This window comes from Mustela nigripes, chromosome 2 (assembly GCF_022355385.1).
Source record: "Mustela nigripes isolate SB6536 chromosome 2, MUSNIG.SB6536, whole genome shotgun sequence".
Lineage (NCBI taxonomy): Eukaryota > Metazoa > Chordata > Mammalia > Carnivora > Mustelidae > Mustela > Mustela nigripes.
Window position 1 is genome coordinate 205,309,659 of NC_081558.1, and position 72,089 is coordinate 205,381,747.

Here is a 72,089-nt window from a genome sequence, read left to right on the forward strand (position 1 = left end):
AAATTCCAAGTATATTTAGTGAGCTGAATTCAGAGCAAGGAGCTGATGTCATCTAATGTAGTAAGGGCATTAGAAGTGGGGTACTTACGAATGAGCAGACTTAGCTTGAGAGGTAAGTGTCCCTCTTCTCTCTTAGCTTCTTCCTAGTCAACGACAGAGCCTTGCCTACCATTATACCTTGTCTCCATTCATCCAGAAAACCAATGTTACCTGGTGCCCAAACTCAACAGGGCACCAGAAGGTGGATGTGGAAAAAAGCAGGGTGCCCATAAGAGGTAAAAAATCATAGAGAGAGGCAGGTCAGGAGGGAAGGAAAGAGAAAGAGATGGAAATAATGGAAATATGAGAGAGAAAGATGGAGATATGAGGGGAAGAGAGAGAGAGAGAAAGATGGAGCAGTGGAGAGAGAGATATGGAGATATGAGCGTTAGAGAGATGGAGATATGGGGAGCAGACCGAGAAGAAAAGCAGAGAGCTGAGAGAAGAGAAGGGGAAACTAGCAGTGATGAGATACTGAGAAAATCACAAGGCAAAGAATGAAGGGTGCAAAGGGTATTCATCATGCCTGCTCCCTGAAATCTGAATGTTCCTGCTCTATTGGGAAGAGCTTGCATATTAAAAGTATACTGATGTATCTATTTCCTCTCCCCTCCTTTGCCTTTCTGTTTCAATTTGTGGCCGTTCACCTCAAAGATTCCATTATAGTGGGGGGAAAATCTCCAAGTCATTCCAGAACTAGATCCTCTATGTCACTGGATCCTTCCATCGTGGGGTTGTTCTCAGTTTTAAACATTATCTGTACTCATCACTTTTGTGGGGCCTCATGCCTTCCTTGATTGAAAGTAGAATCACGTTTGCTGACTCTGTCCCCAGGACTTGCTCACTGGCCATACTACTGTGACCCTCTTAGTTTGCTTTCCCAAATGTTTTCTTTAATCTACATTTTATTCATTCTACATTACTTTAGGAAGGAAATAGTAGTTTGCTCTCACTGCTAATGGTCATAGAGTCATAGAATCTTTTTATCTTACTAATAAAATTTTTAAGTGTTTCTTCACACCATAGTCTGTACTATGAGTAAGTCTGCACCTAGCTGGCACATTTTTATTAATTATAACTCTTTGAATGTGAGTGACAGAAATCTTACTTTAATTATTTTAATTAGTTTAAACCAAAAGAAGACCTTATTGGCCCATATAATCAAAGTACATGAAGGGCTAGTAAAGCTGGCTTAAGGGACGATGGAAACCAGAGACTCCTGTGTCACCAGCAACTTCTATGTCTCTATTCCTCTATTTTCTGTCTCTTGGGCACCTTTCTGTGCACAGAAAACTGGGTTCCCATGCAACCACGCTTAGTCCATGATTGTCTTGGATATAAGAGAAAAGGAACAGGGCACCTGGGTGGCTTAGTCAGTTAAGTGGCTGCCTTCAGCTCAGGTCATGATCCCAGAGTCCTGGGATCGAGCCCCACGTTGGGCTCTCTGCTCAGTGGAGAGCCTGCTTCTCCCTCTTGCGCTGCCTACTTGTACTCTCTATCTCTGTGTCAAATAAATAAATAAACCTTTAAAAAAAGAGAGAGAAAATGAGCCCTCTTCTCTCAGCTTCAATTAGAAAAAGCTTGAGGAAAATGTGTTAGGGAAGACAAATCAATAAACACTCATGACGCATAATTAGAGTACGTGGTAAATATCTGTTGGTGATTTCTCCCACTCATGATCAGTTGTCACTAAATATGTTATGAAAAAGTTTTAACTGAATTGTAATGATACATTTAGCCTCTGAAACAAAAACTTAATCATATTAAAAATAAACACAGAGGGTATTCTGCCTCAGATCTGTGTAGTATCCTACAAGGATATGTCTGCTTTTCACTACCACTACTGAGTAGTGGGTCCCAAGGATACCTGCATGGGTTATAAGATTCAGAACATGGAAAGTTATCTAATCTTACCTCCAATTGAAAGGCAGAAGTCACTAAGACAAACAAACATGGGATTTATTCATCTTCTACTTGTTGAGAAACTGAATAGCTTCAAAGTACCTGTGTCATAATAATTATGTAAATTTACAATTCACAAATTTATATTTCTTTATAATAAGCCAAAATATTTCTCCCTATAACTCTTTCTATTCCTCACAGTTTTAAACTTTTAAGACTCTGTTTATCTGTCTCTCTCTTCCACACACACACAAACACACACACTGAATAATCCATATTTCTATATATTTAAAGGCAATCATCATGTCCTATAACCCCTAACACTTCATATTTTCACTTTTTCATGTCAGCATATCAGATTTATTCAATAATTTGTATATTTTTAAAATGCTTTTTCACCCGGTTAACATCACAAGATAAATTCTAATTCAATACTGTTTTAAAAATGTAAACTGAAAACCAAATAAACATAAGATGTTCAAAACTAGATAAGCATACTGGAAACATGATAAGAATGTTGACTTTATATGGGCCTACTCTCAATAATAAAAACCCTAACAGCTTCGGAAAACATGCACACTTAATAGCTCTCAGTCAGTAAACTGCCTGGAGAATTTCACCATACACTGGGCCTGACACCATTTCCCAAGAAAATCCAAACCTATTTCCTAAGGAAAGTATTCTGAGGGTCTGGAGCCCCAAAGATAGATCGCAAATCAGACTTTGAAAATCAATAAGAACAATGAGAACATTCCAGATGCAAGAGTAAATGTGTTTATTAGGTCAAGCAAAACTGAACTTCCATACATTTTATAAGAAGAATTTATGTAATTCTTAGTCAATTGTTCAAAATTACAGGCACACACTTAATATTTTCATCATTTGTTAAGTTCACTGAAGGAACTAGTCTATGAGCTGATACCTAATGCCAGACAGAGGGTGAAGAGCTGGCGATAAGAGGCATTAGCTGACATTACTGAGAACACTACAGTAGCAGCTCTATGTAGAGACTGTAACATTTTACTCTAAGTGTCTGGAAACTCAACAAGTTGGTCTACAGAAGGCTGATCTATAGGTTGGCCTGTAACAAGAAGACTGGCAGCTCCTAGAAGCCAAGTTGGTTGGATCCCAGAATCTGGATCCATAGCCCAGTGAAGGGAAGCCACAGACTCCATAACTCATGGATCTGGAGCCCTGGGATCCACAAGCCAGTGAGTAGCAGCTTCTAGATCCATAGCTCAGGGAATGGCAGCTGCTGGACCCAATGCCCACAGACCCAGAGCAAGTCGTCTGGCAGGGATTGCAGAGTGTGGAGGTCCTCGGACTGTTGCAGGATGTCTGGCAAGGAATGGACACCATGCAGGATGTCTGGCAGCTGGTGGGCTCACAGCAGTTCTCCTGACAGCCCCTAGCAGGGGAGGAACTCAGCTGACAGGTGCTGGGAGAGCAGGAGTCAGTGCGGTAGACCAGGTTGCTGGGGCAGGAAGAGCCACAGGAGGAGTTTACATAGCGCATGTACCCCCCAAAGGAGCTGGAGGAGACATTTCCAGAGCAGCAGCTGTAGGACATGTTGGCAGGAGATGTAAGTCCAGCTGAGTGACCGTGAGGAGATGCTCTGAGTTTCAATGCCATAGTCTGGACTCCAGGTTATATATACTCTTAGAAATGGGTGTGTCATCGTCCAGATGCTCCCTCCTCCTCGCTCGTCACTTTATGCAAGAATGCCTCACTAGGTTATTGCCTAACTCTAATTTATCACATCTTCACATAGTTAATTGTGCTTCAATCATTCTGATACATCTTGGAAGAAGCTTCTCAGTTTCTTTCCCAAGGAATTCTCTATGAATTGACCTTTGAAGTTATACATCATCACATTTCCAATACCCTTCCTCTTTTTATCTATGTGGGCCTTGAGTCCTTATCACACCAAATGGACTTGCATAAACTTTTCCTTCACTTCTGCAAGGCTATCAGGAGCATCAGTGGTTACTATTCAAAATACTTTTTCCTTTTCTTCATAAGCATATAACAATGGATTTCTCCAAATGCTAACTATACTCAGGAGACTCAACAATCTATCAATCAAACCTTTTACTCTTTTTCTATTTGAATTAATCCATGTAATTACTGATATGTATTATTGACTTTCTTCTATCTTGAGCTCACCACTGGGATTAAGGGATATGGATATCACCCTTGCTGACCATGCCAGTGGACTTCTTTAAAGGGAATGGAAGCCTAAATCTCTTCCTTAAAGGATGCTCTTCTAGAGACAAATCGTAAGAGACTCTTAATCTCAGGAAACAAACTGAGGGTTGCTGGGGAGGGGAGGGGAGTGGGAGGGATCGGGTGGCTGGGTGATGGGCATTGGGGAGGGTATGTGCTATGGTGAGAAAAAAAATTAAAATTAAAAAATAAAAAATAAATTAAAAAGAAGAAAATTACTCAAATAACTTCACAAATCTCCCAACTTGGATTCTGTTTAAAGTAATAGCTTTATACAACATAAATACATTTTAACTATCAAAAGAGCAATAAATAAATAAATAAATAAATAATAAAAACAATAAACACAACCCTTTGGGTGAGACTTTAAGCAGAAGTGTTTGCTGGAACTGAGTTTCTGCGTGTATTTTCTGAGAAGCCTATGTTGCTGTAGGCATCTTCTCTGCTTTATCCTAACCCAACTCACAGTTTTGTTTTGCTTTTTGTTTTGTTCTGTTTTGCCTTATTTCTTGGTGAAGGGACATATTCCTAGTTCTGCTTACTAATTTATATCGGGAATTAACACCAAACATTTTCTGAAGCAGCTAACTTGAAGTATTAGAGCTACATGGGTCTTTAATATCTGTGGCGAACCCACACATGGAAAAATTATGCCTTGGAGAGGTTCAGTGAATGCCTCCTAACTGCTAGGAAAGATAGAAGCGGAAACCACAGTCTCCTTATGCAGAGTCAAGACCCAAATAGTCTGCAAATATAAAAAGCAAATTTAACTTTAACTTGTCTCCGAAAAGAATCTATTAAGCTTATTTACACTAAGATATAAAAGGCTAATAAAGCTTTATTTACCTCTCCTAAGAATATTTGCATTGAATAGTATTCAACAGTAGAATTCCATGCATCACTGATCTTCATGCATTTAAAGTATATTTTACCTTCTAGCCCAAGAAAGAGAAAAGAATCTGAATAACCCCTATTTAGATTAATGAAAAACAACAACAAAAAAGGGAGAAGAAAAAGGGTTTCTTCTTATCCAGTTTGTGCCCATTCATCCTCCTTCAAATCTGACATTTTATTTGGTTTAACTAAGGGGAATGGCATTTACAATTGTCATTGAAAAGAAAGCCCCTTAACGACCTGAAAATTAACTTGCCAAATTCCAAAACATGCAGCTTCGGAACACTTAGTTACTTTGTTTTATGATTATCTCTCCCATGCAGAATCCAAAGTGTGGCATGCATCACATGAAGTGCCCTTGTGCAATACTTAAACCATCACTCTGATTCACTGAAGTAAAGTAAGTTATGCTTTATGAATGGACACCTATTAAATTTACTAAAGAAGTATGCGCCATCCCTAACATATGGGATTCCTTAAAATGTCAGCCTTTAACTCCTTTAGAATGCACAATGTTTCTCTCTTCCTCCTCATAGTTGATTCTGCTAAATATAATTAGGTAAATAAAAAGACTTTCTAATACCCGGAAGTTCTTGCTTCTCCAGGCAGGATCCCCATACCTGGGAATTAACATGAAAATAAGTCGGGAATAAGTCAATTCCAATTAACATCGCCCCACACCCATTCCTAATTAGGTGAACACTTTTCATTACTCATTCTTGCACTTTGTACAGATACTAGTGAATACCTCATAAATGCTAATAAATGTGTCCCACTGAAAGGAAGAAAAAGCAAAACAAAACTACAGTGGTTTTAATAGTCCCTAAGTGGATCCTGGAACTAATAAAACACTGTGTACTCTACAAACATAGGCAAAGTTTTTAAGAAAAAAAAAATCCCTATCTGGATATGTCTGTAGAAAAATGCTATACTGCAATACTTTTTTTGGAAATGGAGATATACCAATACTACATAGAATAAACCAGCATTAGAGAGCTCAGTAGCCACAAGTAACATCATGATTTGAATTACTTAAGTATTCATTATTTTTCCAGTTCATCCCATTAATGTAGTTCAGTCTTCAAGTTGACAATCCCCTTTTGCAATGTTTTCAGAAAATTTTGAATACCTTTTAAATCAAGTGAATATGTCCAGAAACAGTAAAAATCCATATATGCTGGCCGATACCTTTATCCTACCTCTTCACTTTTATAGTCTCAAAACTGCCTTCTTTAGACCTATTGAGCTATCTGCAAAGGTTCTGTCTGCTTCCTAGCAGTTTTTCCTCAGAAGGATTTTACTTTCCAAATTCTCTCACCTAGGGAGTGATTTATCTGTTAAAGATTATTACTAAGTACAGGCTGAAAGACCATTTCTGGGGAACGGATGAGGAAAAACAGTCCACCTCTCTGCTCTGGCTTCTGACCCAGGAACCAGGCAAGTTGGCTGTGAGCTGCTACTTTCCCAGAGGTCACCCTGCTGCCTTGTTTGACTCTCTGGGCACTGGAGCTCCGCTAATATAACCACAGCCTCTTCCTGATGCAAACCGACCATTTTAAGTCTGCAGAACCACATCATCCATAACTTTGATTTTAAATGAAAAAGCCACTGTAGCTGATTTCTAGACTCTGCTTCCAGACCTTCCTGATCTTCTGACATTTGCCTTTACCTAATTTATTTGGAAAATGGGGGAGGGGAGGAGAAGAATATGCAGAGTGATATGGCAAACTCTAGGGCAGTTTTCTGAAATGACTACACTCCTAACCGTTACCATTTTTTCATGTTTGTTTCATCTCTCTCACACAGTTAAAGAGATAAAACGTTAGAGATAGGCTCCCTCGTGGGCCAACCTCAGTCTGCTGCTCTTTCCTATCTTTCTACTAACACATTCAGTTTGAAGGAGTCTGCTAGGAAGTTTTCTGCACACATATTTATAAGTCTATGCACTTTGTTGTTTTGTTATTATTATTTTAAGATTTTATGCATTTATTTGAGAGAGAGTGTGTGGTGGAGAGAGGGACAGAAGGAGAGAGAGAGAATCCTCAAGCAGACTCCCTGATGAGTGCAGAGCCCTTCGCAGGGCTCCATCCCAGGACCCCGAGATCATGACCTAAAATCAAGAGTCTGATGTTTACCTGACTCAGCCATCCAGGCACCCCTGTTTCACTATTATGGTTTGAAGGGTAAGAATGTAGTCTTTTTTTTTTTTTTTAAGATTTTATTATGTATTTATTTGACAGACAGAGATCACAAGTAGGCAGAGAGGCAGGCAGAGAGAGAGGGGGAAGCAGGCTCCCCACTGAGCAGAGAGCCTGATGCGGGGCTCAATCCCAGGACCCAGGGATCATGACCCGAGCCAAAGGCAGAGACTCTAACACACTGAGCCATCCAGGTGCCCCAAGAATGCAGTCTTATTGCACATATATTTATAAATGTGTTTTTATGAAAAGTTACTTATTTTTAAATTTTTAAAAAATCACTTTAAAAATAAATCCATGTTGATATTTGTATATTTGGGTACTGTTCTATTTTCACTTTAGGGGCACTTTTAAGTAAGGGACTGTTCTAAGTACTTTATTACAAATAAAAGCTCATTTGTAATATTAGCTCAATCTTCATAATAATCCCATTCAGTACATATTGCTATTGTTTTTATTATAGAGATGATGAAGCTTAGACAAACAGGTTGAGTTTCTTGCTCATGGCCACTCAGGTAATAAGTAGCAAAAATAGGATTTGAACCCAGATAGTGGACCCATTGTCAGAGTTTGTACAACAAGTACTTTATTATAATATAAAGATATAGTTTCTTTCTTGTTACTAGTGTATAGAATTCTTCTATAACAATATCACATTTTATTGACTTACTTCTTTATTATTTTTGACTTCTTACTATCACAAACCGTGGGACAAGGAACATACTTGAACTTACACACACATCTAGGGTTCCTGTCAGGTATACACATAGAGGTAGACTTGCTAGATATTTTCAATTTCATTTTCAATTTTGGTGTAGTAATTGGGAAGCACGGCCTTTGGACTCCGAATGGCTGGGTCTGAATCCTGACTCCCTCATTTGGTAGTTATACAACTCACACTCTTACAAGGTTATTCTGTTATTATTACCTTTTATCAACTATTCTATAGAATTATTTCTTCTTTCAGGTTGATTTTTCAGGAATTCTTTGTGTGTTCTTTATTTTATGCCTTCGTCTTTTTTAAAAAAAAAAACAACTTATTTGTCTATTTTGGAGAAAGAGAGCAGTGGGGAGAGGGGCATATGGAGGGGGGAAAGAATACTTAAGCAGAGTTCATGCTGAGCATGAAGCCTGACTCAGGACTTGAACCCACAGCCCTGAGATCATGGCCTGAGCCAAAATCAAGAGTCAGGTGCTTAATTGACTGAGCCACCCAGGCCCTGCCTTCATCTTTCATATGTCACAAAAAACACTTCTCCACTGGGTTGTTTGACTGCCTTTTTTAAGGTCAGCTCTGCTGAGGTAGAATTTACACATAATGAAATTCACCTCTTTCAGGCATACAGTTCAATGGGTTTTGACAAATATATACAGTCATGTAACCACCAACGCAATGGAAATACAGTACTTTTCCATTATCACCCAAAGTTTCCTTGTGCCCATTTGTGTCAACTCCGGCCACCATATATCTGAATTTCTGTCCTCACAGCTTCAGAAATGCACTGTAAATGGAATTGTCTGTTACACAGCTTTGGGGTCTAGTTTCCCTCACAGAGTACAATGCTTTTGAGATTCATCCATATTCTTATACAGATCAATAGCCCCTTTCTTTTTATTGCTAAGTGGTATTTCTCTGTATCTATGTTATCCACTCACAGCATCCATGGACATTTCAATGACTTCCAATTTGGGGCTGTTAGGGACCAAACTGCCCTGAGCATTTACATGCAAGTTTCTTCATAGGCATGTGTTTCGTTTTTTTCTAGATAAACGCTTGGCAGTGGGGATTGTTAGTTAATATGGTAACTGCATGTTTAGCATTGCAAAAATACTGCATGGCCATTTTCCATTTTGCATTCCCAACAGCAAGGTATGAAAGTTCCAGTTGTTCCAAATCCTCAATAGCACCATGCATATTATTATTATTATCATTACCATTATCCATTATCATTTTGCCTACTCTAAGAGGCATGTAGTGATGTCACATGTGATTTTAGCTTTCATATCCCTCATGATAAGAGTGTACAGCTTTTGATGTGCTATTTGCCTTCCATAGCTCTCCTTAAATGGTGCATATTTAAAAATGTTTTTATCATTTTGGGATTGTTTCCCTACATACTTGAGTTGTAAGAGTCCTTTATATATCCTAGATCCAAGGTTTCTATCACATATGTGTTTTTCAAATATATTCTCCAAGGTTGTGACTTGTGGCTTATCATTTCATTTTATCAGACTGTTTTGAAGAGCAGATGTTTTTAGGCTTAAGTTCACTTTATCAAAAAAAAAAAAATTCTGGTATATGGTACAAAGTTTGAGTCAAAGATTTTTTTTTTCCTTTTGTGTCATATAGATATCCAATTATCCTAGACCATTTGTTGAAAAGACTGCCCTTTTCCTACTGAATCACCATGACATCTTTGTCTAAGTCATATATGCACAGACCTATTTCTGGAATCAGTCTTCTATTCCATTAAGGTACACATCTACCCAATACCACCACGCCTTAATTACTATAGCTTTACAGTAAGCCTTGACATCAGACTGTAAATCCCCAAACTTTGTTCTCTATTTTCAAAATTATTTGCCTATATGTGTTCCTTTTCATTTCCATATAAATTTTAGAATGAGTTTGCCAGCCTCTACAAACAATGTGGTATGCTTTTTTCATCAGGGTTATGTTAAATCTACATCCAGTTGGGGGAGAATTGAAGTCTTAATAGTCTCTGTTTCAGGAACATGACCTATCTCTTCATTTATTTACACATTCTTTGATATCTCTCATTAATGTGTTGTGGTTTTCATTATACAAATCCTGCATATGTGTTATTAGGTTTACAGCTAAGTACTTTGTGAAGTTTGGTGCTATTTTAAATGGTATTTTAAAATTTCAATTCCTATTTGTTCATCACTTTTACATAGAATTGCTTTTTTTTTTTTAAATACAACTTTGTATCTTGCAAGTGTCCAAAGTTCATTTATTAGTTCTAGCAGATTTTTGGAAGAAAAGGTAAAAATTCCCTCTCTAACAAAGTATAAGCAAGATTCACAAAGTCCATGATCTGGACTTTTGTATTGGCTATAATGTCATCTGCAAATGAAGACTATTCTTTCTTCCTTTAGATATATATGACTCCTTTCTTTTGGTCTCATTCTACTGGGTAGAATTTCCAATGCAATGAGGAATGGGATGGTCAAAGCAGACATCCTTGCTTTGTTCCTGAGCATTCCATCTTTCTTTATTCACTATGATGCTACTAGTATGGTTTTGTAAATGTCACTTTTTAGGCCAAGTAAGTTCTCTTCTAAATCTTGTTTGCTGAGAGCTCTTACCATTAGTGCATTTTCTAAATGCTTTTTCATGCATTTGTTGAAATTATTGTATAGTTGAGTTTTTAATCCTTCAATGTGACAAATTGCACTAGGTGATTTTGAATATTAAATCAACTTCGTATTCCTGGGGAAAACATCCTTGATCATGATGTATTATACTTTTAATATATTACTAGATTAGATTTAGTGACATATTTTCCAAGGTTTGTTTTTTTTTAAAGCCTATTTTGTGAGAGGTATTGGTTTGTGATTTTCTTTTAACAGTGTCCATGCCTAGTTTTCTACGAAGGTAATGTTGATCTTATAAAATTAGTTGAGAAGTGTTTATGCTTCTCTTTTCCAAAATATTTTATATAGAATTTTTTTCAAAAAAAATTTTTTTTTAAAGATTTTGCTTATTTGACAGAGACACAGCGAGAGAGGAAACACAAGCAGGGGTGTGGGAGAGGGAGGAGCAGGCTTCCTGAGGAGTAGGGAACCGGATGCGGGGCTTGCTCCCAGGACTCCATCCCAGGAGGCTGGGATCATGACCTGAGACGAAGGCAGCCACTTAAGGACTGAGCCACCCAGGTGCCCCTTTTCAAATATTTTGAATAATTTTCCAATGAAGCTGCCTCAGGTTGGAATTTGCTTTTTGGGGAAATTTTAAACTGTCATTTTAGTTTCTTTTATACATACAGGGCAATCCAGGATGTCTCATTATTTCTGATAGAGCTGTTAGTATATATTTGCCAAGGAATTTTCCCATTTCACCTATGGGATCCCAGCAAGTGACCTCAGAATCCAGCAACAGCGATCATATAAATCTGCTTGGGCTATAAAAAAGGCAGATAGCGGTGACCTATCTCACGACTACATGGACAGTATGAGCCATTGCTAGGGCCACTGAGGCCAGAACACAAGGCGAGTTCAATGATACCAGTTGGAGCAAAAACTGAATCCAGAAAGCATAAAACCAACACTCACATGTACTATCCATTTTTGTTTGTTTGTTTTCATGCTAATCATTTCTGCCATGATATATACTGTCCTCCCTCAGATGTTCATTCAAATGAAATTTTATTGCTTCTTTTTATTAAAAGTATTTTAAGGAAACCAAACATCTTTTGAATCTTATTAAGCTTGACTGCCTCAAAACAGAATGCTCATTCAAAACAGAAAGAAAAAAATGCCTTCCTTCTCTCCTTTCCATAATTTTGTGTGGACATGTATGGCCACTTTTCTACCCTACTTTGCTCTCAGGGCCTCCATTAGCTGTGTGTTACTAAGGCGACAGAATGTGGTGATAGCTTTTACCCTGCATTTGAAGTAAAGCTCGTTCCCTGGATGCTGACTGTATCCTTTACCTGGGGGAGGTTCCATCTTCAGTCTGTTTGTCAGTTGATAAGCCCAATTTTTCTAAAAGAATAGAAAATACTCAATTCATCTGTTTCCAAGCCCTAGTTCTCAAATCTGCATCTTGAAAGTTTTCAAAGATATGCGTAATCTAGGGGGTAAAAATTAAGGGACTGAAAAAGGAGTCCAGTACTACATTCAACTTCTATGTTCCTTATCATTTTATTTGTTTATATCACTAAACTTACCAAGGAAATGCTAGTGTGTGAAACTACAGATTACAATGTCTTTACACTGATAAAGGTATAAGTTTTAGTGTATGATGGTGGAAAGAACACTGAATGAGAGCAGTTTATGTTGTGACGTAGATCAGAGGCAGGACCAGATGGTTGTTAAAGGTCCTGACCATCGCAAAATTCAATGAATTTAAGGTAAAATTCACTTTCTGATAATTCAATCTGCATAATGAGTTTCCACATGACTCCATTTTGTTACTTAACTTTTGTTCTTTGGCTGGTTTTGAAGGAAAAGGTAAATCCTCTCTCTAGCAAAGTATAAGCAAGATTCACGAAGTCCATGGTCAATTTGGTTAGAAAGGATACTGAGAGCAAATGTGAAGAAAGTCATCTATTTCTCAGTGTGTGTTAGAGTTCTCCAGAGAAACAGAACTGTTCATATGTGCGCGTGTGTGTGTATGAATAGTATATGAATATGAAGTCTGTATATATACATGCATATATATGTGAGTGTGTGTGTGCAGAAGCAGAGAGATTTATTTATTTTTTTTAATTGTCTTGTGTAGTTGTGGGGCTGGCAAGTTTGAGATCTATAAGACAAGAGAGCAGGCTGGAAATTCATCCTCTTGTGGCAATCCTATGTCTGAATTCCATAACTTGGCAGGATGAAAACTCGGGCAAGGTTTCTATGCTGCAGCCTTGAAAATTCCTTCTTCGGGAAACTTTATCTTTGCTCTGAAGGTCTTCAACTGATTGAATGATGCTTACCCAAACTATGGAGATAATCTGATTTACTCAAAATCTACTGATTTGTATGATAATTGGACCAACATTTTAACTGGTGGTTTGACAAATAACTAGATACCACAAGCTGAGTGGAAACATTATAGTTACAACCATAACATAGAGTTATTAAGGCATTAAACAGTATCAGCAAATAAGGCATTATCAGACATTACAGTATTAGGCAAACAATTCTTTCATCAGAAAAATATAACTGTCATTCTGCTATTTACTTCTGTTGATTTATTGCTTCTTCATTTATTCAATAATATTAATAATATGGAACTTGTGAATATCTCAATATCTTTGAGTCATTCTGGATTAAATTATATTTAAAATCACAAGCTTTAAAATCTCAACAGCACTTAAAGGAAATCAAAATTGCTCTTAACACAAGTGTTTTAAAAGGTAAAGCACCCTCTGGGAAAGACATTCATCTTGTCTTTTAGAAAAGAAAGAATGAAAACAATCTGAGGGTTTTGAAGGGGTGGGGGGTGGAAGGTCGGGGTACCAGGTGGTGGGTATTATAGAGGGCACGGATTGCATGGAGCACTGCGTGTGGTGCAAAAATAATGAATACTGTTATGCTGAAAATAAATAAAAAATAAATTAAAAAAAAAAAGGTAAATCACCCTCTGGGAAAGACATTCGTCTTGTCTATTCAGAAAAGAAAGAATGCTTAAAAATATTCATATGCCAGTACTATTCAATGCAAATTAAATCTCTATATATTCTATATCTTATCATGATGACATATGTTTTCTACATATTTATTTACCAAAAGTACAAATTGATTTCCTGTAATATTGAAATGTTCATTATAATAGTTGTAAGAATTCTTGACTTGAAACATGAGACTATGAATCTGTTACAGGAAACCACATTTGTTAGGATGTATTCATTCACTTAAATTTATATACTGTGTTTGCCATTTGCTGTAAGATATGAGTTTTTACATACTACACTTGTAATTATTTGTATTTCAATTATGGCATCACTGAGTTAGCTATCCTTAACTCACTTTAGCCATGTGAAAACCCTGAAGAGTTCCCTGGAACTAGAAACATACCTAAAGCATTTCCAGATTTTTTAAAAAATATGCTGGTAAAATAAAGTAGAGGGCTTAATGATTAATTTTGAAATACAATGCCGAATATCAATTTTCTCTCTTAATAAAATAATAGTGGGTAATATTTAATAAACATTTTATATGGACGAGGCATTGTATTAAACATTATACATGGTACATAAGTTCTCCTATTTAACTCACAGCAGTTTTCCAAAAATTTCTGTCCTCTTATAGATGAGTTACAATGTAGCAGAGACCATGAATCATCATAGTTTTATCTGAGCCTACACTTAGTTCTTAACTGTACTGCCTCAGTAATAAGGAAGGTAGGTAAGATGGTTGGGAAAGGTAGAGAGTGAAAGATTACAAACAGGGTAAGGAATGAAGAAATATTAAGAGAACAAAGTGAGATATATTGGAATGATTAGGATTCAGGCTTTCTTGGGACCCATTTTTGGTTTCAGCTATTCAGTTCTGTTGAAAATAAGTTTTAATTACCCTGTTGTCTATGCTTTATTAATCCACAAAAGGAAAATCAATGCCTAAGATCTACTATAACTTCATGCCATCTCCCTAGACTTCAATGATACTCCAATCTTCTATCTCCCCTAAAATAAAAAAAATGAAATTTTCACCTTGGTTATATAATCTTATACAAATCCTTGTATCTTTTCTAAAACATGTCCTTCTTCTTTTAATTTAACTGTAACTCCCAAGGGTTGGACTTTAAGTGTCTTTCAAATAATGATTTCCATGAAGCCTTTCCTAGCTTTTCTGTGACAAGATCCCCGTGGTTCAAAAATGTCCATCATTTTTCTATGAGTCAACCGTGAAAATTCTTTTATTTTAATTTCTACTTAAATGCCATAGATTATAAGCATACAAATCCACACAAAGACAAGCTGAAGATTGTTAATAATCATAAACAAGCTTATGTGGGTGTAGGCACAGGTGCAAATACAAAGAAGTTGAGAAAGTTTGGTACAAAACGTCACCATGGTTTAAAAAAAAAAAATAGATTTCCTGGAAGGGAGATCAAAATGAACAGCTTAGAAAAGAAAGCACATATGATCAGCATCTATGAAAAAAATCCTATACCAGGAATTTTATATATACAAATTTAATTCACCTAAGTAAGATGTGCCATTATCATGTACATTCTCCAAATGCAGAAGAAGAGGCAAACAAAACTTTTATAAGTTCCCTTCACCTAAGTAATGGAATTAAGATTCAAGTTCATGTTTGTCTCACTCTAAATTCCATTCTTTTCATTCATTCATTCACTATTCACTTACTCCGTCTGTTCATTGTATTTGCTCTGATAAGCATGAGTTTCTTGAACAGAATAGATATTTACTAATTTTGATTATAATGTACAGATACATAAATAAGTGAAGAAATGAATAAAATCTATGAGGTCATTACAGTCTGATTATTAGTACCAAATCCACTCCCAAATTTTCCAAAACTGACTTTGTTAAGAACCTGAAATATATTTTTGGATGAAAAGAACTATATTCCGATCTTAGTTTGAATTTGGATTCTATTTCTTTGAGACAATACTTAGGTCTCAAATAGAACATGTTGCACAAAAAAAGAGAACTTTTCTCAGGATATATCTTAGACTGGACTCTTTGTTTTATCTCACCAGGAACAGGGAGAAGTTAGTCATTATTGGGCTTTTAAAAAATATATATATATCTTGCTTGGGGCTTCAAATTTGGCTAGAGTCCAAGAAAAGTAAAAAGAGAAAAAGGAGACATAATTAAGAATCTAACTATAGCAATGATTTCACTATCTAGGGCACCTGGCTTGCATATTCTCCAGAAACTCTATGCCTTGCATTAAAATGGTTGGTGTACCTTAGGGAAGCAGAACCAATACATTTTCATGCCAAAGAAAACTGAATAATGACACATAAAACACACTGAAATAAATAGAAACATGAGCCAGATTTCTGTTAAGGAAATTATTGTTAAATAAGTTAACATCTTTCTATTCCTTTGTGTCATCCTAGAAAGAGATGATCCAGAAAGTAGATAAAATAATATGGCTTTTAATCATAGGAAACAAACCTAAGGTTGCTGGAGGGTAGGACGGAAGTGGGGGATGTCGTAACAGGATGATGGACATTAGGAGAGCATGTGATGTAATGTGCACTGGGTATTACATAGGACTGATAAATCATGTCCTCTTCCTCTGAAACTAGTTATCCTAGTTAATCCTAATTTATCTTAATTGCATTTAAATAATTTTTTTTTTTAAATAAAATGTGTTCTAGAAAGGGAGAGGACAGGGGTAGGGGTGAGGTAGTGGAAAAAGAATTTCAGAACAAACAACTTATAGAGTTCTAGTTGTAACATAGATTATTGGTGAATTAAAATGCTTCAGTTAATGACAAGATGGCTTTTGAAGGTCTCATTTGATAGTGGTTCCTGAGTTAGAAGATCTAGTATGTCCTTGGGAATAAAGTTTTTTAAAAATTCATTGTTTGAGATCTTAGAAAAGCAACATGCTGATTTACAGACCTCTGAACACATATTGTTTAGGAAGAAGGTGACTGACCTCTAGAAAAACAACAAGAATGTCAAAGAAGCCCAATTCATCATGAAAGGTGGGAAAGTCCCAGATGCCCAGCTTTCAAGCCCACAGTCCATCCTCTGGAAAGACTGGTGAGGAGGAGCACTCATAAGTGGGCACAGGATGGCTAGAAGGTCCTCTGGTGGCCAGCAGAAACTTGGTAAACATGGACAAAAAGGTCTGGTAATTCAATTCCTGGGGAGACAGGACTCCACTTTGACCAATGAAGGATGTATTAGACAAAGTGCCACAGACTCGGTGCTCAAATAACAGAAATGAATTGCCTTACAGTTCTGGAAGCTGGAGGTCCTAGACTAAGATATTGGAGGGGTTGATTACTCTAAGGGCAATGAGGGAAGAATCTGTTCCAGGCTGTTCCCTTCACTTGTAGATGCCCATCTTCTCCTTGGGTCTGTCAACATCTCCTTCCTTCTGTGTATAAATGTCTCAGTGCCCAAAGTTCCCCTTTTTATGACGATAATCATACTGGATTATAGTTCACCATAATGACCTCATTATATAACTTGATTGCTTCTCTAAAGACCCTGTCTTATTATAAAGTCACATTCTGAAATACTGGAGTTTAGGACTTCAACATATGAACTTTGAGGGACACAATTTAACTCATAACAAGTGACACACAGTCATTAAAGTGGAAAAAAAAAGAATTTAGAGTTTGATTAGATATTGTCTCCTAACTTCAGTTTTCTCTGGGTTTAATGAGGAATTGCAGTGAATTTTCTTCTCAGGAACTTTATAAACCTTTTCCATTGGGTGTGATGTGTGAGGAAAACAATGTGGTAGAATCCTCTGGAGTTTCACTAATCAGTTATCTAATTAAAATGAAATTGATTTTCCTCTGCACAGACATGGTTGAATATATTTTATTCATTTACTTAAGAGACAAATATCATTCCTTTCTCATATATAGGGTGGAGGTGACTGCTTCCACAGCCAGGAAGCCAGTAATCACCATGCAACGCTTCAGGGCTCTGGCCACGTACCACTCCCCAGAGTCTCATACTGACAAGATACCATGCTTTTCTTTTTCCTGTTCTAAGGAGCCAGGCAGCAGAATCTCAGTTCTTAAAGCAACGATCTTGTATGTTCAATTGCTAACAAGTAAAAATAATAAAGTCGATGCTAAGAATGCCTGTATTCACCTTTTTAATAAATATTACAAGTCCTCTGTGAGCCAGTAAACGAGGGAAGGATGTCATCCCTTCTTCGGGGTCTTCTCTGGGAGATTGGGACAGGATGCACAAAACTCAGGATTCCTAAAGTACTCCATAAGAGGATCAGACTAACAGCTACATAGGCCAGATATGTAGAATTGCGGCAAAGTTTCATCAAGGCCATATTTGCAAATCATCTTGAAATTGTCTTTGGTAATAGTTGATTGAAAAGACACTATAACATGGAGATTCCAAAGTTTTATTTTATTTTTTTTAAGATTTAATTTATTTATTTTTATTTTATAAAGGTAGAGCACACAGACATGTGTGAGTGCAGACGGAGGTGCAGAGGGGGAGGGAGCAGGAGAGAATCTCAAGCAGAGTCTGTGCTGAGTGCAGATCCCATGCAGGGCTCAATCTCACAACCCTGAAATCACAACCTGAGCAGAAACCAAGAATCCAGGACTTAACTGACTGAGCCACCTACATGCCCCTTGAGATTCCAAAATTTTTTTTAAAAGATTTTATTTATTTATTTGACAGACAGAGATCACAAGTAGGCAGAGAGAGGCAGAGAGAGAGGAAGGGAAGCAGGCTCCCTGCCTAGCAGAGAGCCCAATGTGGGGCTCGATCGCAGGACCCTGAAATCATGACCTGAGCCGAAGGCAGAGGCTTTAACCCACTGAGCCACCCAGGTGCCCTGAGATTTCAAAAATTTTAATGGTAGTCAGAAACCTTTCATTCAAAGACATCTGATCTAAAATTAAATAAGATGACAACAAAACTAATGAAACTGCAAGCATTTTAAGAGAAATGAATAGAAATGCTTAGCTACTCTTGAAAATAAGCACCAAGTTTAATGAATGAGACAAATGGAAGCACTTCTTTGGTTTGACAGTATTGCCAGTTTAGAAGGCTAAATCACAATTGGTGTGTGAAATACAAAGATCCGGGAAAAGAGAGAAGGAAAGGGAAGAAAGAAAAGGACAGATGGAGATGAGAAAGAAAGGGACATTCCAGAAGGATAAGAAGCACAGCATTTGAGTACAACATTAAGCCATTAAGTTAGGAGGCCATCTATCACAGGCCTTGCGGTGCAGATTAGTCTTGTGAAGGCTTAAAACTCTGCTTTCTGTGGAGGGCGGCAGTCACTATGCTCTTATTTTTAAACAAGTGTAATTTTTGAAATCCCAAGTTTTTCCCAGTTATAAACATTTTTCTTTTTTGTTAAAGAATGACTCAGGCAATAAAAAAGCATTCAAGATATTTGCAGCACTGACTCTCAAATTTGATACCTCAGAAGCACTTAAGAAGCATTTTCTTTGATCATTTAAGCAAAGATTCACATATACTCTTTACTAATTTCTAGGCAAGACTGTGGGCATTTTACTTATATTTTTATCCCAGACAATTCTCATAATAGCCAATGCAAAAGGAACTATTATTATACCCATGTCACAAACAAGAACAGTGGAACATGAAGAACTCAAGTCAATGGCAGGAGATCACAGTACTGGGAAAGGCAGTGCCAGGAATCACCTCCCAAGCATTCTGACAGCAGAACAGAGGCTACGAGTTTCCACGTTACCTTCTACCTAGATTGCGAAGCCCCCTCACCACAGCCGCGCACTGTGCTGGTGGCATTCTGACGTGTATGTTTTAATACACATTACTTAAATTTACCAGAGTTTAAGATCCTGAGTGATCACACACGGTCCATCCCATAATGTCCTAAAATTACATTGTTTTAAATTCCAAATCTCTAACAATAAATCAAATCCGTGGGGTGCCTGGGTGCCTCAGTGGGTTGAAGCCTCTGCCTTCTGCTCTGGTCATGGTCCCAGGGTCCCACATCGGGCTCTCTGCTCAGCAGGGAGTGAGCCTGCTTCCTCCTCTCCCTCTGCCTGCCTCTCTGCCTACTTGTGATCTTTGTCTATCAAGTGAATAAATAAAATCTTTAAAATAAAAATAAAAATAAATCAAATCCTAGTATAGGATAAGTTAAAAAGCCATTGTCAAGAAAAGTAACAAGCAAGCAAGAAGGAACCCTGTGTATAGGGAAGCCACAGGCTAGACTATATTTTACAGTGTTTAATCCCTCCCATCAGACTTTAAGTCTATTCTGAATGGGCCAGAACATGCAGGGGAAATTTGCCCATTAGTCTCTGAGCACTAGAACCAGATTTTAATATCATAAAATCTATGAAATGCTAAATCATAAAATGCTATGATTTGAGCATAGAAATGGGACAAGGAATAAATGGAGTTAAAGAGTTTACTCTGCCACAAAGTGAGAATACCACAACAAAGCCCTGGATAGAGGTATCCTAGATGTTGGCACTCTAGGTTTTTTTGCCTCCAGCAGACATTGGGAAACCACGACCTCTGCTATGTTTGTGCCTCCAGCCACCCACCAAGACAGAGCCCAACCAACAGAGCAGTACTAAATAAGGTCTCCTCCAGAGAAAATCAGGCTGTCTTCCTGTAAAGGGCTCCTGCCTAATTATCAGTTTGAACAAACTCAGGAGACAAAGAAAACTCAAGTATCCTCTACTTTGAAGCCTCTAAAAATCCGGAAGTACCCTGAAATAACTTCCTCCTCTTTCCCTTTCCCTTTCCTGTTCTCTTTTCCATGCTATGCCCCATGCCCACTCAAGTACCTCACCTCTTATCCCTGCACTGGAGATGAAGAAAGTGCAGAGTAAATGTGGAGTTGCCTTCTGTATTCCACTCCTTGTGCCTTTAGTCAGCAAAGGGCTGGGAAGAGAAAAAAATGAGGCAGGAGAAGCTGACACCCCAGAATCAGGAATAGGCCAGACCTCAAAGTAGCAGGAGAGAAAGGTGAGTGTACGCACACACACACACACACACAAACACACACATCTATTAGCCTGTGCTCTTTCTCCTCATCTCACTACTTTCCAGTAGGTCAAGACTTTGTGTCACCCGGGAACATTAAAGCCCATGAGTCTTAGCTGACCTGTGACATCTGAGTGGAAAAGCTTCCGTGTCTATTAGATACACATAGTTAACCTTCACTCAGCTGTCAAACAAAGAGAGAACACACACAAAAAAATGGTTAATATTTATGTAATATTCCTAGGTGACTTACTTCAAATAAGACATTGAAAACATGAAGACAATGTCCTTTTTCATTCAATCGACATATGTCTATAGAATGTCGTCTATGTACCACAGACCATTTTAGTTCCGATCACAGATTTAACATCTGATTTCTAACTCAAAGCCTGTTTTCATTTTGCCTTCCAATTTTAACTATTACAGTCTGTCACAAATGCTATTCTTCTTTCCTGTATTTATAGGGAGTCCTTACCACTCATCATGAGGCCATCAGCACAATGTCACTGGGTAGTGACACGCAGCCTTTGTTCAAGCCCTTAGGATGCTGCATCTTGCCGGATGGATATTAATGCTACTAAATCCATCTTCAACATTTCCAAACAACAGCATTTGTAACAGCTATTATATCTGCACAGTAGCAAGGAGAGAGGGCAAAGCATATTATTTGCAGGAACTGCCCATTACAATAGAATTATGACGTTATAAACAGAAAATGGATTTCCTATTCTCTCTTTATAATGCTGTACTTCATATTCTTGGCAAGACAATCCCTGTACAAAGGTGGTTACAGGTGTCAGGCATGTAGTAGTGTGATGTCACATGGCTATGACCTCTCCTGAGGATTCCTAGCTAGATGTTAATCCTTTAGTTTAGTTTAATTTAATTTTGTTAATCCTTTGTTCTAACCATAGTGAGTAGTATATCAGAATCACATGTGGAGCAACCTGAGGAGAAATTCAATCATTTGTTTTTTTTTAAATTGTTAATTTATTTTCTGGTTGGTTTGTATGTTCTAAAATGACCCATTTGTTACTTCTGCTGCATATTCAGAAGCGAGACACCACTGATTTAAGTCATTGCCCGGTATATAAAAACCATGTCAAATTCTGCTGTCATGTAAAATATTTTTGGTCAGAGGATCATAAACATAAGTGAGGTGGTCCAGTTAACCTGTGATTTGTCTCATGATTAGTGTTTTTATAATCCAATTCCACCAACATAGACGCATTATATTTTCCTATTAAACAAGGAAGAATATCCTTCAAGTGCACAGGAAGTTTGTTTTCACAAAATGTCTTCAAACGCAAAGCCTTTTAATTTATGACAGTGACCTTAACTAACACAACAAAATAATAGCACAGGCTTGATGACTGATGACAACTAAAATTGGGCCCCACAACTACAAAATAAAGGGGATTAGTTGAACCTGGGAATTTCAGGGAGTACATCCTCCATGAATGGAGTTCCAGGCAGCTGCAAGCAAGGGAGCCCAGCAGAACCAGATTTTCAAAATTTTATAAGATGTCAGAAACCCACATTTTGTATGAATTCTTTTGATTTTTAAATATTGGGGACTAATTTAGAGTTTAATATAAAAAAAAAAGAAAAATCTATGGGGGTGGTTCATGCTTGTGGGATGACCATACATCTGTGGGCTGGATTCAGTGAGAGGACCTGAGAGTTTGTGATATGTTATTTCAGCTACATAAACACTACCACATTGATGTGAGGAGGGTCAGATGGACAGGGAAGAGAAGGTCATCACTGTGTGCCTGGGAGGGCAACCAAAATGTTGTGTCACTATAGACAAATTTTGCTGACCTTATTATTTTGATTAACAGTAATCCTATCTCCAGTGAACAAAAAGTCACTCTCACTTGTGATAAGATAGCTATTTCCAATAATTTCTTGGAAACACTCTAATTTGAGAAAGGCATGGTGTTCCCAGCATTGAGTGGGCTATGACTTTTCTTATGGTCTAGAAACCCATAAGAAAAAAAAAATCTAGAAATTTAGAAGATCATAAGATAAACTTTTTAAAAGCAGCTGTTTGATGAGAATGAACTACTTCATTATTCCTTGGACTTACTGAGGTCTTATATAGTGCTTCCTTTTGTAAAACTGCAATTAAACTTACTCTTACATTGAGGAAAAGTTGTTAATTTAAGCATATACAGTAAAATTGTATTGTCGTTTCATCAAATAGAGTTGCAACTCCATGCCTTATGCCACAGCACTATACTTTCTGAGTGTCTGATACCACATAGTTGAAATTTGGTTTATATTATACCAAATTGACAAGAAACAACCATATGCTCAAAGAATGTGATGAATCTATCAGACATTTTCATTAAAAAAAAAAAAAAACTTGGAGTTAAAGAGGACCAGGGGCAAATAATAAAAGCAATAATACACCACAATAATCCAATTATTGAAAATTAGGTTAGAACTCTGGACAGAGACATTTCCATGGAAAGCATACTGAAGAGAGCCCTGGGCACTCTATGTGGGTCCCTGATATCTCAGACAGAAGGTCACTAGCACAGGTTCAAGTTTCTTAGATAGAGCAGCTTAGTAAAGACAGAGACAGACTTAACCTAATGAAGATTCAGTGTCAGGGTCCTCTTCAGGGTACTTTTGTCTAACATTTTCCAAGGCTCCACTGCAATCTTCCAGAGACATGTGGAGGGACCCACTGCTCCATTTGTGCTGCTGTAGCCTGGGAGTCAATCATTTGCCCTTGAAGTAGTTCTGGGCTATGGGTAGATCCAAAAAGTTGCCTGTACTACCTCTAGACCCTAAAATCAACCTGATGAGCTTCAGAACTTCAGGGAGTTTTGAATTTAAGAAGAAGGACTAGAACCAAAACATTTCTCTGCTACCAAACAGATTACTAAAACGGAGGGTCCACAGCCATTTGTAGCTGATTCAAACACAAGACCGAACCTCTAGGGGTAGCAGACTGGGATGGGAAAATAAAGCAGGGACAACAGGCTGAGATCAGCATAATCCCAGGATTGAAGCAGCAACTGAGAATGACACAGGATGTTATAGACGTGGCATTACTAATAAAGAGCAATGTTGAAAGGAACTTTTCTGTGTCATCAAAAATAATTTATTTTTTGATTTTATATCCTGACACTTGACTGAATTCCTATACAAGTTCTAGCAGATTTGGAGTAGAGTCTTTTGGGTTTTCCACATATAGTTATCATATCATCTGCAAAGAGTGATAGTTTGACTTCTTTGCTGATTTGGATGCCTTTAATTTCTTTTTGTTGTCTGATTGCTGAGGCTAGGACTTCTAGTACTATGTTGAATAGCAGTGGTGATAATGGGCATCCCTGCCATGTTCCTGACCTTAGGGGAAAAGCTGTCAGTTTTGCTCCATTGAGAATGATATTCGTGGTGGGTTTTTCCATAGACAGCTTTGATAATATTGAGGTATGTACCCTCTATCCCTACACTTTGAAGAGTTTTTATCTGGAAAGGGTGATGTACTTTGTCAAATGCTTTTTCAGTATCTATTGAGAGTATCATATGGTTTTTTGTCCTTTCTTTTATTAATGTATTGTATCATATTTTTTGATTCATAATTTTGGAAGAAAAACTGAAATATACTCTATGTTTTCTACTGAAAATATGTTGACAAAATTATTGTCATATGTAAAAGCAATCAAGGACTATGCAGCCAATAAATACAGAGGAAATATTATAGGTGGCGGTGATAATTATGATGATACAATTTTATTGTCTTGATTTTGTGATATTTGTGCTTTTTGTCATCTCAGTTTGTATTTGTTAATTTTACTTTATTCTAAATTAGCATCCATATTTATACCTACTATTATGTTCACAATGTTGTATTCTTTTTCTTAAAGAAGTGTTGGGGCACCTGGGTGGCTCAGTGGGTTAAGCCGCTGCCTTCAGCTCGGGTCATGGTCTCAGGGTCCTGGGATCGAGTCCCGCACCAGGCTCTCTGCTCAGCAGAGAGCCTGCTTCCTCCTCTCTCTCTCTGCCTGCCTCTCTGCCTACCTGTAATCTCTCTTTGTCAAATAAATAAATAAAATCTTTAAAAAAAAAAAAAAGAAGTGCCCCCAAATTATAAACTTCAAGATTCACACAACTTGTATCCTCTTTAGTAAGAAAGCTGGGACAGAAGCATGTACCAAAATTAGGGAGAAAAATAAAGGATCTGCCATGAACTTGGGAATATTCAGAGACGATTCAAAATTTTGAGGTCTTATGGGAAGGTAGACCTCAGGATGTTTTGAGCATATAAATATATTGCACAAAAGCCATGAATTTAGTTCATTTTGAAAAAAATTTGATATGATTGAACTAAGAAGTAGAATATCCACAAGTCCTCCAATGGGGTAGAAGAAAATCTGGACAGTCTTTTCCCTCTCTCTACACTGTCCTTTGTTTCCTTACCTCATCTCAACATCATTTCCCATTTTGGTTTTCTTTTTTTTTTTTTTTTTTAAGATTTATTTATTTGACAGACAGAGATCACAAGTAGGCAGAGAGGCAGGCAGAGAGAGAGAGAGAGGAGGAAGCAGGCTCCCTGCTGAGCAGAGAGCCCGATGTGGGACTCGATCCCAGGACCCTGAGATCATGACCTGAGCCAAAGGCAGTGGCTTAACCCACTGAGCCACCCAGGCGCCCCCCCATTTTGGTTTTCTTCACATGCATTCATATTGGTCTCTACTTGCTTTAGATTTGATTTCATTTTTCTAAAGATTAAATTTCTGAAACATTTTTGTTCAGGATTATGCCTACTTCTAATCATCTAGGTCAATCTCTTTGGGTTACTTTTATAAGAGCCCTCTAGACTGGACATAGTAAGCAATGCTAATAGTAAGTAGTAGATACAAAATTATGTTACAGTGTGAATCAATGGTTTGATGTAGGGACAATATTTAGAAGATTCCTCATCAAGACCACATTTCTGCTTCTCAGACACTGACACAAAAGGGGGATGACTGCATTGTAATCCCCACCCTGGGAAGAAAACATTCTTCAGACAAAGGTGAGCACATGTACGTGCACATGTTTTCATCACCAGAAAAATCAGAGGGGATTCCCTGACCATGATGGCGTAGGCATTAATTATACACTGTCATAGCATTTGTAACATAGATGTACTTCATTGACATGGGGCTATAAAAACAAAATGAGTGAACCCATAAATTTAAGATGAAGAGAGGTAGTTAACTCCAACTTTAAAAAAAGGGTTACTGAGTTACATGTATGCAAATAAGGGACTCCAAATTTTGAAAAGTTGACATTGTAAAGTGCCACACCCATTGCAGAGAGTATATAAATGCCTCACTTGAGGAATACGATATTCAAACAGAACCTTCTCACTGTTACTCAGCTGAACTCACATCTCCTGCTAACATGTCCTACAGCTGCTGCTCTGGAAACTACTCTTCCTGCTCCTTTGGGGGATACTTGCACTCCCCTAGGTCCTCCTGTGGCTCTTCCTATCCTAACAACTTGTTCTGCAGCACTAACCTCTGCTCTCCCAGCACCTGTCACCTGGACTCTTCCCCCTCCAGTGGCTGTCAGGACACCTGCTATAGACCCACCAGCTGCCAGATATCTTGTGTGGCATCCAGATCTTGCCAGACATCCTGCTACCGCCCGAGGATCTCCACGATCTGCAGTCCTTGCCAGACGACTTGCTCTGGGTCTCTGAGTTTTGGGTCCAGCAGCTGCCGTTCCCTGGGCTATGGATCCAGAAGTTCCTATTCACTGGGCTGTGAATCCCAAGGCTTCAGACCCATGAATTATGGAGTCTGTGGCTTCCCTTCTCTGGGCTATGGATCCAGATTCTGCCACCCCACCTACTTGGCTTCTAGGAGCTGTCAGTCTTCTTGTTACAGACCAACATGTGGAACTGGCTTCTTCTGATCACCTTATTAAATTTCTAATCTTGTTGTTCATTCTCACCAGTGCCTCTACTCAAAATCTTTATTATCTTCACCTACAGGAAGAATTATCTTCTTATTCTTAGGTTATCAAACCCTTACCCTGTCTCTTCCCCAAATACTGGCTGAAAGACTTTATTTGGAAAATTCTAAAATTAACATAATACCTGAAAATAAAATATAAATGATAAAATTAATGTTGGATTTTCTTCCAAAATTGTATGAAAATCCAAATCAGTATAATTAAATAAATTTATTGGTCCTGATAACCAGCTATGTTCATTGTTGTTAAATTTTATTAAGTAGACTTTTGATTATGGTAGACAATGGAGATATTTTGAAAGGATCTATACACACCTGGAAATGTATTTTGAAATCCTAAGAAATTGGGGATTTGAATTTTGAGAAGCCCCAGATATTTTTCCTACTCAAACTATAAGTAGTAGAAGACTATTGTTTAAGTACATAAGCTATTATGAATTGAATGCTCAGATTTGGGAATTAGATTGGTTTTCTCACAAGACATGGGAATGCCAACAGGCATAAAGTAGAAGACTAGTTGGTAGCTATGTAAGAAATGCAGAGAATAAAAATAATATTTATATTTATATGGTTAGGTTTATACATGAAAGAAAAAATAAATAGAAAACAAATGAAAATGATTATGCATGAATTTTAAGTAACTTTGCTTGAAGTCACCCACATTTCTTAGCAAAACTGATAAATACTTGGGGTGCCTGGGTGGCTCAGTGGGTTAAGCCTCTGCCTTCAGCTTGGGTCATGATCCCAGGGTCCTGGGATCAAGCCTCAAATTGGGCTCTGCAGAGAGCCTGCTTCTCCCTCTCTCTCTGCCTGCCTCTCTGCCTACTTGTGATCTCTCTCTGTCAAATAAATAAATAAAATCTTTAAAAAAAATGATAAATACCTGTATCCCACTGATAAGTATTCAATATGATCTTAACTACATATGTGTAAAGAGCAATACCATAAAATTTGAGTGAAGAATCTAAAATCATCAGGATGATTTTCACCCTGGTTTTTACCCATGTTTCAAACTAAAAGATAATTAATATTTGACAACATCAGAAGTGATGATTTAATGTGTATCTCAACAACAAAAAAAGAAAATTTTATTTCTCTTTTTCATGATAATATTCTCTGCTTTCTCAGGCAAAGTATTTTCAGGAATAACAAAGTAGAAAGATAGATTTTGATAAGGAACCTAAAACTGAGATCAAAAAGAGTTAACATGTTTAATAAATGTTCCTAAGCCTTATTTCTTTAGGCTGTATAACAGCCCTTAGACAAAGATACCCATGATAAATTTGTGATATTGAATGCAGGAAAAGGGGACACAGAAGGAGTAAGGAACTTATAAGGAATATCTGCCTTGTGACTTCTTAGGAGGTGAAGTTTATTTAGAATTGCAAAGACACAGGCATATTAGAAGGGGCAAAAGGGAAATCTGGGAAGATAAAATAAGCAGACTGGAAAAGACTGAAAATCATGTTTATATTGAAGAAATGACTGGAAACTTGGTTAACTTACAACTGAAGGAGATTTTATCCAGTGTGACAATGATAAACATGATTAAAAATCATTGATGAGTAATTGTCCCTTCATCTTTTAAAGGTTTTAGATTTTATCTAGCTTTTTAAGGGTATTATATTTTAAATAGCAATAATTCTTGTTTCCGCCACCTTCCATTCAAATTACTAAAATTGTTTTGTGGGGTGCCTGCATGGCACAGTCGGTTAAGCTCTCCAACTCCTGGTTTCAACTCAGATCGTGATCTCAGCAGAGTGAGATCAAGCTCCAGGTTAAGCTCCACATTCATTTGGAGTCTGCTTAAGACTTTCTCTCCCTCTACCCCTTTCCCCAAACTCTCTCACTCTGTCTCAAATAAATAAATATTAAAAATAAAATAAAATACTTTTGTGATTGGGCACTCTTACTCCTATTTCTTACCTATTCTAGCCATGCTTTCATATATTATAAATCTTTCATCCAAGGATTGGTTATGAATTTTAAGCTTATTCCTAAGGGGGGATGAGATAAACATTGATATACTTACAAATGAAAAAAAATTATTTGAAACTATTATTTTTTGTCTAGAAAATTTAGACAAAGAAAATACATGTGAAAATGTCCAGAAATTACCAGGGCCAAAATGTTATCAATGTAACAACAAGGTCCTAGAATTTGGGACTACTTTTTGATTAGGGACATTGTTGAATCCAAGAGAGGCTGAGGAGACTCATGAGCTCAGGTAACCAAAATCAAAAGTTAGAAATTCCAATGATTTTGACTAAAATTGACACTCCGAACAATACCTTAGGATTCAGCTGAACTTTAAATATTTACCCTTTCCTATGAACTGAAATCATTTCAGTACCTGCTTAGATTAACATGGCATAAGACCTGGAGTAGCCATTCTGGAAAACAGTATGGATGGTTCTCAAAAAATTAAAAATAGAGCTACCCCATGATCCAGCAATTGAACTACTAGGTATTTACCCCAAAAGATTAAAAAATACAGACTTGAAGAGATACATGCACTCTATGTTTAGAGCAGCATTATCAACAACAGCCAACTTATGTAAAGAGCCCAAATGTCCATCAATTGATGTATGGATAAAGAAGTTGTGGCATATATCTATCTATCTATCTATCTATCTATCTATATATATATATCTATATTGATACAGATACAGATATAGATGAATACGGGGAAGGGGAAGGAAGAGAGACAGAGATAAACCATAAAACAGATTCTTAACTACAGGGAACTCAAACTGAGGGTTGCTGGAGGGGAGGTGGGCAGGGGGGTGAGTTAAGCAGGTGATGGGGATTAAGGAGAGCATTTGTGATGAACACCTGATGTTATGTGGAAGTGTTGGATCACTGTAATGCACACCAGAAACTAATTGGAACGTAAACTAATAGGAATTTAAATAAAAACTTCAAATTACAAAAAGGAATTAGCATAGTGTTGAGGTAACCCTGTATTATGTCTTTACATTGGTAAATATCAATATTATTATAAATGCAGGCATGGACGTAGAAGTATAGATGTAATTGTGAATATAGTTTTATACAGATATAGATGAGTATATGGATGATATACATAGATAGATGAGGTAGATATGGATCATCTGATACCCTAGGGAAATCTGCCAGACTTGCAAAAGTTAAGAAATGACTAAATTCAAAATATATATCAGATAATAGAATTCACTTAAGGAAATAAAAAAGATAGATTTCAAATTTTAAGAGAGAGAGAAACATATTAAAAGAGCCAAATAGAGGATAGCCTGGGTGGTACAATCAGTTAAGTGTCCAAGTCTTCATTTGGGCTCAGGTCATGATCCCAGGGTCATGAGATCAAGACCCACATCAGGCTCCTTGCTGGGCATGGAGCCTGCTTAGTTTTTCCCTCTCCCTGTGTCAAGCTCTCTCTCAAAATAAATAAATAAATAAATAAATAAATAAATAAATAAATAAATAAAATTTTAAAAAAGAACCCAGTAGGAATTCTGAAATTGAAAAATTCAATATGTTAAATGTAGAATTATTGAATGGATTGAAAAGAAATTAGACATAGCTGGAGAGACAATTAGAGATTGTTCTGGAGAAGTTATTTAAACTAGCAAATAAAGAGAATATCTTGGTGTCAAAGAAGAGAAAAATTTAAAGCAACCAAAGGGAAAGAAAATGTAAGCTACCTTAAAAAAAACAAAAACAAACAAACAAACAAAAAAAGAAACAGTAAGATTAGCAGCTGAATTCTAAACAGAAAAAAGAAAGAAGGATGACACGAGTGCTTGGGTGGCTCAGTGGGTTAATCCTCTGCCTTCAGCTCCGGTCATGATCCCAGGGTCCTGGGATGGAGTCCTGCATTTGGCTCTCTGCTCAGCAGGGAGCCTACTTCCTCCTCTCTCTCTGCCTGCCTCTCTGCCTACTTGTGATCTCTGTCAGTCAAATAAATAAATAAAATCATAAAAAAAAAAGAAAGCAGGAAGACAAGTATCCTCAAATTTCTGAATAAAGAAAAGTTTAGAGTAATGGACTAATGAGCATTTGTTTCAAAAATGGAAAGGAGCCTCTTTCTCTGCCTGCCTCTCTGCCTACTTGTGATTTGTCAAATAAATAAATAATCTTAAAAAAAAAAAATGGAGAGGAGCCTGTGGATGGCTCAGTTGAGCATCTGACTCTTGATTTTGGCTTAGGTCATGATCTCAAGGTCATGGGATCAAGCACAAAGTCGGGCTCCATTCTGGGCACGGAGCCTGCTTGAGTTCCTCTCCCTCTGCAAGTGCCTCCCCAACTCCCACTCTCTCTTTCTCAAAAAAAAAAAAAAAAAAAAAGAAAAGAAAAGAAAAAGAAAATGTAGACATTTTCAGACCATCAAAACTGTAAAGAATTTGTTACTAGCCTTCCAACACTAAAATATACAATAAAAGTTCTATGCAGTCAGAAGCAAAATAACCCCAGAACACACAAAAAAGATGTAAGAAGATGAGAAGAGCAAGAAAAAAGATAGGGGTATGTGTGTGTGTATATATACACACATACATACACATACACACACACACTATATAACACACTATATATATATATATATATATATATATATATATGGTAAATTTAAGCAAATTTTGGTCATAAAAACATGGAGGCAAATACATATCAATATACTTGAGCAAACATGAAATTACAATACAGAAAATCCTAACATAGTAGTACATGAATTGAGGTAAGGATAATTGACCTCAAGATTTCTGACATTCTTACACTGGACTAGAAATAGTAAAAGTACTTATTTCTATTAGCCAGTGAACAAAGCACACTGCGAAGTCTAAGGCAGTTTGTCTCATAGAACGTTCTGTGTTGTTGAAAATATTTTTAGCTGCATTTTCTGATATACAGTATCCATCAGCCACATGTATCTATTGTGCACATGAAATGTGGCTAATATGACTGAAGACCAAAATTTTCATTTAACTTAATTTGAAATTACATAAACTGAACTTGATATATGTAGCTATCTGTTACTCTGTTGGGTGGTGTGGAATTGAGGTAACCTCTAAATGATTAACAAAATCAGGAATATCATCCCGAAGGCTGACAGAGTGATTGTTATGAAATATCTTGTATTACTTCTGATGACATGATGTTTTACATCTTATCATACAATAAATTTGGAAGTTAATAAAATGGAAGTAACATTTTTTGTTTGTTTCTTTTGTCTGATGTATCTTTTTACTTTTTTCCTTCTCTGTTTCCTTAATGATCATTCTTAATTACTATTTACTTCTACCTATTTATTAAGAACCACAAACCACTTTATTAGTGTTATGCAAAAAGAGTATTTAGACAATTCACTTATATTTCAATCTTTTTTATCACCTCCTGCAATTACAACTTCCCCTCTGAGGTAATTGTCTGCCTAACTGGAGAAAACACTTCAGTATTTGTTTTAGCCTCGGTTTGCCTGACATGGAGCTCTATACAAGACAATATTTGGATATTTTACCACAGGAAAATAATCTTGAAGAACTGACGTAGGGAAAAAGTGTTTTTATAATTAAGAAAACAATTATGTGAAAGAACCAAAAGATAAAAATGACAAGAAGGTCCTGTGTGATAAGAGTTGTTCTTATTAGGAAAGCAGGATCACTGGACACACTGTAACAACAGGTAACAAAAGGAGCAATGCCTATATGAAAAGCCATAAACTATACTGATCCAGAACCCATTTTTACTGGAATTACACACAGATGGACAGATCCATAGTATCTCTAGCTATCTTCCCTTACCTCAAAAGTATTTGATTCTTTGGGATTTTTTGCATATGTATAGATTTGTATCCCCTGAGACTCTTTTTCAAATTAGTCTTGCTTAGTCATTTTGCCTTTAAACATCTGTCCTGATTTATCTCTGTGATCCATCATGTTTCTTAATCAATTTATATTATCTATTTTCCCTTTCCATTGAATTTGAGAGGCAATATATAACATAATGTAAGATATGAAAATGAATTTTAGGGGATGAAATAAATTTACAGAAAGAAAATCATTGGTGACAAATAGGGCACCTCTATTCCACTGGTCTAGAAAAAAGAGTGACTTAACTTCAATCCCCGCCTTTAGATCTAAGCATTCTCCAGCCAAGATACTAGCAAAGTCACAATGAGTCTCAGCCAAGAAGAGTAGGGGCTTTTCTGGCCCTGATTAGCTGGCATTAATGACATACAGTCATAGCATTTCCGACTTTGGAATAGTTCGTTGGCTTGGTGCTATAACGACGTGATGAATTCTCCTATAAATACGAGATGGGAGGAATCACCTGCAATTACAGAAAATATCACTGAATTACACATATGGAAATGAGAGATTCCACGTGTGGGAAAGGCGACTGTAAAAAATACCACACCCATGGCTGAGAGTATAAAAGTGCCCCAGTCCAGGAGGTGACATTCAACCTCAGAATCTCCTCACTGTCACTCAGCTGAACTCAATTCTCCTGCCAACATGTCCTACAGCTGCTGCTCTGGAAACATCGCCTCCCGCTCCTTTGGGGGGTACGTGCGCTACCCAAGCTCTTCCTGCCCCAGCAACCTGGTCTACCGCACTGACTCCTGCTCTCCCAGCACCTGTCAGCTGAGCTCCTCCCCTGCTAGTGGCTGTCAGGAGACCTGCTGTGAGCCCACCAGCTGCCAGACATCTTGTGTGGCGTCCAGACCTTGTCAAACACCCTGCTACAGCCCGAGGACCTCCATGCTCTGCAGTCCTTGCCAGACGACTTGCTCTCGGCCTCTGAGTTTTGGGTCCAGCAGCTGCCGTTCCCTGGGCTATGGATCCAGAAGCTGCTACTCACTGGGTTGTGGATCCCAGGGCTTCAGATCACTGGGTTACAGAGTCTGTGGCTTCCCTACACTGGGCTATGGATCCAGAAGCTGCTACTCACTGGGTTGTGGATCCCAGGGCTTCAGATCGCTGGGTTACGGAGTCTGTGGCTTCCCTTCACTGGGCTATGGATCCAGATTCTGTCGCCCAACTTACTTCACCTCCAGAAGTTGCCAGTCTTCATGTTACAGACCAACCTGTGGATCTGGCTTCTATACCTCAAGTTGTTGAGGGTCCAGACCTTTTGAGCAAAATGTCTAACCTCTAAACAGAGAGTTTATCATCTTCATAATCTTTGGGAAAAATTCTTGTCACCTTTTTTCCAACCACAAAGTGTTGGCCAAAAACTGTCTCTAGAATATACTGAACTAAATGATTAATTTTACTGGATGAATTTATAGAATTAGTTGATTTAATAAAATAAATTGCAAGATCGACTAATGGAATTTATGTTAATAAACATGAACTAATTTTAATGAATTAATGGAATTCTCATTCGTACTTTTTATTCTCAAAAGAGATGAAAACCTAAATGCATATAATGTAATAAACTCTTTCATTCTGGTTTCCAAATATTTTGCTAATTTTATTGTTAGTTTTAATTGGGTAAGTTTTTATTTTCTTTTGTTTCTTTTGGGGGGGTATTCAAGTTAATGTTTACAATGTCTCTGGGAACAACTTTTGAAATCTAATAGATTGATGAATTTGAACTAATTTGTTTTGGGCTTTAGACATTTCTTTCTTTAAAAATTTTTTTCTGGTATCCTTTTTGTCACGCATAAGCTTTATAGGAATAACAATCTCAGGAGTAATATAGAGCATGTTCCCTCCAAAGGATGTGGGACCTTGACGTTTGCTGACAAAAGGAAAAATCACATCTGATACCTCTAGATTCCTGGACAGTAGCAATTGACCTGACCAGTTAGTTAGGGACCTAGAAAAGAGAAGATTAGAATATTGATACATAGAAGTCTAGTGGAGAAATATGTGGGTAGACATATGCAGGTGGGCACAAAATGTGAAAATCTGTGTATTTCCTTTTAGTGCCCACCAGAATGTATCCACCTTAGAAGAGGAATGAAACTATCATGTAGACAAAATGACTCTGCTAGTTGATGTGAGCCTACCTTTGTCAGCAGTCTTTACAATGCTGACCAGATGAACAAGTGACCATAGAGGCTATGAATGGGTCCCCCAGCATAAGCTCCTACTTAAAATGCTGATATCATTGCCACCTGTGAATCTCCTTCTTGGCAATGGAGGCTAACAGTAAACTCCCAGTATGACATTAGTCCTCAAGAAGACCAACTAGCTGCTTGGTTGCAAATTGAAAGTGTTTTCCTTCTGCCCTGAAAAATCAGTGTCCATTCTCAAATGGGCAGATACATATTCAGAGTATGAGTTCACTTTTAATGCTTGCCTCAGCAGCACCATTTTCAGGAGTTAATGAATAGTTTGATCTACCAGCATGGGATTGCTCATAGCGTAGAATCCATGCAGGTAATCCACTCCACAGTAGAGAGAGTGTAATTGAGATCCATAGATTTTATCAAAAAACACTCCACCTTGAAGCTTCCTGTCTGTTGGTGAACTGGACTGGCCTACTGACTGCAAAGTCAAACTGTTGACATGGAGGTGATATCCTCAAAAGACTGGGCTCCAAAATCCCCCTACTATTACTTCCAAAGACCCATTCAATAACCCTGAGCTTCCTACTTCTGCAGCTGGAATTTTCAAGGATGGAGGCCCAGTTCCCATAGGCAGATTTCCTAAGGAACACATCAAGGGTCTCATTGAACTAAGCTATGGCTGCTGCCGGTGCACTTCGGGCTTCTTGTACTCAGGGACCAATGGGCCAAAAAAAAAAAAAAGGATTTGTCATCTATGCAAGAGGAGATGACCCTGATTAGTAGAAAGTAGCAGGGTTACTGTTACACAGTAAGGGAAGGGGGAATATGTGGGAAGCTCAGTTGATCTACTTGGGTGTCTCTTAGAACCTTCCATCCAACTGTGCACATGACTTGTCAAATGCAGTGACTCTAGCAAGAAAAAGATATAGTTATCAGGATTTATACTTCTGAGGAATAAGATTTGGTGAATACCACCAAGAAATCTACCATGGCCACCAGAGGTGGTAACTAAGGGTGATACAAATTTCTAACGAGGTTGAAGGAAGGAGATGGAGAGCACCAGCTGCACCTCCAAGACCAAACGGGGACTGTGTTTCATGCCACTGGCTTTGCTCTTTTCTATTTCCCCTCAGAATAGAGCCCTAACAGAGCCATGGAGAATCTCTCTCTCCTGACAAGCTGACCCTGAAGATGCAACCAGTGGACTATGACAGGTACAGATCTGCACCGGTACGCACATCACACCACTTCACAAAGGAAATGGCTGTCTGGCTGTGACCAGTGAGGCCAGCTGACAGGCTTTCTCTGTTGGCTTCTTTGAGCTCTGTATCAGCTTTCAGGCCAAGGTCAGCTTTTTCTCATGGCAGCCCCTGGTCAGTAACTGAACAAGGTGGTAGAATGGCTTTTTTCACTCACAGGTGTTACTCTCTTACAAACATTTTGTTCTTCTATCTGTGTCTCAGTGCCTGCTTCCTGGAGAATACAACTATCAAATAGTCTCTTTATTCTTTCTTGGAGTTTATTGTTTCCACCTAAGATTATTTTCCTTCACCCCCCCAAAAAAACTTATTAGTATTTGTCTCAGTGCAAATTTATCTGACATAGTGAACCCATTGGAAATTAGTACTCAGTTATTATATTATTCAAAAGAAAAATAAAATGAAAAAGGGTGATAAAAGAGGGCTATTTTACATATATATTTTGAGAGAGAGAGAAAGAGAGAGAGAAGGAGAGGGTAAGGGGAGGTCCGGAGGAAGAAACAGAGGAAGAATCTTAAGCAGGCTCTACACTCAATGTGGAACTTGACAGGGCACTCAATCTCATGGCCCTGAAATCATGATTTGAGCTGAAATCAAGAGTCGATGCTTAAATGATCAAACCTCCCAGCACCCTTATTTTATACTTTGGTGGAAATTATTGGGAAGGAACTGACTTTGAAAATGCACAAAACTCATTCAGTCTGAACACTGGAAAGGCTGAGTTGTTCTAAGAGGTAGGCCCCAGGTTCTTTCTAAAATTTGGACAATGTGAATGAAAATATGTAAAAATACATTAGTGGTATTTTTTGTTTTAAATGACATTTAAAAAAAGATATTACTTATTTATTTGGCATAGAGAGAGAGAACACAAGCAGAGGGAATAGCAGGCAGAGGAAGAGGGAGAAGGAGCCTCCTGGCTAAGTAGAAAGCCTGATGCTGGGCTCGATCCCATGACCCTGGGATCATGAGCAGAGTCAAAGGCAGATGCTTAATGAACTGAGCCACCTAAGTGCTCCTTAAATGGCATTTAGATGAAAAGATCCATAGGCTAAAAGTAGGTAGAAGAGATACTTGAAATCCCTGTCTCTTCATTACCTTTTTCCAGATTCCCACATTGTCACCATCATCTCTGTTCCCTCTTCATAGGGCCCAAGTCAACTTCTTCTTGTGGCTTCATCTCAGTTCAGCCTTCACTTTTTTTTTTTTTTTAAGATTTTTATTTATTTGGCAGAGATCACAGGTAGGCAGAGAGGCAGGCAGAGAGAGAGGAGGAAGCAGGCTCCCCGCTGAGCAGAGAGCCTGATGTGGGACTCAATCCCAGGACCCTGGGATCATGACCTGAGCCGAAGGCAGAGGCTTTAACCCACTGAGCCACCCAGGTGCTCTTCAGCCTTCACTTTTAAATGTTTGTCTGGTTCTTTTCTATTTCTAGCCACTTCCCACTATGTGTTATTTTTCTTCCCTCCATTGGATGTGAGAAGTATTATATAATATGTGATAGATGGAAAATAAATTTTGAGAATGTAAATCAATGGTGACAAGTAGAATCAATCATTAGAAGTATCCTTATAAAAAATAAAGCTATGTCATTTATCACTTGACATAGTAGAAAAGTGACAGAAAGAATTCTGGAGCAAAGAAGGAATAGACATACATGGAGTCATAGCCAGGGAGAAATGAAGGGGCTTTCCTAGCTGTAATAGGTTGAGGATTAAGGACAAACAGTTCTGGAATTTCTGAGATAGGAATCATCATTGAAACAATTGTAATCCTAAGTATGATAGGTATGAAGTCAATGCAATGACAGAGAAGGTTAATGAATTACACAAATACAGAAGAAGGTGTGCCAATGGTATGAGAGAACTGCACCTGCACTGTGCTGTACCAACTGATGAGTATATAAAATACCCAGTGCTCAAAATCATCTTAAATCTCAGAATTTTCTCATTGTGACCTATCTGAACTCATATCTTCTGTCAACATATCTCCATATTCCACAGGTGCTGCTGTGGAAACTTATTTTCCCAGTCCTTTCAGGAAGGGGGTTCCTAAGCTACCTACCCAGGCTCCTTCTATGGCTTTTCTTACTCCAACAACTCCAAAAGCACTAATCTTTGCTCTCCCAACACCTGCCAGCTGGGATCCTCTCTCTACAGTGGCTATCAGGAGACCTTCTGTGAGCTGGCCAGCTGCCCAGCATTCTGTGTGGTGTCTAGCCTCTGCTCAGGCAGGGTCTTGATACTACCCAAGGATCTCCATGATCTGCAGTCCCTACCAATTAGTTTATATCATATCTATCGGTCCAGCAGTGTCTTTTCTCCAGGTTATGGATCTAGTAGATGCTACTCACTAGGCTGGTTTCAGACCCTTAGGTTATGGAGCCTGTGGTTTCTCTTTCCTAAGCTATGGATCTGGTTTCTGCCACCCAGTTGACTTTGTTACTGGTAGCTTCCAGTCATCTTGTTGCCAACCTAACTATGTGTCTGGTTCCTGCTAATCACTTGTTGAATTCTGGTACATTTATGTAAAGTCATCAAAGTGTCTGCCCAGATGTCCATTATGCTCCTTATTTCCAGTGGCCACTATCTTAGTCTTTAATCACCAGTTCCTTACCCAATTTCTTTCTATCAAGCATAGTCTAACAGGCTGATTATAGCATCCTTTTAAGTATCGTATCAGCATTATGGATAAAGTTCAAGCTAATTTATTTTCTGCCCCAAAAGGATAAAAAGTTCAATCATTATAATCCAATAAACTAATTTATTATGTATTGAAATATTTTTATGTTATTATTTAAACATTATCAAAGAGTCTGTGTTAAGTTTGATTTGATAGGTTTAATAAAAGCTCAATATGCATCTCAGTAAATTTTGGAAGTCTAAAAACTTGTGAATTTGATCTAATTTCTTTGGGTTATGGATATTTTTCTCATTCAAACTACAGCTATTGGACATCCATATTTTTTAGTAGAATCTTGTGAATGAAGGTCTTAGGATATATTTTGAGTACTTCAACGATCATGGGTTTTATCTATGTGGAAAGAGGGAATGTGACTATGAAGTTGACAGATTCTTCAGGAATTTCATAAACAAGAATATCATTCAGGTTTGCAAGTTAATATAATAAATGAGAGAAAAACTAAATGTCAGTCATATATGACTAAATGTCATATATGAGCCTTATATGAATTCTAATGAGTTTACCCAAATCTAATTAAAAATGACCAGACTCAAATATCCATTGTTGAATAGCCAACATAATTTGCTTTTTCTATATGTATGGAAAGATATTCTTTGTGGGAAGAATGTGTGTGATTCCTTGTCAATGCTTTGTTAAAACCCAAGCTAAATATAGATAAAAACAAACAGCACTTTATAGCAGTGGACTTAACTATTTCATTTGGATCTCACTGTAAAGCTGGGGACACTATATCTTTACTCTTTTGGTGGTATTCTTAGCTTCTGCAGGCCAAATACCTAAAGAAACCCATCTGAGAGTAAGATGAACAACAGGTTACTAAAGAATAAAATTACATAAGATGTTATCCCTAAATAGTGCTATAATTAAGGCTCAAAGAATATCCTACCCATTACTTCCTTGGACCCTCAAATAGATCTATGACAAAGACTATACTTAAAATTCAGGTTATTTTCTATTTATTTGTTTTATTTATTCATACACTTGAGAGGGGCAGAGGAAGAGGAAGAGAGAGACTCTTAAGCAGGATCCATGTCCAGCCGAGAGCCCACTGCAGGGCTGATCTCACAACTCTGAGATCATATCCTGAGCTGAAATCAAGAGTCAGACACTTCATCACCTGGGCCACCCAGCCACCCCCAGGTTATTTTAGATAGAAAGAAATGAACACAAAACAGATCAGAGTCTTCCTTAGCCATGACAACCAAAAATGGTCTCTCCAGATGTTGCAAACTATTCCCTGGGGGAATAGAAAGCACAAATACTCTTGGTTGAGAGCGAGTTGTCTAAACTAATGCATGGAGAGAAATGGAGGTAAAAAATAGCAAAAGGAATTTATTAAAAAATAGACTATAGTAAAAAGATTTACCATACTTGGTTTTGGAGTTCTAAAACAGAAAAGAGGGAGAAGTGGGGAGAAAATATATTGGGGAGAATTTTTAAATTTTCCCAAAGTCAATTAAAGCAGCAAAGTAAAAGTTAAAGACAGAATAGCACACCTACACACTAGTAAATCTAATGAACACCAATGACAGAAACATTTCTCAGAAACCTGAGAGAGAAAGATGATTTTTTTTTAAAAATATAAAAGTGACAATAAGACTAAAATACAAATTACTTACAAAGATAATTGAATGAAATATTCAAAATTCTGAAAAAAACACAGATGCCATCCTAAAAGACTATACTCAATAAATATGTGCTTTAAAATTGAAGATAACTTCAGACAACAAAAAATTGAGAGAACATCTCAGCAGCAGAATGACACTAAAATATGTACTTAAAGTTGTTTGTTAGTAAGAAGGAAAATGTCTTTACCCATCAATAGGAAAAAGTCTGAAATTCAGATATGAGCTGACTTCTCCTCTCATTCTTAAGACTGTTACACCTTCTTGGTCATGGTATGGCTTCAGTGGACATATTTACTATTTTCTGGGATACAATAACCCCTATATGTGGGCAAATATACAAGTGACCCCTGTATGGACAAATATAATAGAAACACTTTTTAGATAACAAATAGACCACACATGATCTGGTAACGTCAATCTTAATATTCCAAAGTCATTGTTTTTAAGTACCTGGCTACTTGGTAAGATGATCGATCAAAGTTGAAACCTCTGGATGACCAGAAACAAGCTGAACAGCAACTCTCATAAAACAGTTAGATGGTTGGCGAAAGTAGGATCTAAAATAGATAATGGAAATCTGTTATTTCCTCAAACCACAAATCTGAAAGAATTAGGTAGAAAACAGAGATGGGACTCATACATATTTTGAAGCCATTAGCTCCACAACTCAGAGCCAGCATTTTGATATAAAATCTCTCTATATATGTATATATATACATATTTGAGAGAGAGAGAGAGAACCCACAAGTGAGGGACAGGGGCAGAGGGAAAAGAAGAGAGAGAATCTTAAGCAGGCTTCACTCTCTGAGGAGCTCAACGCAGGGCTTGATCTTGCAACTCTGAGGTCAGGACCTGAGCCAAAATAAAAAGTTGGATGCTTAACCAACTGAGCACTCCCCCACCATCCCTCTTTATTGGTTAATCTTAAAAGTGGGTTATTATGGTTCTTCTATCTGTACCTCAATCTGGCATTCCAAGTCTTTGCATTGGGCCTCTTAGTCCTTTCATGTTTTATATATATTCATATGTATATATGTGTATATATATGTATACGTATGCATGTATGTGTATATATATGTGAGTTTATATTGCCAATGTTTATATATACCAATGTATAACTTTCTTATTATTTGATCTTTTAATAACTTTTGCTTTCTTATTCTGCTTTTTTAATATTAGTTTAAAAACCTTAATATTCTCTTTTCCCCCATTTAAGGGTAATACTTTCATTGTTTTACTGATTTTAGAATTTCTTAGGAATCTCAATGTACTTTCTTGATTTATTTCTGCTTAATATAAACTATTACTTTACAATTTCCTCAATAATGCTAAAACCTTAAAGTGCCTTATATCAAATCCCTCTCTTTTTAAGCATTATTTCTTTGTGCATTTCAAGTACATATATTTTAAAACCAAAAATTATTTCAGTTATTGTTTTATAAATTTTTATTCAAATGTGATTTATATTTACCCACACATCTACTTTATATTTCTTCCTGCATTTCCATATTTCTCTCTGAGAATGTTCTGTTTGTACCTAAAGAAAGCCTTATGGTATTTAGTTTAGAGAGCTCATTAGAAGTAGGCATTCAGGTATCCTGCTCCAGAGTACTAATCTCAAGGAGGTGATATAAGGAAGAAAGAAGATACTTGACAATAAGTTAGAAAAATGTGAGAGAAAACTTGATGGGATTGCAGTGTCCACCTAAAGCTATTCTAGAAGACCAAGATGTCTAGATGATTATAAAGACAGATAGTAAAAAGGTATAGTGTTTAAAAATTCATAAATTTCACCAATTTGGAACTGTTTTGATCTGAATAACATTTAAATTAAACAAATTAGAAGTTTAAAATAAGGTAGAGGAGAAACCTGAATGTCTCACTCTGTCCTCTGTCACTTACTTCTTCCTCTCCCCTCAATTGATAAACATTCTCTGAGGGACTCCAACTTGTCAAACTGGTCTCTATTTTAAACTCTGTCAATGCACTGTTCTTGCATTTTTGTTTCCAAATATTTGTCCAGAGTTCCTTCTGTTCCTAGTCTTTCTCCATTCAGTTCTTAACATCATTGGGCCTTTTGCATAGAGTATGAGATACTCTGCATTAGTAGTTACTAGTTAGAAAATAAGTTTGGGATAAAAATGCATGGTCACAAATAGTTTTCAATCTTTCAGAGGCTTTTGGGCAAGGTTGAAGCTATGCCCGTAACCAAATGAAAGAAAGAAAGAAAGAAAAAGAAAGATGATGTCATTTTCATCTCCACCCTTAGAAGGAACTCACACCCCAGCAGAGCTTGGATCAAATACATGTACCGCATACACCAGGAAGAAAAGGAGGAACATTCCTGGCCAAGTTGACATGCCATTAATGTAAAAAGGTCATAGCATTTCTGAGGTAAGAATAGTTCATTGGCTTTGTTGTTATAACGAAATTTATTATAGCCCTCGTAAATGTAATAGGTAGGAAACTATGCAGCTGCAATTACAGAAATGATGATTGAGTTAATACTATGCAAGTGAAGAGTACAAATATAAGGATGAAGCTTTCATCACTTTCGACACCTGTGGTCGAGAGTATGTAAGCGCCACCGTCTAGGAAGTAGAATACACCTCAGACTATTGTCTGTGAATATTCTCTGTGAATTCAGTGTTCACAGTGTTTTCTCAGCTGCACTCAGATCGCCTCTGAATAAGCCTTGCAGCTGCTGCTCTGGAACCTTCTCCTCCCACCCCCTTGGGGGCTACCTGTACTACCCACCATCCTCCTGTGGCTCTTACCACAGCAACCTGGCCTACCGCACTGACCTCTGCTCTCCCAACACTTGCCAGCTGGGCTTCTCCCCCTACAGTGGCTGTCAGGAGACCTCCTGCCGGAAATCCTGCTACTGCCTTAGGATCTCCCTACTCTGCGGGCCCTGCTGGATGACTTACGCTGGGTCTTTCTTGGGGTCTAGCAGCTGCTGTTCCCTAGGCTATGGATCCAGAAGCTGATACACCCTGGGCTGTGGGTCCTGTACCTTCAGATGCCCCGGGTTATGGAGTCTGTGACTTCCTGATTTGGGGCTGTGGATCCAGATTCTGCTACCCAAGTTATTTTGTAATTCCCAGCCATTTTGCTACAAGCCAATCCATGGACCTGGTTTCTACAGATTAAATTGTTGAAAGTCCGGATCTTTTTGCAGAATGTTAGCTATTTTATTCTCACAAGAAACAACTCTATGGTCTCCAAAGACTAATTGCTCACCCACTCTATGGTCACCCAGTCTAGCTCTCAGATTGGCTCTTGCAAAATGTAAAACTAAGCAATAAGCTTAAGTTTGGGGTTTTTTTAAAAAGATTTTATTTATTTATTTGACAAAGATCACAAGTAGGCAGAGAGGCAGGCAGAGATGGGGGGAAGCAGGTTCCCTGCTGAGCAGAGAGCCCAATGCAGGGCTGGATCCCAGGACCCTGGGATCATGACCTGAGCTGAAGGCAGAGGCTTTAACCCACTGAGCCACCCAGGCACCCCAATAAGCCTAACTTTTAAATCATATACCTGCAATGGTGATGGAAATCATATAATTATTACACATCATTCAAAAATTTAAAAAAAATCTAATTATTTTAAGTACAGAAGCACATTTATCCTAGCATCCATATATGTCATTTATCAGTATTTAATAGTAATATAATATATAGTATGATATAAAATATATATTGTAATAAATATATTTTTATTTAATATTATATAATATTATATAAAATGCATCATAAAATACAATATAATATTGCAATATAATAATAAATTAATAATTTAATAGTAGGGATTTCTTTTAGTATTATTAGGTATATTAATTAATATATATATAAATGTATAGATAATATATATGTAAAGATTAATATCAGGTTATATAAAGATATATCAAGATACATATCTTTATATGAGATATAAATCTTATATATAATAAAAGATTATACAAAGATAATATAAGATTAAAATAAGATCAAATTTCTTCACAAAGTAAGCTTTGAAATCACAGAGGTTGGAGAATTTGAAGTAAAATTTTCATCTTTAGATATTTTTCCTTTTCATATAAACTTTGTATAAATAAATATCTCAAGACTTAGGAAAGCCTAATTCTTTAATCATGTAAGTCTCTGTATCTCTCCTCATAGAAGAAGAAAAGTACAAAATTTGGTGGGTAGATATGAAATGCATAGAGAAAGAATAAAATTTAGATATTCTGGTAGGTCTGCACATGAAACAAAAATTAAATATAAAACTAACTTGTGGCTTTATGTTTCAGAAAATCCTTAATATAAAACTTGAATAACTTCTATTAAACTCATCAAATATTGGTTGGGAAAAGTATTGAAATCTTTGAATCTCAGAGAGAACTTTTCAATGGAATTCATTTCTTTATAGCAATATAAGAAGGAGACCAATTATGCTTGATGTAAAGATTTTTGGTTCATTATATGTATTTTCTTCTATGTTTTCCGATAACTCAAATTACATATGGCTGAGAACCACAGCCTTTACATCAACAAAAAATGGAGATGCATTATTTTTTTTAATAGATATGTGCTAATCTTTTAAAGGGCATGTATTCCCAAAAAAATACATTGCTATGTGAGACACAGTTTGATAAAGAGACAAATCCTATAATAATAAAAAGAATTATCTTCATGTTGAGCTAAATACATGTTCAAACAGATTTTCAAGTCTTTATTTCTTCAGACTCTTAAGCAGCGCTCCAACAGGGAGATACATTGTTTGTGGTTCTTTTAAACATGAGGTAGTGGAAGCTCAAAGTGAGTCAAGGTCTGGTCAAAGATCCCTATTTTATAGAGAAATCAATGTTCACAATTTCCTGAAAAGTAGAGGCTATTATGAAAAACAAAAACAGAAATAGTATATGATGGAATAGAGGAAGTTTGGGAAGATAAAATTGAATAAACAAAGCAGAAAGTTAGCTGGTATGTTTAGGAGACGTCTGGGCAGTTAATTTAAAATGAATGGGGGATATATTTGGCAAATAGCACTAGTTATTAATAATGGCTGCACATTACCCCATCATTTTAAAGTCTGAGTTTTGAATGACAATAATCCTAATTTTCATATTCACCTATTAAATTTGCTAGAACAGTTTTCTCGTGATAATCTTCCAGGTTTCTTGTCTATTCTAAAGAATTTTGTATATATCACAGAATAAATATTCTTACCAATCATCCTCAGATATAGAAAATTAACATGATACTTATATAAAATATAACTAGACAGCATCAAACTGGAAATAGTTTAAATCACTCTTATGAATAAGAACCTTAGTAAACCTTGATAAAACAATCTATGCACAATCTATGCACAAACTCTGGAGCACTATCTGCTAAGAACTGCTAAATCAAAATTAGGACAAGTTTTAAGTAAAAATACATGTTGGTATCTGGTCAGCTTTCTTCCTGAGTTGTCCATTGATTCCTAAAGTAATAATGGGCTCCTGGTATGAATGACTAGAACAGATTCCAGGGCGTTTTTTCTTTTTAAAGCATCTTGGAGTACAGGTAAACATTCTAGACTTTTACAGACTCTATTAGAATTTTATGAGTAAGCAAACATAGAATATATTTCATAGGAACTGAAGTCAACCTCCAAATTGTATCAATCTTGATACTTAAAGTGTTGGTAATCTTACCTCAGCTTGGTACAACCAAAGTAAATTCTTCTGCAAATAGACCCATTCAGAGACCCAAATTACTTATGGTAACTGATTAAAGCTACCAATGCTACAAAAAGGCAAAACCAAACCAAACCAAGAGACAACACAGAGCACAAACAAACCTACAGGATATCCAGATAATGTACATATTGGAAATGTACAGAAAAATAATTGTGGTTATTATTCATAAGAAATTAAAGACAAAGTTTTAGAATTTTAACAATAGTACTAGAATATATAAAAGTGAATATGGAAGTACTAAAACTGTAAAATACAATAACTAAATGAAGGAAACTCAATGAATTCAAGATAAACTAAAAGAGGCTAAAACTATGGGCTAGGCTTTCCCTTAGTATATAGAATATACTAATAAGCTCAGATCAGAGTGGCAACATATCTAGTAGGAGTATAGGCAGTGTGGAGATATATAAACTGGGGACAGTTTGCTTAATTCTTTTTTTTTTCTTAACTTAATTCTTTAAGGACTCTTACTGTTAAGCCCTTTGTTTTTCTAACATGCAGAAGGAAGGACTTACATTCTCTGGAAAATGATAAATCAATATATTTGCACATGTATATTTTTGTGTGTATATGTGTATTGATCATATAATCATAAGTGTTTACAAATACAATCATCATTGTATGTAAATATAAATATTTGTATTTCAGAATCCATGAGTCTTTTATTTACACTATCTATAATGCAATAAAACATAAGATATTTCAAAAGTCTTGTAGATGTTACCCAATCAAAACAATCAATGGAAGCAAATTCACATTTATTACAAATACTAGACTTAATTGGCATAGACCCTAAAGGGACTATGATGAATATGTGAATAATTTCAGAAAAAGATGGATATAGTTAATAAGAATACAGGAATTTTTTAAATTTTTAAATTTTTTATTTTTTATAAACATATAATATATTTTTATCCCCAGGGGTACAGGTCTGTGAATCGCCCAGTTTACACACTTCACAGCACTCACCAAAGCACATACCCTCCCCAATGTCCATAACCCCACCCCCCTTCTCCCAAACCCCCTCCCCCCAGCAACCCTCAGTTTGTTTTGTGAGATTAAGAGTCACTTATGGTTTGTCCCCCTCCTAAGAGTTAAAAATAATTTTTAAAAAACCTAATGGCTATCTTTAAACAAAAAGTTAAAGACAAAATTAAGTTCAAGACTTAAAACTAAAATTAGATTAAGGGAATATTTGAGATAATGAAGCAAGGATAAGTGAACTTGAAAATAGATTTTTGAGAAAATATATTACCCAATTCAAACTATTTGGAGAAATAAAGATTGCAAAAAGAGACAGAGTAAAAGTTTGGAAACTCGTTGAAAAACATTAAGCAATCTAAAAACAATGTAAGAAAAGTCCCGGGGAGGGGGGAATGGATCAGGGGAAAAAAAGGAAAAAAAAAAACATAGCAAAAACTTTTGTACATTTGATTTACAACAACAAAAAGCCAGGATCAAGCAAATCAATAAAACTTCCACCTTAATATCCAAGAATCTTAGGTACTTGAATCAGAAGAAATCCACATTTGGGCGCATTGTAGTGAATTGATTAAAAGCAAAGATAAAAAGAAAATCTTAAAGTAACTAGAGGAAAAAAGAGGCATTACATATGGGGAACAGTAGTAAGAAATACAGCTAATGTTCTTAAGACCAGAAGAAAACAGAATGATAGGGACGCCTGTGTGGCTCAGTTAGTTAGGCTTCTGTTTTCAGCTGGAGTCATGATCCTGGAGTCCCCGGATTGAGTCCCACATCAGGCTCCCTGCTCAATAGGGAATCTGCTTCTTGCTCTGCCTGCTGCTCTCTCTCTCTCTCTGGCAAATAAAAGAATGGAGTCTTTAAAAAAAAGAAAACAGAATGATATTTTTAAAAAGTAGAAAAGAAAAAAAATATGCAGCCTCCTAGAATTTTATATCAGTTCAAAATATCCTTCAAAAAAGAAAGAAAAAGAAAAATATGTTCAGAAAATGTGTAGCCTCAAAAATTATCTACAAAATTATTAGTTCGACCCTGACTGGTTTGATAAAAACTTTCTAGTAGCGTGTGCATTTGAAAAAGTAAGTACTGAAATCTCTGGATGTCACCGTCCAAATGAGAAACAACTAAATCGATATCTCAAGAATGCAGACCCACAAACAAAAAATGCAAGTCAGTATTTCCATGGTAAACAGCACCCATATTTTGAAACCATCCAGTTGTATAATGTTGACAAACAATTTAGTTTTTTTTTTTTTCTTTTTTAAAAAAACTATGCCTTGTAGGCCTAGAGTGTTCAGTCCTGACCAATATACAAGTTTGGGCTGGGCAGACCAGGATCTGAGAGCATGGGAAGTTTTCTTCAATGAAACTCCCATTTATCATTTACCATTTACCATTTACCATTTACCATTACAAACACGTAGAATCAGAGATGAGAATTAGCTGGAAGAGAATGAGGTCACAAGCCCCTCTGATAGGTACAGAGAATATGAATTAGGATTTGGTACTCTTTGAAAACACGTTTATTAACTTTTCTCTTTTGCCTAAGACTAGCTCTGCAGCTATTCATCTAGTGGTTAGTAACTTCTAATTTTGTCATGAAGGCTATTTTGAAAAAGTATTTGGAAGACAAAGTCATATACCATACTTGCTGGAGAGAATGAAGGAAAAATGAGTTCTGCATTGGAATATATGAAATAAATATTTTTCCAACTGATTCTGTAAATTTTCTGAAGCTATTGGTCACCCTTTTTCCTGTGTGCTTTTTTTTTAAAGTGAAATATTTGATTTTACTGATTTTCACAAAATCCAAAGTTTGTGAACTTGTTGGTTTTCTCTGTTTTGTGTCTGATTTCTATTTCATGTATTTATATTTTTATCTTTATAATTTCCTATCCTAAAATTCCTTTTGGTTTCAACTATTCTTTTTCCAAGCTTCCTCATATAGAGAATAAAAATTTTATTTCAAGTTTTCTTGCATTTTCATATGTAGATTAAAACTTAAACTTTTCCTTCTAAACAGCAGCATCTCTACAATTTTACTGAGTTGTAGCATCATTATTTATTTTATATATATATATATATATATACATATATATATATAAAATTTCTTTTCAGCATAACAGAATTTATTGTTTTTGCACCACAGTCAGTGCTCCATGCAATCCATGCCCTCCTTAATACCCACCACCTGGCTCCCCGAACCTTCCACCCTCCCACCACTTCAAAACCCTCAGATTGTTTTCCAGAGTCCATAGTCTCTCATGATTCACCTCCCCTTCCAATTTCCCTCAACTCCCTTCTCCTCTCCATTTCCCTATGTCCTCCATATTATTTGTTATGCTCCACAAATTAGTGAAACCATATGATAATTGACTGTCTCTGCTTGACTTATTTCACTCAGCAGAATCTCTTCCAGTCCCATCCATGTTTATACAGAAGTTGGGTATTCATCCATTCTGGTGGAGGCATAATACTCCATAGTGTATATGGACCACATTTTCCTTACCAATTCATCCATTGAAGGGCATCTTGGCTCTTTCCACAGTTTGGCGACCGTGGCCATTGCTGCTATAAACATTGGGATACAGATGGCCCTTCTTTTCACTACATCTGTATCTTTGGGATAAATACCCAGTAGTGCAACTGCAGGGTCATAGGAAAGCTCTATTTTTAATTTCTTGAGAAATCTCCACACTGTTCTCCAAAGTGGCTGCACCAACTTGCATTCCCACCAACAGTGTAAGAGGGTTCCCCTTTCTCCACATCCTCTCCAACACACGTTGTTTCCTGTCTTGCTAATTTTGGCCATTCTAACTGGTGTAATGTGGTATCTCAATGTCGTTTTAATTTGAATCTCCCTGATGGCTAGTGATGATGAATATTTTTTCATGTGTCTGATAGCCATTTGTATGTCTTGACCATTCTCTTACACCGTACACAAAGATAAACTCGAAATGAGTAAAAGACCTCAACGTGAGACAGGAATCCATCAGAATCCTAGAGGAGGACATAGGCAGTAACCTCCTTGATATCAGCCACAGCAACTTGTTTCAAGATATGTCTCCAAAGGCAAAGGAAAGAAAAGCGAAAATGAACTTTTGGGACTTTATCAAGATCAAAAGCTTCTGCACAGCAAAGGAAACAGTCAACAAAACAAAGAGGCAACCCAACGGAATGGGAGAAGATATCTGCAAATGACAGTACAGACAAAGGGCTGATATCCAAGATCCATAAATAATTCCTTAAACTCGGGCGCCTGGGTGGCTCAGTGGGTTAAGCCGCTGCCTTCAGCTAAAGGATCTGTACTCAAGGAACTACAAAACACTCATGGAAGAAACTGAAGAAGACAGAAAAAGGTGGAAGACCATTCCATGCTCATGGATCGAAAGAGTAAACATTGTTAAAATGTCTATACTTCCTAGAGCAATTATACTTTCAATGCCATTCTGATCAAAATTCCACAGGCATTTTTCAAAGAACTGGAGCAAACAATCTAAAATTTGTATGGAATCAGAAGGAGACCCCAAATTGCTAAGGAAATGTTGAAAAAGAAAAACAAAACTGGGGGCATCACGTTGCCTGATTTTACTATAAAGCTTTGATCTCCTTTTTTTTTTTTTAAGATTATATTTATTTATTTGAGAGAGAAAGCAGTAGAAGGAGAAAGAACACATGCAGGGGGAAGAGGGAGAGGGAGAGGGAGAAGCAGACTCCCTGCTGAGGAGAGAGCCCAATATAGGATTTGATCTCAGGACCCTGGGATCATGATCTGAGCTGAAAGCAGATGCCTAACTGACTGAGCTGCCCAGGTGCCCCTGTAATAAGCTCCTTAATCCAAAAATAATGTGGCAGTTTGTTACTTCTTTATTTTCTACTATTGGTTTGTTGCATATTTGTGAAATTAAAATGAAAGATTATATTTTTATGTGAATGGGTTTTGAAAGCCTGTGTGTGCAAGGTCTTAACAGATATCTTGTTTTTTTAATCTTCCAGAGAAATCTCTGGAAATCTGTTGTTTATTTTTATTTCATTTTATTTATTTTTTCAGTGTTCTAAAGTTCATTGTTTATGCACCACACCCAGTGTTCCATGCAATATATGTCCTTCTTAACACCCACCATCAGGCTATCTTTGGAGTTTCAATTCTCTTAAAGAAGTAATTTTCTGGAAGCTCATAGTTTAAAGGTACAAATATCTCTGACGATGAGTCTCAGGAGCAGAGGAGAGTAGGATTCACTCAGTGAACAACAGACCATGTGTCTGTGCTGACAGAATGAGGGAATGAAGAAGTTGACACATATACCAGGCATATAGAAAGCAAGGAAATAAGTTAGTTTATATGGTTTGGTCCAAAAAAATAAAAAAATAAAAGTAAATAGAAAACTACTATGCGTTTGTAAAATTGACAGAAAAATGCCTATGAGATTTATGTAGCTAGAATTAAATATACCTCATTTTGGTTGAAAATGTCTAAACTTTGCATTCCAAAAAAAAAAAAAAAAAAACCAGTTTCTAGCCTGTTTCATTTCTCTGTTTATAAGGAGGTAATCACTGAAGCTAGGTGGGAGGGGTCCAGGTTCAAAAGGCATGCGTTCCATCTTGGGCCTTTCCAAAAGAGCTTCTAAAGCAGCCTATAGATCTGTTTCAATTGTATCTCTATATGAAATTAGATCTTCTTTAATATTTTATGGTTCTTTTCTAATCTTTTATAAATACAGTATTTCAGGAAATGACAAGCTGCTAAAAATAAGGCTTATTTCAAATGAACCAAACATAAAAATAAAATGATACCTTTGTGTAAAGCCCAGGAATACTTAAAGAAATTTTCTATGCATTATTTCATCATACAAGAATACCAGTGTGGAATTCACTCATTACACTCTAAGTTTCTTTTAGTATATGAGAAAATAGAAGCCCAAAGAGAATCATAGATTTGCCAAAAGTGACTTTTCTTCAAGGAAATGAAAGTGTCCCACTCACTTTCTGAATGCATTAAATATGAGAGACATAAATGACTGCATAGATCACTGAGTTAAACTTAATTTATTGTATAGGCATGGATCTTGAGACCTAGAAGAGTTAGTTTCTAGGTCTCACAGAGAGTTAATGGTAAAGCTAAGGATAGACCTCTGGTTCCTAAGTTTCATTTTAATGAAATTTCATTTGTGCCATGTGATTTCATCTTCTCTCTCCTCCAGTCATCCCACTTCCTTCTCCTGCTCTCCATTATCATCCTGAGTGTCTGGATTCTAATCTCCTCTTCTGAGGACCCCAGCCATGTAGGATTAGAGCCCACCCATATAACCTCATTTTTCCTTGGTTACATCTTTAAAGATCCCATCTCCAAATACAGTCACATTCTGAGGTGTTGGGGGTTAAGACTCTAACTTAAGAATGTTGGGGTGCGAGGCACAAGTCAGCTCATCTTTTTTGGTCAGTGTCATGTTCATTCAAGACCATAAGGCAACAAACACAAGACTCAAAGTCATCACGTTGAGGAAAGTGGAGCAGAAGTGTTGAAAAACTCATCATCATCACCACTAGATCGCTTGAAAAATTATCATGATTTCTAGATTGTTACTGGGAGATCTAAGAGGATTGAAATTATGAAAGAAAATATGGAAAATTTCATTTGGCTTTCTCTGACAGAAATAGAAATGGCAATGCTCAGTACTCCTCTATGAACTTAATCTTATTTTGTTTATAATTGCGATGATTTTTGAAAATAGAATAACACATATGATCCCACATGTACATTTCCATGTGTGGGCCAGTCATCTTAGAGATCTGGAACATACATAAAATAACATTAAAATGGAAAAATACTTTTTGGCTAAATCAGAGCTATCTCTGATGATTAAAAGCATTATCTGATTAAAAGGTGGTTTTCTGGCCCCAGGACATACTCTAATTAAAAAAGAAAACAGCCTTTTATAGACAAATCAAGGATGGATTCAATAGTCATTATACCACAATATAATGAAATACACACAACTCCCAATTACAGTGTTGAAGACAGTAAATTTGGAATACCCCAACTGATACTTAAGATAGACACAATATCTTGTTTAAGAATATCAGCATCAAAGCATAAAAACTATCATTAAAACATCTCAAGAAGTTGTCTCAATCCTATATAACATCTGCTCTAGAAACAGTCAACATCTACCCTTTAAGTCTTTTGCAACGTCCTGAGTTTACCAGGATCAGGGTAAAGTTCCCTCAAAATTCTAGCAACGGTGATTCTGGGTCTTGTTTCCTACACAGCCCTGCTCTCTATCAGATTCCTACTAGATCTCCCATAGACCCTGTCCCTACCAGACTTCTGACTTTGTGCTGCTGTATTCCTTGCCCTTCTGTTACACTTACTGGCTCTGTAAATTTTGAACTCAGGAATTCCATTCCCAATCTCCTGCTGCCTAAGCAACTCTATTTTCAGGAGTTGCCAGTCATCTTTTTTACCAGCCAGCATGCGGTTCTGATTTCTAGGGATTGATGTTTTCAGTTTCCCAGGAAACTCATCATGAGTCATTTCTATGCAACTGATTTCATCAATTCCTATTTATTTATTCGTGTCACATTAGTGATTACAGATAACAGCTTTTTTCCCCTTCAACCTTGACCTTCATATTTTTTATTAGTCATGCCTCAGTAGTATGTTGTCAAACATCTTGTCGATACTAGTCACTTCTCAAAATAATATTCATTCAGCTCTGCTCATAGGGAATGCATGATGCACAAGTATTCCATCACATTTTCTTTTGAGGAGAATACATTCATTCATCTGCTACTTTACAGTGAGAAAATTTAAAAATAATATTTAAAAATGTGGTTCCTATTTCTTTGAGCTTACTTTCTATCAAGGTTAACCAAATAATCACTTAATTACAGCAGTGATTAAAGCTGTAAACAAGCAAATCCTCAACATATAAGTACATTTAACAATGAAATCTCAACTGTCTTAGAAGTCAACAAAGCTTCCCAGAGAAAGTAATTTACAAGCTGCACCTGGAGAATGAGCAAATATAGCTTGATCAAGGTAAAAGCTGGAGAAAGGACATCCGATTAAAGGATGATTGCACTAATTTGAGTGAGAATGAGAAAATTTGTGATAATGAGGTCCAGTAGTCAGCATATCCACATGTATACAACCTGTCTTGCTCTTTTTTAAAAATCTGTTTCCCAATTTCTGCATAAACCCTCCTTTTACTATAAACCAACTGAACTTCAATTCTTCCCTGAATGCATAATATGTATTTTCTCACTCTGCTTTGGTCACTTCATGTCATCTTCCTATACTTCCCCTTTCTCTTCTCATAATTCTCATGTCTTTCATATTTAAGAATGTCCCAGCTTTTAGGTTCACTTTTAATTTTTTGTAAAGGTTTCATTTATTTATTTGACATAGAGATCACAGGTAGGCAGAGAGACAGGCAGAGAGAGAGAGGGGGAAGCAGGCACCCACTGAGCAGGGAGCCCAATATGGGGCTCGATTCCAGGACCCTAGGATCATGAGCTTAGCTGAAGGCAGGGGCTTTAACCCACTGACCCACCCAGGCACCCCTAGGTTCATTTTTAAATGTCATTTCATTTATAGTGCTTTCCTCACCAAATAAATGTTATCTTTCAATCTTCTGAAATTGGGCTAAACTGAAATACAGTGAAATTTAAAGAGCGAGGTGATAGAAATGGGGGTGGTATAGTGAGTATGCCAATCTTGAATTAGAAAAAATTCAGTTAATAAATTGCTATGTGCAAAGTTCCCATTTCCTGATGTGAGGGAAGTTTGAAAACAGAATTCCCAGGTGCACTGGGGAGGAGAATGCAAGGATTTTGTTGCAAATGTCCTCTAAATTAACTCAATTAATATTCAGGCAACTTTCCCCCATTTCCCTGGTTGGATATAATTTGATACTATAAACAACAGGCTCTTAAAACTAAAAAGTTAATCTGCAATCTGTTAATATGAGTGGAGAAGGTAGCTCACAACACACTCATACGTATGCACAAACCACAAACCACATTAACATTCCCCACATTTCTAGTCATCATTGCACTACAGGTTTTAGTCAGAGAAATAGGCAATAAAAACAAATAAAAGGTATAAGTATGAGCAAGGGAGCAGGAAAGCATTCTATATTCACAGGTAGAACGATGTAAAAAATCCAGTGAATTTATAAAATTAACATTAAAAAATCTATTTTATTTCTATATAATAACCAAAAATATGCGAAAAATCAAATCTAAAGTATGTTATAATAACAATGCATATAACCTAAGAGATACATTTAAAGAATCAAGATTTCAAATTTAATACTATATGGTATTACAGTAAGAAATGAAAAAAGACCCAAGAAAATAGACATCTTTGTTTGAAAGATGTTTATTATGTATAATTTATAGATTTAACACATTCTGAACAAAAATGTCAGTAGGCATTTTTATAAACTGGCATTTTTATAAAAATTTTAAAACTCCTTCTAAAATTTATATTTTGCAGGACAGCAAGAATAATCTTGGAACAGAAGCAAAGTTGGAAGACATTTATTATCTCATTAATCTCATTAATTAATTAATTAATTAATTAATATAAAGGTATATTAAGACACTGTGGTACTGAAATAAGTATAGATAATTAACTTTTGAAACAGTATAGAGTTCTAGAATAGACTCCTATGTATACTGACAAGTTTGTTTTTACAAAGATGTCAAGTCAACTCAAGTGGGGAAATGTAGCTTTTCAACACATGGCATTTGAACTAACGGATGCATGTAAAGAAGTTTAAAAAATATGTATGTTGATACATGTCACAAACTTGTATATAAAAGATGAAATTTTAAAGCATCTAGAACAAAAATAAGAGAATATCTTTCCAACCTAGTGGGAGGCAAAAAAGTACAACAAAAGGAAAATAACTGATAAATTTGATTTCATCAAAATGAAAGTTTTTGTTTATCCAATGCCATCATGAAGATAAGGAGGCAAGTGACAAATATGAAATTACTAACAATACATAAATCAAACAGTGGATTTATTTCCAGAGTAGGTAAAGAAATCCAGCATATTAGCAAAAAAATGTGTGTGTATATATATATGTGTGTGTGTGTGTATATAAAATATGGAATGTATATATAATATGGAATGTGTATATATAATGTATATATATAATATGTAAATGTATATATATATACACACACATGTATATATACATATATATATAGAAAAATGTGAATAAACACTGCCTTAAAGAAGTCAAGAGAATAACCAATGAGCACAAGAAAAGTTGTTCAAAATCATTTTTCACCAAGCAAGTGAAACTTAAAATCACACACACAAAAAAAGAAACTTAAAATCACAACGAGATACCACTCTCATTCAGCAAATGGTTAAGAGAAAGATGATACCAATGTTGATGAGAATGTGGAGCTCCCAGAAATCCAGGGCATCAGTGATGGTAGAGTAAAATGATAAAATCAACATTGAAAATTTCAGAAATTTCTATGAAGTTAAACTTATACTCACTCTATGACCCAGAAATTCCATTTGAATTTCAAAAAATAAACAAACACAAAAACACTAACAACATATGTCCACAAAAAGACTGGAAGAATTGATGTTCAATTGCAGATATATTGATTAAGAAAAGTTTCCTTTAATCTTGAAACAACTTAATATCCATCCACAGGTGAAGGAATACACACATCATCATCTATTCCCACAAGGGACCATTGCACAGAAATAAAATGAGTAAAACATAAGCACCATGGGGAATCTCAAGAACATTATGTTAAATGAGAAAAGTGGGATACACCTAAGAACATACTGTATGGTCTAATTTTTATGAAATTTTAGAGGCAAAATCATTTTATGATGATAGAAATCATTACAGTAGTTGCCTTGAGCTGGCAGAGATTGATTTAAAAGAAGCATGAGGGTACTATCTGAGGAGGAAAAATGGTCTATATATGATCGGGTAGTTGCAACATAGGTGTATATATTTGTCAAAAACATCGAACTTTACCCTTAAAATCTGTTCATTTCACTTTGTGTGAATATTAACTGGATAACAAAGATTATTTCAAAAAACTAACAAATCAGACAATTTTATAACTCTGCCTAAAATCATTCAGTGGCTTTCATTGTTTTCTGAAGAAAATCCAATCCTAAACCAAACCACTGAAAGCCTAAAAAAAAAAATGGCCCTCAAATCTTTCTGACCTAATTTCAAGTAATTTTTTTCATTTTCTCTCACTGAAAAGACAAAATGCCTTTCAGTTTTATGATGCACATCTCAAGACTTGGGTCCTAAAAATACTTCTCCAAACCCTACCTATCCATCCTCTCTACTTACTCTTCCAACCTATTCCAAATACTATTCCTCTGGGAAAATTTACTTGACTTCTAAGACTTGGTGAGTTTGTCTTGATGTTATTTTAGTATCAAAAACTCATTAATAGCTCATTATTACTGTAATTAAATAATTATTTAGTTAGTGCTTGTTTTCTATCTTTGATTTTCAGACCGGTTAGAGCATTTCCTTAATAGATTTTAAATTATGCAGTAATACACAAATATAATCTTATTTTTAAGAATACATTCAATAACACATTTCCATTCCATGGATTCTGACTCATGTTAAAGGCTCAGTGAAAATGTGAAAACTGATGGTACTAACAAAATATTTGATAATAAGGGATGCCTGCGTGGCTCAGTGGGTTAAGCCTCTGCCTTCAGCTCAGGTCATGATCCCAGGGTCCTGGGATTGAGTCCCGCATTTGGCTCTCTGCTCTGCGAGGAGTCTGCTTCCTCCTCTCTCTCTCTGCCTGTCTCTCTGCCTACTTGTGATCTCTGTCTGTCTGTCAAATAAATGAATAAAATCTTAAAAAAAAAAATTCGACAATGTGTTCTGAGCCATAACTAATGAGAAACAAACAAACAAACATGAGGGCAGGAAGTTGGGGAGGATAGTATCTGTAATCACTAATAAGATAAACAATAATAAATAGAAATTGTTGAGATCAAGTGCCTAGGAATGATTCATTGGCATATTTCCCGGGAAACTGGTCACACTTATTCTTAGAAGTCAGAATTGGGAACCAGTTGGCAGACAGAGAATCAGCAGCTTCTGGAATTATAGTTGTGGGGTGGCAGAAGCGTGGGACCTAAACCCTGAGGTTCAAAATCCAAGGTGTTAGGCATCTGTCAAACAATGCAGCAGGAAGAAGCCAAACAAGTACTAGCGGGGCTTTTGTTCATTGTGTGGAGTGGAGTTAATTTGGTGAAAACTGGAAGATCACAATTAACTGTACTAAAATATGAAGGGGTAGTTTCTTGAATAAGCATGGCAAGACATCAGCTCAGGAGTCACATTTCTTGTAAAATATTGGAGTTTTCTTCTCCTGGCTACCAACATGAAATGAGATACTGTAACTTCATATGTAGCCCTGGTATTGCAAGTTTGTTGTTCTCCCGTTGAATTTTGCTCTCTCTGTTCATGAGCATTTCACCACGTTTTTTGTTTTTTTGTTTTTTTTTTTCTTTTTTTGAGGTGTTTTGTCAATCAGTCAATCAGTCTTTGAGGTGTTTTGGTTTGTTTCGTTTTTTGGTTTGGTTGGGTTTTTGTTGTTGTTTTCTAGTAAATTGGCTTGTTCACTAGTGTTGGCAGGCAGAATAATGATCTCTCCAACATAGGCATATCTTAAACCTCAGAATTTATGAATATGTTACTTTATGTAAAAAGGGTTATTAAAGTAGCAGATGGAATTAAAGGGGCTAATCAGTTGACCTTAAAATAGGAAGATTGGGGCACCTGGGTGGCTCAGTTGGTTAAAGCCTCTGCCTTCGGCTCAGGTCATGATCCCGGGGTCCTGGGGTCAAACCCCACATTGGGCTCTCTGCTCTGCGGGGAGGCTGATTCCCCCGCTCTCTCTCTGCCTACCTCTCTGCCTACTTGTCATCTCTTTCTGTCAAATAAATAAATAAAATCTTTTAAAAAAATAAAATAAAGTAGGGAGATTAGCAGGTGGACACAACATAATCTTAAGCATCCTTAAAAAGAGGCATAAGGGTTGTGGTCAGAGTGATATAGAGCAAGATCGACTTGACCCATCATTGCTGGCTCTGAAGGCAGAAGAAGGGGAATGTGGGCTAAGAAATGCAGCTGGCCTCCAGAAGCTAAAGAAGGCAAGAAAGTAGATTTCCCTACTAGAGCCTCTGGAAAGAAATATAGCACTGTCAGCATGTTGATTTTAGCCCAATGAGACTATATCTGACTTTTGACCTACAGAACTGTAAGATAATAAATTTGTATTGTTTAAACCACTGATTTTGATGTAATTTGTTTTATCAATAACAGGAAAGCTAAGACACTAATATATTTCTGAAAGCCAGAAAATTTTCCATTCCGACATGTAAAATCTGGAGACATTAACAGACGTGGCTTCAGGTTAGCCAAAAAGCTCCAGCTGCTCTTCATGACTACTCTGCCATTGCTTACGTTTTGGGGTACGAAATTGGACTCTTTCCCTTGGTTGAGGATAATGGGCATGAGACCAACTGGGATCATTAAAATTCATGAGCAGGACTGTTTACAGAAGTGTTGACTATTTTAAATTTTATAGCACAATGGCTAATGAAATTTTCCCCAAATCTCCTTCCATTATTCCTTTATGTTTTCCTTTAGCTATGTGTCATGACTTTTTTCTCAACATAGTGGAGGAGGAGGAAGAGGGAACGAAAGATGAGGAAGAGAGGGAGCATATGAGGGGAGAGAGAATTGGAGAGAATGCATAGGATAAAGCAACTCTCCTAATAATTCTACTAATAACTTGCTGTGTAATCCTGTAAAATTCTATCTGACCTCTAGCTTTCACTTTCCCCCTCTGTGGAGTAAGTAGATTTAATTAATGGCCCCTCTCACTCCTTTTATATTTCATATATTACTATGTCAGTAGTTAAGGAGGAAATCAAGAAAACATGGTGAGATATACTGGGATAAACTTGGCAGACTGGGTTGTATCCAAGTTTCAAGTACTCTGCATTCCATTTCCTAATTTCAGGGATGTTTGAGGATCTTATAAAATAAAGACTAGGGGAAAATATTTAAACACTAGTTGTTCTATATGAATATCATGTCTCTGGTTATTATCATGCTATGTTAGTATGTTATGGTATCTCTATCATCTACTATATGGTTAGTTTCTATGTTACATGTTAGCACCTTGCATTTATAACACTCCAGTGTAGAAGAGAAGAATGGTGTAAATAAAGGATACCCAATTTTATTTAAATATACAGCAGAAGCAATAATTTTCAATGATATTTAAAGTTTCTCTTTTAGAAAAGATTCTCATTTAGTTAGATTCAGTGTATATGTTGGCAAAGAACACAGGTGCAACTTTACACCTGCTGAGTCTAGTTCCTTCCCAGCTAAGTTTGTTCCCATCTAAGTTGTTCTTACACAAATGGATTGAGAATAGTAATTGGAGTACAGGGATTTAGTCAATTAAAATAAATATGTGGCATCCTTTCACTTTGATTAGCTAAAGCTCATAGGTGTTCTTTCTCTAAAATATTACACCCACACACCAGTCTTCCATTTGAATAACCTGCATGTATAGACCTCAGCATGTAAGTCTAAACTTTGTTCTTACACTCCTCAAATTGCTCTGATCCATAATGTCTTTATTATGTCTTTGTATGCATAGTTTATATTCATTGTGTGAATAAGATACTCAAACCCCTGGGATTTCAATGAGAAAAAGGCTATTCCGCGAAAATGTAGGCATCCAAGGAACTGCTTAAATAGGAGGAAATACTCAAACCCAACAAAAATTAGTGCATGGCTGTTAAAACCTGAGCTTTCCAAAGCCCATTAACAAAAGCCTTGATAACACAAATCCTAGTTGACACACTACTAATAAATAAAAATATTAACAACATATTTGGGTAGCAGAATAAAGATTTTATTAAAATAAAATAATTTGATTTTCCATCTATTTTGGGGAGAAATGCAATGCAAACCATAACTTCTATCAACAATACAATTTGAATTACTCATTAATCATAGTTTAACAGAGCTCTATCAGCCAGTTTTGAGGGCTGGTGAGGTAAAGTTACTGGTGAGGTAAAGTTACTAGCCAAAGCTACTGGTGATTAGGGAATATTAGATACATTTTAATGGAAGAAATTAAGACAGTAGGTAATCTCAGGACAGAATATGCATTTCCCAAATGGATTTCGCTCTTCAACATGCTAATCAATAGAAGCGTGATCTACAGTCTGGCCAGTAACAAGATGAATGGAAACTCTTAGAAGGAAAATAAGTTGGGTGACAGAAACTGTATCCATAGCTCAAGGAAGGGAAGGCATAGACTCTAAATCCCAGGGGTCTGAAGCCCTGGGATCCACAACCCAGTGAGTAGCAGCTTCTGGATCCATAGCCCAGGGAACGGTAGCTGCTGGACCCAATGCCCACAGACCCGGGGTAAGCAGTCCAGCAGGGACTACAGAGCGAGGAGGTCCTCGGGCGGTAGCAGAATGTCTGGCAAGGTCTGGACACCATGCAGGATGTCTGGCATCTGGTGGGCTCATAGCAGGTCTCCTGACAGCCACTGGAGAGGGAGGAGCCCAGCTGGCAGGTGCTAGGAGAGCAGAGGTCAGTGTGGTAGACCAGGTTGCTGGGGTAAGAGCCACAGGAGGATCCTGGGTAGCGCAGGTAGCCTCCAAGGGAGCGGGAGGAGAAGGTTCCAGAGCAGCAGCTGTAGGACATGTTGGCAGGAGATGTGGGTTCAGCTGAGTGACGGTGAGGAGATTCTGTGTTTGAATTTCATCTCTGGACTGGGGTGTTTATATACTCTCAGCCACAGGTGTGGTAACCTGCATGGTCATTCTTTACACATTTGTACACCCTCATTTGCATATGTGTAACTCAGTAATCTCTGTAATTACGGCTAAAGAGTTTCCATATCTTCTATTTATGGGTGCTATAATTTTGGAATTACAGCCAAAGGTAGTGAACAGCTCCTATGTAAAAAATGCTGTGACTGTTTGACATTAATGTTCATCTCAGCCAGGAAAGCCCTTCTTTTCCTCTTGCCATAACCTTCGTGTGTTTTATTCCTGGCAGTAATGGGGCACATACTTTTCTCAAATGGCAAGAAATGAAATATAACTATTTTTCTGCTTTGTCAATTGATCAGATGTACGATTTTGGCTTTAGTAGGAACAGACTAAATACTGACCTTACCTGTCACCATGTTTTCTCATTTTCCAAAATTATTGTCCAACTATATCCACATTCTATTACATAGTATGTCCCAGATGCAATGGAAAGGGCCAAAAATGTCAGCTGATACATATCACTGATGGTCAAAGCCAGAGAGTAACCTGGACATTTATTTGGAGACGTGCTTACAGTGAAGGACAGAACCAAGACAGAGTCACAAGTAGAGATCAATCAGGGGCCTTAGGAAGAGAACCAAAAAGCTAAACAATATAGAAAGGAGGGAAGGAAATAATTGGGTTTTAGGTTCAGTGTGTTTGATATGAGGCCTGTAATCTTAACAGATTCTCTCCATATGCATATCAACTCTGAGACTTCCCTTCTCAGATCTTCAACTGGAGGAGGTTGAGTTGACCAAGGACGCCATGTGCGGCAGAGACATTAGATAAATTCTGTCCTGGGACACATGAAACTTCTCTGATAGCCAACTGGGACACCTGGAACTTCTCTGATAGCCAATGACTGAGGATTCACCAATGGCCCCAGGGAGTTAGGACTAGTCTGTGTGGCTGCCTCAGGCACTGTGGTCAGATTATTTTACCCAGTCTAACAGCTCTCCTAGCCTTCTTCACCCTCTCCTCCAACTCTTCTCTCACAGACATTTCCTGGGTAAATCCTTGTGCCTTTCATTCCATCTTGGTGTCAAACCAACTCTACTCATGCCTTTCATCAATTTGGGTAAATTTTTAACCATAGTCTCTTCAAATGCTGTTTCTATCTCATTCTCATCTCCCCTTTTCTGAAATTCTAACTATAAGCAAAATACACTATTAAATAATGTTACATATGCCTTTTATACTCTTTTCTTTGTTTTCATTCTTTTAATCTCTTTATGCTTAACTTTGGGAATTTCTTCCTATTCCATCCCCCAATTCATTAATTGTCTGTTCAGCTCTGTTTCATCTCCTGAAAAAAGGAGATCAATTAAATTTTATGGATCAGTTAGTATATTGTTAATTTCCAAAATTTCAATGAGGTTCTGTTGCATTGCTTTCAGTTTTCTGTCAAAGTTATCAAACATATCTTCATTTCTTTAAATATAATTATTCCTTGATAATATCTTCCTATTTCCTAATAGGTTAAAATCTTCACAAAGGTATTTTAATGCCTGATTTTGGCACATGGACCATGTATTTCAGATTCTATTTTCTGGTGTTCTCTTTTGTTTCAATCTTATTTTTTCTCATATTCCTACTATATTTTGAGAGTAGTAGAAATATATATGAAACGCACACACACATACATCTTAGAATGATTTACTTTCCTCCAGAAAGAATTTACTTATGTTTCAGGCAGGCTGCTAAAATAAGGTCACCAGCATCCTAGATCACTTTAATCCAATCAAGGATTGAGATAATTCAAAACTGGGCTTCAGTCCTTATGAAAAGCTGCTTATTAGCACTTCAATTTTACTTCTAGGAATTGGCTCTCTAAGGTCTGGGATATTTGCCATGATCTCAACTCTGATAGTTGCTGAATTCCAATTTTATTTCTTAAGCCCACTGAGTTTATGGAATTCTCTTAGCCTCTCGGTCACTACTTTCAAAATCAACATGTAATTTTAAGAGAATAGCAACTCCAGATGGAAGCTTATCTCTTTTGACTTAAGTTCTGGCCCATATAGTACCTTCGGGACTCTGAAATACTTCGGTATTTCTCTGAAGTCTCCAAACAGAGGTGATGATGATGATGTATTTTCACTGGAGTTTCTATTCTCACTGAGCAGAAGGGTTCACTGTTTTAAGTAATGTTAACTTGTTAGTTTTACATAATTTTGAAAGATGTACTTGTTTTAAAAATACAAGGGAATGATTCAAATTAAGTGAGGAGCCACAGTGAAGGTAGCCATTGAAAAGTCCTGTTGTAGTGGTTTCACTGGTAATAGATGACACCTTCCAAATTTCAGGAAACTCAAATGCCACAGTTGTGGGTCTTCAGCCTTTCTTTCCAAACCTGTCTCCTATTCCATACCTTATCTGCTTTACATTGCGTCACAATATGACCTGAATTCACTATGTGACTTCACAACTTTCTGCTTTTCTTTTCCCATTTATACTTCCAAATCTTATCTTATTCCTTTCCCTATTTATTGTATCTCTGCTTTTCTAGTAATACCTCATTCCCAACAGAAGCTGTCACACTCAGCCTACATCCCTGGGTAATCATCCGTAAACTCTGAAGTGTACTGATTACTGGAGAGTATCTATAAAATTCTGCCCAAGGACTTTTTCATTCCACAAGGGCTTGCTGCACCCTGTGTGGGGAATTCTCCATTAGTATTGGGTTTCAGTTGTTTGCAGTGGTGTCTGGCTTAGTAATGCACCCTGCATTGCCTTCCTTCCATTGTCTGCCATATTTCCCCATTCCCCTGCATGTAATTACTGGTATCCCCTCCAAAATAAATAACGTCCATTTGAACTCATGTTCTCAACCATTGTTTCTGGATAATTTATAGGAAAAAAAAGATACATACTCGGATACCTCACTGATATGTTTATTGAGAAATCTTCAGTGTTTCTCCACCTTATAAAATTTAAATGAAATGATCCCTAGGGAGATATACCAAGAATATATTACAGAGAGAAATGTGCTTTAATATTTCATGTAGCACATTTAAGAAAAGCAGCCATGATATCTTTGTACAACAAATATATTTTCAAGAATACAGAATTCAAAAGTCTTTAATCTATGTTGGATAATAACACGTTTTGTCACTATAAATAATAATATATAGTATTGGAATCTTTAACTTAAAAGTATTAGCTTTTGCTTATTGGATGTCTAACCTAGATAATTAGTAAAAGAAAGATCTCCAGCCTGTTATGCAATTTGAAGAATAGCAGCAGGTGGGTGCCCAAAGTTACGACTTTCAACTGTGGATGAGATTCTGTTGGAAACATGACTCAAATATCAAAACAATTTTGTTCATAGCCTAGTGATGGGACTTTGCAATAGCAAGACTAGATGTCAGGCACCTGGGTGGCTCAATGGGTTAAAACTTCTGCCTTCAGCTCAGGTCATGATCCCAGGGTCCTAGGATCGAGCCCCAAACTGGGTTCTCTGCTCGGTGGTGACCTGCTTCCCCCCTGCTCTCTGTCTGCCTCTCTGCCTATTTGTGATCTCTGTCTGTCAAATAAATAAATAAAATCTTAAAGAAAAAAAAAAAAAAAAAGACTAGATGTCACTGGGTGCACAGCCCAGAGTGATTAATTCTATGTGAAATATCTCAATTTTAGTTGTTGAGAAATAAATCAGTTCAAAAAATGGTGGAGCTCTATGCTATATAGAACAAACAGTATATTCACTGGGTCTAAGGTTAATGAATTAGTCTACAGGTGGGGAATTAACAAATCTTTTTGAAATTAATACTAACTTAATGTGGATGAAGCTTCAGAAATTTAGAGGTAAAGAGAAGAGAAAAATACCTCTTGTCAGAGAATGATCCTTATACGAGGCACCTAGGGTAATTGAAAACAAATTCACTAAACTTCATGGTTTACCTCATAAACCTATACTCCTCTTTTAACCCATAAGTTTTACCTTCAATATTATTTTGTTTTTTCCAGCTTTATTAAAGTATAAATGACAGCTTATATGTATTTAAGGTATACAATGTGATGTTTAGACATAAGTCTACATCATGAAATGATTATCAAAATCAAACTAATAAAATATTCACCATTTCACATGGTTATAATTTTTGCATGGGGGGTTAAAACACTTAAGAACACCTTTCTTAGCAAATTTTAAGTATATATAAGTGGTATTAGTAGTTTTACTAACTGCAACTACCATATTGTATATTGGAACCCCAGAATTTATTCATCCTACATGACTGAAATCTTGTACTCTCTGACCAAATTTATTTTAAGGAATTGTGTTTGAAAACAGAAAACTTGGGGAAATCATAACATCCGCAGTATTGTGTCAATAGGACCCTTTACCTACTTGCTGAGCCAGACAAAAAGCAAGGAGAAATTCTGATTTTGATGAACAGAAAAATCAAGGACTCACAAAGTAGGTATTTGAATTGGGTTCATTTACATCTTTTCTCAGTTCTCTTCCTTCTAGAAAGTCTACAATGTTTCTTTTAAAACTGCTATAAATTTTATTGAAAGAATTCAATACTTTTAACATTATTGTTGTGAGTTTATTATGGTTTTATTGGTAAAATAAAATTTTGCCATCAACCATAATAGTACATTCTCCCAGGCCTAGAATATTATTTAGCTGATTTTAATCAAGTAATTAGTTAACTTTTAGAGAGAGCGGGTGGTGCAAAGGGGAGAGAGAGAGAGAAAATCTTAAGCAGCCACCATACCTAGGGTGAAGCTTGACATGGGGCTTGATCCCATGACCCTGAGAGCATGATCTAAGCCCAAACCAAGAGTCAGGTGCTTAACCGACTGAGCAACCCTGGCACCCTTATTTTATTTGTTTTTTCACTGATTTTATTTTAACATTGAACTTAGAAAGCAGCCGGTTACACTGTAAGAATATGATAAATTATCAACATTTTAAAAAAATGGAATCTGTAGTTAAGCAATGGCGAAGAAGAAGAAGGAGGAGGAGGAGGAGACAAGAAAAATGGAGAAAATCAAATTTAAACACAGAAAAAAACAAGAATGAAAAATGGTAGGGGGACAGATAGAGAAAAAGGAGAGAAAGAGAAACAGATTCATGTACCCCCAGAGGAAAAGAGACCTGGAAAAGAAACATTTAGGTAGGAAAATGAAGGGTGGTCCCAGGTTGTGGAATTGCCAGAAAATCATTCGAAACCCGAGTAGTGAAAAACTAAAACTTTCTAAAATGTTAGAAGCCCTGGATATTTATAAATGTAGATGATAAAATGGATAATACATCACTCCTCATAAAAATACTAAATTTGAGGGGGCGCCTGGGTGGCTCAGTGGGTTAAGCCTCTGCCTTCGGCCCAGGTCATGATCCCAGGGTCCTGGGATCGAGCCCCACATCGGGCTCTCTCCTTGGCGGGGAGCCTGCTTCTCCCTCTCTCTCTGCCTGCCTCTCTGCCTACTTGTGACCTCTCTGTCTCTCTCTGTAAAATAAACAAATAAAATCTTTTAAAAAAATACTAAATTTGAAAGGTTCTAATTCTAAAGACATTGGGATGGAACAGATCATCATTTAGGATTACACCAGAAAAAAGGCTGAAAACTCTGTTTCTGCTATTCTCTTTCAGCTATCCCCTGCCGTCAGCACACTAGTGTTTTCCTCTTGACTGCCTAGAAATGGGTCTACATTGACCTTCTTTGGGATTGCTTCAGCTGAGCCCTTGTGTTGTCACCTTTTCTTTAGATACGTGGCCATGTGTCTGTCAGTGTCTAGCTATCTCTCTCTTTGTTTTATATATTTTTGTTCTCTCTTCACTGGATAAGAGACACACTGGGTAACCACTACTTGATGCATTCTTTCTCTATTGCAGCCATAACAAATTACCAGCACATAATTTTGGAGCTTGTAGAGTACGGTGACAAGTTGGATCATTCCAGGAAGTCTCCATTCAGGCGGAAAGATGTTGATACACAGGACGCCGTTGCAGATAACGTAAGCCCAAGGAAAAGCTCTCCTGGCTGTGGTGTTTCCTCATCATGATGGGATGAACATTAATGTCAAACAGTCATGGCATTTCTGACATAGGAGCAGCAGTTCATTGGCTTTGACTGTAACACCAAAATTATAGCACCCATAAATCCAAATGTAGGAAACTATTCAACTGCAATTACAAAGGATATTATTGAGTTACACATATGCAAAAGAGCAGATCTAACATAGGAACCATGATTCTGTAGTGTGCCACACCTGTGGCTGAGAGTATATAAACACCCCAGTCCAGAGATGAAATTCAAACACAGAATCTCCTCACCGTCACTCAGCTGAACTCACATCTCCTGCCAACATGTCCTACAGCTGCTGCTCTGGAACCTTCTCCTCCCGCTCCCTTGGAGGCTACCTGCGCTACCCAGGATCCTCCTGTGGCTCTTACCCCAGCAACCTGGTCTACCGCACTGACCTCTGCTCTCCTAGCACCTGCCAGCTTGGCTCCTCCCTCTCCAGTGGCTGTCAGGAGACCTGCTATGAGCCCACCAGATGCCAGACATCCTGCATGGTGTCCAGACCTTGCCAGACATTCTGCTACCGCCCGAGGACCTCCTCGCTCTGTAGTCCCTGCTGGACTGCTTACCCCGGGTCTGTGGGCATTGGGTCCAGCAGCTACCGTTCCCTGGGCTATGGATCCAGAAGCTGCTACTCACTGGGCTTTAGACCCCTGGGTTTTAGAATCTGTGGCTTCCCTTCTCTGGGCTATGGATCCAGATTCTGCCACCCAACCTACTTCACCTCTAGGAGCTACCAGTCATTGTGTTACAGGCCACTCTGTGGATCTGGCTTTTATAGAGCAACTTTTTGAGGGTCCAGATGCGTTTGAGTATTGAAATAAAAGTCTCTACTTATACAGCCATCATTTTCAACTCCACCATTTACTACTATTATTCTATTCCTAAATCATAAGTTTCTTGTAGCACTGAACTTTGGACAACTGAACTTAATGAATAATCTCAAATGAACTAAATTCTGTACAATTGATGGAATATATGCTATTGGATTTTCATTGAAAAGTAACTAAAAATTAACGTTTTAATCTAATAAATTTTCGTAAGCTGGCACTCAAATATATTGTTGATCTTCTTTTTATTATTATTATTATTATTTGCCTATAGTTTTGTGCTTCATGGATTTGGGAGATTTTTGTAAAGGTCAATACAACTCTGGGACTGGGTTTGGACACACAATATGATAGATTTGAAGAAATATCTGTTGACATTCTTTATGTTTCCTGTTGGGGAATATTCATTTCCTGAAGGTCCATATTTTGCATGTCTCAACGTCAGTGACACAGCTGAGAATAAAGGTCATGAATTTTGCTGATAAAGGAAAACAAATTGGTACATAAACTAGAAATGCAGACAAGAATATGATATAATTTATAAGGTAAAGTTATACATCAATAGACACGCACTTCAGAGTCTAGCATCTGAGTGGATTTTCAGCAGAGAAAAGATGAGCTTTAGCTCCCAGGATAGATGGTATGTATGCTCTTTGTTGGTTAGTCTAAGTGCCACTATCCCTGCCTACCACAAGTGGTGTGTTCCTGACCCTTATGTATAAACGTATATGAGTTTCAAAATCTTAGGTAGGGAGTACCTACCTAAGAAAGGTTAAGGAAGTGTGAATAACCTCCTGATGCTTCTCCAAGGTTCAGCCTTTCAAGCTAAGAGCAACACACATGAGCAGTGTTGAACAAACATTTATGCTTATTAATATTAGCCTCAATCGCTGTCTCTCCAAAATAGAGCTAAAATCAAGAACTTGGGTGCAAGTGGTTTCCTTGGTTTAAGGATCCCAGGGAGCAGGTTTGGGAGATGATGGAAGGTTAAAGAATCAGGGAGGAAAATCTCATAAAGGGACACATTTTTTTAGTTAAGATTACAGTGGGCAATGGGAACATAATCTTTCTTGGCTTTTTTTAGGGACTTCTAGAATGACTCTCGGAATTATTTACTCCAGGATCTGATCAACAGGCAGAAGCATTTATCCATCAGCTCCACCTCTCATTGGTTCAGTGTTGTAGCCAGATGTATGTTAATTTCCTGGAACATTCAGTATACAAAGGAGGATTCACATGGGTTCCATTTGTTTTCCTGGCTGTGATCTCAGAGAAGCTCAGGGAGAGAAGTGAAGGAAATGCTGTGTTTGTGTGGAGAAACTCTGTGCAAAGAGAGTTGGAGTCTGGATGAAATTGTTCACTATAGCTGTGCTGGGCATCCGCAGAGAGAATGAGCATATAAAGGAGGGGCACAACAGGTATCAGATATACCACTTCCATTTAATACCCAAACATCCCTGTGAGAAAGATAAACATTGTGTCCTATAGACCTTTCCAGACATAAGGGAATAAAAACTCAAAAGGATTAGAAGCTTGCCAAAGTTTATAAATCAAAGATCTTGTAGAATCTGACCTCTTGAATCTATCTTTTATTGTTCTTTCTGTTTTGTTTTGTTTTAATATGCAATTCTTTGTTTAACCAAAGAGTTGCTGAGTACCCCTGGTACTACAGAAATTCCTTCATATGAATAGGCTTCAACTCCTATGGGATCTTGTTTCATTAGCCTCATGAAGAGTACCCAGAATAAAGAGTAGAAATGAAAACAAATTTAGCATTTAGGAGAAATGCGTGAAGAAAGGGTGAGCTAATTTTATTTGAAAATATTTGTATTAACTATAATACTTAATAAAAGACTGAGAGAAAAATATATGACTACCTCTCAGGAAAAGATCCCTGGAAATCCTGAGTGCTGTGACAAATCCTATATTCCTCACTTTAATTATTATTATTAGTGTCACATCACAATGTTACTGTCTTTAATACTAACACCATGAACAAAAATAACTTAAGAAAAAAAGCATTCTCACACCTCACTTGGTATATTCAAGTTCAATACCAGCAATTAGAGATGGTCAACTTCTTGTTTAAACTTTTAAAAATGGGGTGCCTGGGTGGCTCAGTCATTAACATCTGCCTCCAGCTCAGGTCATGATCTCAGAGTCCTGGGATAGAGCATTGGGTTCCCTGCTCAGGGGATGTCTGCTTCTTCCTCTCCTTCTACTACTCTCTGTTTATGTCTCTCTGTGTGTGTCAAATAAATAAAATCTTTTTTTTAATTGAAAAAGAAAATAAATAAAAGATTAAGATGATTCTTATGTAACTTGCCAGATTTCTTATTTTTTTTCAAGTTCCCCAACATTAACACTGCTGTTCCTAGAAGCTTTTCTATGAAAATTAAAAAAGAGAAACTATAGAATTGCCAAAATCTTGCCATATCTCCCAAGAACTGTAAATGGCAGTCCCATCTTGGTGTGTCGGGTTGAAGGAGTGGAAGTAATCTGAGTAAAATCATGGGAAAATCCTTGAGTAGAGAAAAGGAGTACTGTTTGCACAGAAGTACCATAGGTGTGTTTGGGGGGTAGGGAAGGGAAGATTTAGAATCTAGCATGGCAGAGTAGTAGCCCAATCAAGAAAGAGAAGAAAATCTCTTGTGTGTGCTTTGTTATATAAAACAGTATACTAACAGCCTAAAAACCAGCAATACAAAGGCACAAGGATAATAATACAACAGATGTGATTTATGAGGTAAAGAAAAGCAGAGAAAGACAACTATCATATGATCTCCCTGATATGAGGAAGTGGTGATGCAACATGGGGGCTTAAGTGGGTAGAAGAATCAATGAAACAAGATGGGATTGGGAGGGAAACAAACCATAAGTGACTCTTAATCTCACAAAACAAACTGAGGGGTGCTGGGGGGAGGGGGGTTGGGAGAAGGGGGTGGGATTATGGACATTGGGGAGGGTATGTGCTTTGGTGAGTGCTGTGAAGTGTGTAAACCTGGTGATTCACAGACCTGTACCCCTGGGGATAAAAATATATGTTTATAAAAAATAAAAAATTAAAAAAAAAAAGAAAAGAAAAGCATTGATTACCAAACTAACCTACTGTTGATATTCATGAAGGCTTTTAAAACTTTAAAACTACAACTTCCTCTTTCATTAGCAGAATATTATAGTTTGTTTGGATACAATTATGAGTTATTTGTTTGCAATACTTAAAACTGTTACTTCTTCATAGGAATCTTACCTGTCTTTACCAAGATGTTGTCCTTTTCCAGATTTACACTTTTTATTATTACTAAGGCAACCAATAATTTTATCTTTGATATTGACCTTTTTAAATAATTTTACATTAACATTGTCAAATAGAGCATTATGAACTTTACTTGGATTCTTTTACTGTGCTGGAGAGAGGAACATTTTACTTCTACTATTGAGATTCT

At 36.9% G+C, this 72,089-nt stretch overlaps 5 protein-coding genes across 5 annotated transcripts; 3 read left to right on the forward strand and 2 right to left on the reverse strand.

Moving 5' to 3' along the window:
• Nucleotides 1–2,982: 2,982 nt before the first annotated feature.
• On the reverse strand, nt 2,983–3,569 carry LOC132010299 (keratin-associated protein 13-2-like). The gene has a single exon (XM_059388197.1). The coding sequence runs from the start codon at nt 3,508–3,510 to the stop codon at nt 2,983–2,985; it is 528 nt and encodes a 175-aa protein (XP_059244180.1). The 5' UTR covers nt 3,511–3,569.
• Nucleotides 3,570–25,990: 22,421 nt separating this feature from the next.
• LOC132010302 (keratin-associated protein 13-1-like) lies at nt 25,991–26,548 on the forward strand. The gene has a single exon (XM_059388199.1). It carries the CDS (start codon nt 26,033–26,035, stop codon nt 26,546–26,548), a length of 516 nt encoding a protein of 171 aa, XP_059244182.1. The 5' UTR covers nt 25,991–26,032.
• Nucleotides 26,549–33,047: 6,499 nt separating this feature from the next.
• LOC132010301 (keratin-associated protein 13-1-like) lies at nt 33,048–33,704 on the forward strand. Its single transcript, XM_059388198.1, has 2 exons — nt 33,048–33,485; nt 33,552–33,704. Exons 1-2 carry the CDS (start codon nt 33,099–33,101, stop codon nt 33,702–33,704), a joined length of 540 nt encoding a protein of 179 aa, XP_059244181.1. The 5' UTR covers nt 33,048–33,098.
• Nucleotides 33,705–61,154: 27,450 nt separating this feature from the next.
• On the reverse strand, nt 61,155–61,718 carry LOC132010303 (keratin-associated protein 13-1-like). The gene has a single exon (XM_059388200.1). The coding sequence runs from the start codon at nt 61,665–61,667 to the stop codon at nt 61,155–61,157; it is 513 nt and encodes a 170-aa protein (XP_059244183.1). The 5' UTR covers nt 61,668–61,718.
• A 6,328-nt stretch (nt 61,719–68,046) lies between these two features.
• LOC132010641 (keratin-associated protein 13-1-like) lies at nt 68,047–68,607 on the forward strand. Its single transcript, XM_059388385.1, has one exon. It carries the CDS (start codon nt 68,098–68,100, stop codon nt 68,605–68,607), a length of 510 nt encoding a protein of 169 aa, XP_059244368.1. The 5' UTR covers nt 68,047–68,097.
• The last annotated feature ends 3,482 nt before the right edge of the window (nt 68,608–72,089 follow it).

Excerpts from the sequence above, each read along its gene's own strand:
- LOC132010299 (XM_059388197.1), bottom strand. The coding sequence starts at position 3,510 with ATGTCCTACAGCTGCTGCTCTGGAAATGTCTCCTCCAGCTCCTTTGGG.
- LOC132010302 (XM_059388199.1), top strand. The coding sequence starts at position 26,033 with ATGTCCTACAGCTGCTGCTCTGGAAACTACTCTTCCTGCTCCTTTGGG.
- LOC132010301 (XM_059388198.1), top strand. The coding sequence starts at position 33,099 with ATGTCCTACAGCTGCTGCTCTGGAAACATCGCCTCCCGCTCCTTTGGG. Across the intron at positions 33,486-33,551 it reads TCAGATCACTGGGTTACAGA|GGCTTCAGATCGCTGGGTTA; the intron begins GTCTGTGGCTTC and ends TGTGGATCCCAG.
- LOC132010303 (XM_059388200.1), bottom strand. The coding sequence starts at position 61,667 with ATGTCCTACAGCTGCTGCTCTGGAACCTTCTCCTCCCGCTCCCTTGGA.
- LOC132010641 (XM_059388385.1), top strand. The coding sequence starts at position 68,098 with ATGTCCTACAGCTGCTGCTCTGGAACCTTCTCCTCCCGCTCCCTTGGA.